Source organism: Pinus tabuliformis, chromosome 3_1, assembly GCF_031772625.1.
Source record: "Pinus tabuliformis cultivar Carrire ecotype Pingquan chromosome 3_1, CPIR1, whole genome shotgun sequence".
NCBI classification, from domain to species: Eukaryota; Viridiplantae; Streptophyta; class Pinopsida; order Pinales; family Pinaceae; genus Pinus; species Pinus tabuliformis.
Window position 1 is genome coordinate 103371922 of NC_142301.1, and position 72089 is coordinate 103444010.

The window sequence follows — 72089 nt, forward strand, 5'->3', positions numbered from 1 at the left end:
CTGTGTCCATCAACTACTATGTCTTTACCAAAGACAAAATCCAAGGGAGACTTTGTTATAAAACCAAAACAATTCTCAAAAGGAGATCTCTGGTAGAAGAATGTTTTGCATGGTTATAAGCATGCTGCACATAACACAAGTTCTCATCCCAAAGTTTGGGATGCTTGCTGCAATACCATCGAAGCACCTATATCACTGTCCTGTTGACCACTTCTATCTGAACATCTATTTGGGGATGAAATGTCGTGCTCTTCTTTAACCTTGTGTCCATTAACTCCCATAGACTTGACCAAAATTTCCCAACAAATCGAGAATCTCAATTAGATACAATAGCAGTGGGTAACCCAAAATGAACCCATACATTTTGAAAGAACAACTTTACAGTTTGTTTAGTTGTGACCTGTTTATTACATGGTATCAAAATACACATCTTATTGAACCTATCGAAAACTACATTCAAATAATCATGACCCTTTCTAGACTTTGGCAATCTGTTGGAAATAATACTGAGAGGGCGGGGTGGGGGTGAATCAGTATTATCAAATCAAACACTTTTTCATTTCCATAATCAGATTCATATACGCTACTTCAGTGAAGGGAACCTGCGTGTACACGCAACTGTGTCTAATGCAACTAGCGTATATCCAGTAAACTTATGCTTCAGTTAATCCATTAAATGTTGATCTTTAGTTAGTGCATCAGAACTTTTATTAACCATATGAACAGTAAACAGGTGTAGTAAAACAGAATAGATCATCACACACAAGAAGCACTCATGAACACCATGATGTAAGGTGGAAACCCAATGTGGGTGAAAACCACTTGCTGCAAGTCGTCTCTATCTTATTTTAATAAGAAACTTCTTTTTACAATATTTATGTACTGGTACAGTCTTATACCAATACACAAGCTTCTACCTGCAGAAGGCTACAACCTTCTCTCGTTCTCCAGCTTCTACTGGAAGGGAGCTGCAACCCCCTTAGCTCTTGTGCTAGCCGATCCTTTTACTGGTACGTAGGTGCTGGCCTACTGAATGCTCCAACCTTCACTCGTTTTCCAGTTGCTACTAGAAGGGAACTACCACCCCCTTAGCTCTTGTACTAGATGATGTACTAGTACTTAGGTGCTGACCTACAAAAGGCTACAACCTTCTCTTTCTTCCTCCAGGTACCACGTTTCATAAAATTTCAGACTGGATACTCATGGAACACATCATCATAATCTAAAGGCCACGTTTCATCCAATTTTCATACTGGACCCATCAATATCATTAAAGCACACAATCAGTCAACACTAGCATCATCAATCTCTCAATCACCCAATACTGAATCACTGAAACCCAGTCAACAAACTGTAATCACCAGAACATAGAGCAGAACACAAAACTTTGCAACAATGTTCATAACTAACTGTATCATCAAAAATCATGTATCAAGGTGCATATGCTACTTGGAAGAGCCAAACCAGCGTGTATGCGCAACTTCACCAAAGTGAACCAGCGTATGTATCATTAATTACTTACTTATAACTTTGCTGCACTTCCTGACTCCGGACAAACCCAGATCATTACATATACAAGGATAATACGTATGTTAGCAACTAGATCTAGTCCATCATATCACATAAAGATAAGTCATTATGATATTGTTCCATTATAGATCTCATCCATCAACATTGAAGCTAAACACAATCAACCAAACTGAATATGCAGAATATTGACACCAATAAATAGTCATCAGAACTCATCAACAACTAGAACCACCTGTAACTTCAAACATTATAGCTCATATGGTATATGCTACTTAGATGTATATAACCTACGTATGTACGCACTTTTATCATATTCAACCAGTGTATACATCTGTAAATATTCATTCATGATTTGCAGTTATTCCAAACTTGAGTTATACCCACATCATAATATTTATAGAACATTACATGCGTCAGTATACAGATCTAGACTCAACAAGATCAAACCGTATAGAGATGATTCATTCCAAGCCATTAGATCCCGATCTATCCTTAGATCTTGTTCTCCATCAACCACTAAGATTTCTCCTTAGCTTAGATCAAGCAAGGTATCATGAACCCATAACCTGCATATTGGACCTCATACATCATCAGATATTCAAGATTTTCTGAATGCATTTTCCTAATGATCTTCTTCTTCTTTTATAGTCTTAGGCCTTACTCAATACCATGGTCCAAAACCATTTAGAACCAATACTAGGGACCCAATACTTGGGTTCAACACTTCGCACGCAATACCAAGGTCCAAAACCATAGGTATAAATACCACGGACCCAAAAATAAGCTTTCCCACATGTACGCGCTTTTCCATGCATGAAAGTGTGTGCATACGCATACGCGACTTTTGATTAGCAATCCCACGTGTATACACACCTTTGTATATAGTGAACATGTGTGTATAACATGCGTGTATACACTACTTGGTGTATAGAGAACTTATGTATATACGCGACTTGGTATATAGTGAACCTGCATGTGTACACGACTTGGTATATAGTGAACCTGCGTATATACTTTTCTTTCTTCATTCTTTGTAGTCTGATCAACAATTCTTTGCTACTGACCTGCTACACCATGATTTGTCATCTGTGTGAGTTGCCATCAAGGACAACACTTGTATCATAATGCCAACAATCTCCCCCTTTGGACTTGATGGCAAAGCTAACTTGCCATACTAAGAACTATCATCTTAATGAGTTGTCATTACATCTGAACTGATCCCATGTATTCTGTCACATCTGATATCTCTTCTGTAGATTCATCTAGTTATATATAAGTGATTTGTTCTTCTACAAGTGGGTTGCCATAAATTACAACACATGCATCATAATGCCAACAATCTCCCCCTTTGGACTTGATGGCAACAACACCAAATCACTCTCCCCCTTTGACATCAAGGGAAAAGGGTGGACCAAGATATTCTCATTCCTTGATAAACATTCCGCTGTCCATACTCCTCCTGAGTACCTGCTGAAATCTCTGAATGATCTCCCCCTTTGTATATGCCAAGGTGTACCAATATGTCCATTTTCCCTCTGAGTACATGCTGAAATCTCTGCTCTGCTGAAGTGTGCTATTCATGCTCCCCTTGACTGTAAGTAAGGTCTGCAAAAAGATGTTCTTCAAGAAGAACATGACCTTCCTATCACCAAAGACTCATACATACATCCATCTCCCAACCAAGTGGGGATATACCAATATTGACTCATCCACCCAACCAAGTGGGGATACACCAGATACCAATTGTTTATACATGACTGAAATATTACATCATCCTTCCCATGCATAGTGGGGGTACAAATTACATCATATGACCAAAAGGGATTCATCAAATGACTACAATAGATAGAGACAACCTATTACATCATGAGTCTTGATATGACCTTTACATGACATTTATAACAGAGACCAAACATCTAAATAAGACCATCACAATGTATGATTTGCTCCATAAGCATCTGTCAACAACATCTAGACCAACAACCTGTATATGTCCATCAGTGTATAAGTCATCAACCTATAACAAGGTATGTCTGCATATAGATATCAACTCATCCTTTTGAACAGAATTATGCATATGACATACAAAATCATTCACATTATATCATATGTGAAAAACACCATAGCCATCTCATCAACATCAAGATCTGCATGATCCAAGTATCATCACTTTGGGAACATCTGCATCAATCAACATATGTAAGTATCAACCTATCATCATATAGGTAAGAACTCATCATCATCATGTCTCCAACAATGCAACTTTTGAGTAATCATTCATGTATCCAGCACTATGTATCTTGAGCTGAAGAAGACTTCTTAATATCATCAACAACAACAATCCTCATCCACATGAGCGCCAAGAACTATAGGAATCCTACATCATAACTATATTATATGATCTTTATGCATATGACGACAACAACATATGAGTGACTCATCATCAAATAATGAAGATGTGTATTCAAGCTTTGCACTTCTCCTTATCCTTATGAAGATCACCATGTAAGCACCATATATGCATCATCAGAGAATCAACCACAAATCTTATCTGAACATCAACTATGTAACCCTAAGAATCATACGAGATTTTGTCATGGACAACTCATAACCATATCATAGTAAGATATATAATTTAGCCATATAAGCATCATTACCAAGGACTACTAACCATAATGTCAACAATGCATTATTAAAAGCATATGCCCCCCCTGAACCTGTGCCATTTGTTCACTGTTAGATCTGATCATGCATATATCAGCAAGAAGTATCAAGGCATCGTCATCATTAATTTAGGATCAAAACACTTTTAAACATCTTACAAATGTCAAGACATTTCCACACATCATCAGCAGATTGTAAACATTATCAAACAGAGCAAATAATGGACTGAATCATATCAGACCCTTTTTCTGAGCCTGTCCCTACTGCTTTTCCTCAAACTAACATATACGTGACTGTGTAGTAACTAACTCATGTATATAAACGACTTCTCTTTATGAAACTTGCTTATGAGATTTAGGACATTGAAGTTTTACACTTTCAGCTCCCTCTGAGTCTGTTATGTCTGTATATTGTGCTGTGCCACATCTTTCTGACTGTACTTCCTTCTTCTTCCATATCTTCAAGTGTGATGATGTTTTCTCCTTTTGGTATGGTGCTCATATTTTTTTCTTGCATTCCTTTGCTATATGTCCAAGGTTGTTACATGCATAACATCTTATATGTTTCATATTCTTTTTGTAGCAATCAACAGCTTTGTGACCAAACATATTGCAAGCAAAGCAATATCCCTTAAAGTACCTGGAACGTGATGATCTTTCTGTGTGATATTCTTGAACCATTCTTCTTCTGCATCTGGCTGTAACATGTCCAAGATTATGACATACGTAGCATTCAACATTATTCATCGGAGGAGTAAAATATTTTCTTTGAAGAATTTCTTTCCTTGGTTGTTGATGGGGTTGTCCTCTCATCTCTTTGTTTTTAGATTTCTCACTAGAGTTCCTTGCCTCTTCTTGTGAGCTAGATTCATCTTCAACAGATCCATAAAAACCAAGGCCAGTTTTGGTAGCAGGAGACCTTTGACTACTAATAATATCATCCAAGATCTTAGTACTATCTTGAAATCGTAAGAGCTTATCCTTTTCTTCTAAGTTTTCTTTTAGAATATTTACCTCAACCTGATGTTGCTCCTCCTTTTCATTATACTGCTTCTTCATGTTTTCTTCAGCTTTTCTTCCTTCTTCCAACTGATGTCTTAGTTCAAGAACTTCGTTTTCTTGTTTTTCAAGAGCTTGGAGTAGTTCTTTATTCTGCTTATTTGATTCTTCAAGATCTTCTTTTAGCGAGAGGATCGTAGCATCAAGACTTTCATAGTAATTGGATCTATCTCTGAGTTTCTTGATTGTTGTGCTCCTTTCATTGACATCATTTCTTAATGATGTCACTTCATCCTGCAACTTTTGTCATTGATTTTCCTTGTCCTTGAATAAATTCCTTACCTTGTTTCCTTCCTCTAGTTGAGCTTTTAGTTTGGTAGCTTCTTCTTTGAAGACACATTCCCTTTTGTTCAATAGATCTTGTTGATCTCTAATTTTGTCTATAAGCCTTTTAAATTCTACTTCTATTTGATATCTTTCTTGCTCAACCATAAGAGAAAATTCAGTTGTTTCTCTATCACTTTCATCATCTTCAAATGGATGGATAAATGTATCACCAGAGGATAACAAATTCATACCTGATAGTTCTTTTGCTTGTTCATATTCATTCTGAAGTGATTCTGAATCTGAAGTGCTTCTTCCACATATTCCCCAATCGATTCTCCCACTGTCATAGTTCTTATGGGATGTCTTCTTTTTCTTAGGTGCTTTCTTCTTAAGTTTCTTTCCCATTGTTCTATGGATCTCCTTCAAGCAATCAAGCTTCTACCAAAGGACCTGCTTTGACACCAATTGTTGGAAATAGTACTGAGGGGGAGGGGGGGTGAAACACTATTATCAAATCAAACACTTTTTCATTTTCATACTCAGATTCATATACGCTACTTTAGTGAAGGGAAACTGCATGTACACACAATTGTGTCTAATGCAACTAGCATATATCCAGTAAACTTATGATTCAGTTAATCCATTAAATGTTGATCTTTAGTTAGTGCATCAGAACTTTTATTAACCATATGAATAGTAAACAGGTGCAGTAAAACAAAATAGATCATCACACACAAGAAGCACACATGAAAACAATGATGTAAGGTGGAAACCCAATGTGGGTGAAAACCACCTACTGCAAGTCATCTCTATCTTCTTTTAATAAGAAACTTCTTTTTACAATATTTCTGTACTGGTGCAGTCTTATACTAGTACACAAGCTTCTACCTGCAGAAGGCTACAACCTTCTCTCGTTCTACAGCTTCTCCTGGAAGGGAGCTGCAACCCCCTTAGCTCTCGTACTAGCCAATCCTTTTACTAGTACGTAGGCCGGCCTACTGAATGCTCCACCAGCTACTACTGGAAGGGAGCTACCAGCCCCTTAGCTCTTGTACTAGCTGATGTACTAGTACGTAGGTGACGACCTACAGAAGGCTACAACCTTCTCTTTCTTCCTCCAGGTACCATGTTTCATAAATTTTCAGACTGGAAACTCATGGAACACATCATCATAATCTAAAGGCCACGTTCCATCCAATTTTCATACTGGACCCATCAATATCATTAAAGCACACAATCAATCAACGCTAGCATAATCAATCTCTGAATCACCCAATATTGAATCACTGAAACCCACTCAAAAAACTGCAATCACCAGAACACAGAGAAGAACGTAGAACTCTGCAACAATGTTCAAAACTAACTGTATCATCAAAAATCATGTATCAAGGTGCATACACTACTTAGAAGAGCCAAACCAACGTGTATACGCAACTTCACCAAAGCGAACTAGTGTATATGTCATTAATTACTTACTTATAACTTCGTTGCACTTCCTGACTCCAGAAAAACCCAGATCATTACATATACAAGGATAATACGTATGTTAGCAACCAGATCTAGTCCATTAGATCACATAAAGATAAGTCATTATGATCCTGATCCATTATAGATCTCATCCATCAACACTGAAGCTAAACACAATCAACCAAACTAAATATGCAGAATACTGACACCAGTAAACAGTCATCAGAACTCATCAACAACCAGAACCACCTGTAACTTCAAACATCATAGCTCATATGGTATACACTACTTAGATGTATATAACCTGTGTATGTACGCGCTTTTATCATAGTCAACCAGTGTATACATCTGTAAATATTCATTCATGATTTGCAGCTATTCCAAACTTGAGTTATACCCAGATCATAATATTTATAGAACATTACATGCGTCAGTATACAAATCTAGACTTAACAAGATCAAACCATATAGAGATGATTCATTTCAAGCCATTAGATCCCGATCTATCCTTAGATCTTGTTCTCCATCAATCGCTGAGATTTCTCCTTAGCTTAGATCAAGCAAGGTATCATGAACCCATAACCTGCATATTGGATCTCATACATCATCAGATATTCAAGATTTTCTGAATGCATTTGCCTAATTATCTTCTTCTCCGTTTATAGTCTTAGGCCTTACTCAATACTATGGTCCAAAACCATTTAGAACCAATACTAGGGACCCAATACCTGGGTTCAACACTTCGGACGCAATACCAAGGTCCAAAACCATAGGTCTAAATACCACGGACCCAAAAATAAGCTTTCCCACATGTATGTGCTTTTCTGTGCATGAAAGTGCGTGTATACGCATACGCGACTTTTGATCAGCAATCCCGCGTGTATACGTGCCTTTGTATATAGTGAACTTGCGTGTATAACCTGCGTGTATACACTACTTGGTATATAGCGAACCTGCGTATATACGCGACTTGGTATATAGTGAACCTGCGTGTGTACACGATTTGGTATATAGTGAACCTGTGCATATACTTTTCTTTCTTCATTCTTTGTAGTCTGATCATCAATTCTTTGCGACTAACCTGCTGCACTATGATCTGTCATCTATGTGAGTTGCCATTAAGGACAACACTTGTATCATAAAGCCAACACAATCCCCCAAAAAAATCCGTGGAAACAATTTCCCAAGGATGAGAAGGAACTAGAAGTGGAGTATACAAGCCTAATTTTCTATTACTTGGCTTGCTTGTAGCACACATAGTACATCCTTTGATATATCTAGAAACTATCTCATTCATTCGTGGCCAATAATAGAACCTTTGTAATTGTGAAACTGTTTTACTTACACCAAAATGACCTGATATGAGAGAAGTATGTGCTTCTCGAATTATGTTAACTCTTTTAGTGTGTGGAATGCAGAACTTTCCCAAATGATATAAGAGTTTGTCCTTTATATAATAATCTAATTCTTTTACCTACTTTCCATGACTTAAAGTTGCATATACATCCTTAAAATTTGTGTCTTGAGCATATTATTCAACGTAACTTTCATGAATTACTGAATTATGCTTAAGTATTGTGGATGCATTTATAATTGGTCTTGATAACATGTTTGCAACCCTATTATGTATGCCCTTCTTATATATGATAACAAGATGAAATTGTTGTGGAAAACCCATCCACCTGTAATGTCTTGATTGTTGCAATTTATTTTGTGAGTGTAAATATTGAAGTGGTTGATGATCTGTGTGTATGACTATTTCTTTACCCATTATGTAATGTTTCCACTTTTTAACACTCTAAACGAATGCATACAATTCTTTATCATATGTAGGATAGTTAACTACTGTTGATGTAAATGTCTTAGAATGAAAACATATAGGCTTTCTATGCTACATCAACACTACCCCCATGTTATAGACATATTTGGGCACTTCAATCCCAAACTTATATGTCAATAAACTAGGGCTCACCAACCCCTAAAAGAGTTGTTTCATATCCTAAAAGAACATGGTCATTTGATTACATCATTCCCCAAAAGTTCCACCTAAAAAACCATCTAGAAATGGCCTAAACTGAACCATACTAATTGCTACATTGGCCAAGTGCGATGCATACTAAGTGATACACTACTCAAGTGCGATGCATACTGTTTGGGCCTTCTATAGGGTGCGATGGGAGAGGATGGACAAATTTCTGAGACAGTTTGCTAAGTGGTTGCTCATGGAATCTTCTAGGAACCTCTCCTATGACACTTGCCTCTCTGAATTCACCTAGGGATGAGTAAGAGATCCAAGAAATCTCCAAGTGGAACCAATTGTAACAAGTGGAATGACACTAATTAAAACCGTAGAGATGACTCACACCCTTGCACACATGTATAAATGGATCCCTCATCTAAGAGATCCAAGGGTTGGAATGTTATGAATTGCAAGGAAGTGTTGATAGTTTGTAATTGAGGAAAGAGCATTGTATTGTTGGTGTGATCTTGCTATTTCATGAGGTGAAGAGGGCTTGATGCTGGGAGGATGATGCTGGATTAGAAAACTGGGTTGTAATTTTCCCTTCTATTTAATAAAGTTCTTCAAGTTTTCTTCCATATGATTACGCAACTGTGAATGTTATCATTTGTGAATGCTATTATATGTTCATTATATATTTGATTCTATAATGTGTATGTTGTAATAGAACAAGATGCTTTGATGGTTCTTTGTTACTGTGTTTCTAAAGGTACTCTCCAAGTGGGATAAGTACGGGGAGAAGTTGCAAGCTCTATCAAGGTGGAGAGAGATAAAGAAAAGGATTAAGCGGAAGTTCCAGGTTGGTCCCATTATCTTTCTCTTGTCCATTACACATAGAAGAAATCGTTGAATTGCTTCAAATTGTTGCTTCTAGGGTAGCTGCCAAACCTAGAGGGCTAGTCGCTCGAAAAGACACTAGTTTTCTTAGAAAAAAATTGGTGACTCCGCTGGGGAGAAAATAGATGTTTTTTGTTGTTTTTTTTTTGTTTTATAAACTATAGATAGAGCCTGAAGTCATCCAGGTAGCCTTCGAACTGCTCTTGCTCTGCAATTGCATAGTAGATGAATGTTGCTTCAGTCAATCTCTAGTTTAGTTTATGAATTAAACATTTGAATTACAAGCATTCTAGATGCCCTTTTGGTAGCTCAGTAACCTCTCAAGACATTACTCTGTACTTTTCTCTTTACTGTCCATTATAGCTCAGCTTAACTCACTGAAAGCAGCTGCACATCTGAGCCAAAACCCATTTCAGTTGCGCTCCCTTGCACATCGCACTGTCTGTCACTGTAAACTAGTATGAATCTCACCTCTCGAGTGTGTAAAGTGTGATGCATCCCTGTTTCTGTGAAGCCCAGGTGCAATGACTGACTGAACCTATTTCCATTCTAGAAATTGGGGGTTTTTGTCCTTGTTTTTAGTATTGTTTAGTTGTTTTGTTGCTTATGAACAATACCTCCTTACTGAAGCCTGCTTGCATCACCTAGATCAACCTCCATTGATTAGGATTAGTGAATGTTTTTTGTATTTTTTCATCGTTTACAATCCTTTGTCGAAAAGTTGTTTAAATTGATTTGTCAATTTGATGCAAAAAGTGTTGTAACTGTCTTTTTGTGTCAAAAATAGAAGTGTCGTGGATTCTTCCTTCCCTGAATAGTCGATTGAAATTTTCGTCAAGTATTTGGTTTGATTTGTTGATATTCGAAGTGTCGAAAGAATTTTTTTTATTCAAAATTGAAAAGTGTCATGTAGTCTTCCTTTCTCTTTTGAAGAAAAAATTGTCGAAAATGTCACTTTGAAAGAAATATTTCAGATCTTTTCTACATTTAGTTTTCCTTTTTGGGCATTTTCCACATTAAGGAGAATGAAACAAATACATGCATTTGCATTTGCATTTAGTTTGTGTGCGAAAAATGATTTAGGAAAATGCACTAGTTTGTGCTCTTTGCTCTTTGTTTGAAAGAATTGTAATCTTCTTTCCCTAGTAGCTAGGATTTTCATCGCTTAAAATAAACAATGATTGTTTATCATTGTAGATTGCATTTTAGGAATTTCAAAATCATCATCACACGGTGAACCTTTGAAAGGAAAACTTTAAACAAGATCAACTTTAAAATAAATCTCAATGAACTTAACAATGCTTTGGAACTTAATGAAACATATCTAGAGGTCTAGGCTAGAGACGTGTTCCAGCGTCGTAAAAACTAGTAACTATCGTTTTCATTGAAGGTTGGGTGATTCCTCCTCCTTGATACGACAAGTGCTAGCATGAACTTGTGCTCCCCATACCGTCGAGTATATATTGGGAGACCACAATAGGCTTATTGTTAGAAAATTATATATTACAGAGCAATGGAACACATAAAATATTGCAGAAATATAAACACAGAAAACGCACAAAACAAGAGAGACACAGATATACGTGGTTAACCCAGTTTGGGCTACGTCCACCCCGAACAGCCAGTCCTTCATTTTTATTATCCAGCAAAATGAAGAGATACAACCTATAACAAATTCGCTGTAATATCCTCTGTTTTCTCTCACAGTCTCACCTCTCTATTTCTCGCTCACAGAATACACATCTATCTCACAGCCTCAAATACAATACCCTCATACAAAGAGAGGGGTTGCCTTCTAGGGCAAAAAACCCTAAACTAAACATAAGTTCTACCGTCAGATCATCCGCCCAATGAACGGCCCAGATTGACTAGAAATTACTATACTTTTACAAGGCAATTTTACAGTTGTTTTTAGCTTTGGGGGCACTGCCCCCGAAACCCCCCCGCCAGGGGGGGCTCCCAAAGGTCGCAGTCGCCCCCCCCTGGACCCCCCCTGCAGCGAATATTTTACGGGCGGTGTTGCCGCCCCCATTTCAAATTGGGGTCCTATGTGGCGATACCTTTGAATATAGAAGATAATCAGGCTCCACACCCAACACTTATATCCTTTATCCATGGGAAGCCGAGTCTGCCGCCCTATTGATCGCAATGTACTGAGCACAACATTCGAGAAGATTGACTACCATACATAAGTCCTTGGTAATTTCTCTTTAATTTATCACCAAGGTGTATATTGCAGTTTTGTGATTGGTTTGGTAATCCCTCTGTCTAGATTTCCCAGAGTAGTCACTTTCGTTCCTTTTCGACTCGTTAAAAGAAAAGGTCCACATGAGCACTTGTCACTTCAGGCTCATTAAAAATCGAAGGGGACTAGTGTCATATTTAGCTTTTTCTCGAATAAACGAAAAAGCAAAGTTTTATCAAAGCGTCTTTAAAATTAATTGAATTCGTAATAACATCCCTGTTCCTTAGCTAATCTTAGGTTGAGATATATGGAGTCCACCAATCAAGGAATCCCTTTTGAGGGAAATCCTAGTCCTTTTACTTCTTGGGGAAATATTGGTGCTCCTCATATGGCCACATTGTCCCTTCCGGGACTTACCATTGGCCTGCCAGTATGGCTGTTCTCAACCTCTGTGGTTCAAAATGCAGTGATTCCTCTACAATCGAATCGACCTCTAGTTGATACTGAAGTTAACCCTTCGCCTTCTTCTTCATTTGTTTCTCCCTCCCCTTCTTCTTCTTCGCTTGGTGAAAATAGTAATACTAGTAACCGGGTGGCTGAGAAGAAGAAGAAAGGGAAGGAGAAGAAGAAGAAACCAATTCGACAAGGGGCCAACCAAGCAACCATTGCTTTGGATGCATTATCTGGTGAAAATCCACACATTAGACTTTCCAAATCCAAATTTCCATGTGTAATTTGTGCGGGTGACCATTTTTCTCGAGACTGTCCTTGTTTTCCTCGGATTTTGAGAGAATAGTCTCCCCATTTGCAACATCCTGTGTCATCAACTTCTAGAGATCATGTTGATAACACACCTTCAACTAGTGATAGTGAAGTTCATGGACAGACGAAAAAGGTTAGATTGCCATGTAAGTTATGTGAAGGGAACCATGCCCTTCACCTTTGTCCTTTTTTGGATGAAGCCAAAAGAATGTTGGATAATTGTCCTGCTTCACCGCAGTGACTTCCATCTAGCTACAAGAAACTCTCCCCAAGTCCTTTACTAGTTAAAAAACTAACTAACTTAAATAAATGTCGGTCGAAATCACTCTCTCTGAAAATTAATCTTATGAGTCAATACTTGACCCAAGTCAACAGGTCGAGGTGACAGTTGACCCAGTTTTACCTTCAGAAAATCGTACGCTTCCTGAAGAGAGTGAGAATGATACCGTTCAAATTCTTTTTGTTACTTCAAAGTCCAATGAATTTGGGGGCAATCCACCTGTTCCTTCACAGCAGGGGGAGAACTCTCCAGTTATCGTAGCTCAAGAGGTTAATTCACCCATTTATTTGGTACCCCCTCCAAGTAGTCTAGTCGCTTCCTTTGATTGGAATCGACTAGCAAGATCCCGCCTTCCTTATCATGTACCTTTTCGGATCATAGTACAAGTTCATAAAATGATCGTGTCTGGAACTATTCTAGATGAAGGGGCATCAGTGAGTATCCTTTCCTCAACTGCTTGGAAAGCGCTTGTTTCGCCATTGCTTATGCCTGTTACAAAAAATCTGTCAGGCTTTAACAAAGGAACTAGTCAACCATTAGGGATCCTTCCTAAGTTACCGATCACTTTGGGAGGGAAAACTGTTCATCTGAACGTGATGTTAGTCCCAGGACCGTTAGATTATAATCTACTACTTGGACGTGACTATGTTTATAACATGGAGGCTATTGTTTCAACACTCTTCCGAGTGATGTGTTTTCTGCATGAAGGCAAAATTATCACCATTGACCAGCTTTCATTTCCTGGTTCAAGCATAGCTCCAAGTCAATCATCATCCCTAAATGGTCCTTTTTCATCAACCGTATCTCTTAAATCTTCATTCCATCCACCTGATCGCCATGAGTATTCTGGTGAATGTAACCAAGCTTAGGGGGCATGCACCCTTGTCTATTCTACGGACACACCCAACTGAAAAGATAAGTTTCCCTATAGGTTATGTGATTGGTCTGACACAGCATTCACCTTTTTCTATTCTGGGGACGAAGCCCAAGAAGTGTTTTGTCTATTCTGGAGATGAAACCATCCTCCCTAACCACAGAAGTTTCCATATGGTTACATAGGGGCATGCAACTTTTTTTCAATTTTCATTTTCTAGCTTTTTAGCTTTGTCATTTCTAGCCTTTTAGTTTTGTCGTTTCTAGCTTTTTAGTTTTGTCATTTCGATCTTGCATAGAAATAGAAACTACTTCAAGCATATCTTTCTGTTTTAAGCTTGTAAAAAAATGAAACTGAAACCAAGAATAGTTCCCCTAGGGTTCAAGCTCATTAAAAAATGAACCCACCTTCAGTAAATACCCTTTGTGATTACCGTTCTATCAGCGTTTTGAGCCTTGGTTGTGTATCTCTCACCACCTCCATTATTTTGGTTGATCATACACTTCCACTTGGTTGTTTACCTTTTTGAGGAACAACTGCGATGAGTGGCCTTGTTAGCCAACCTCTTCCCAGAAACGACCATGTTTTGAGAAGTTCCAAGCTTACCCGGAACTAGTTACTACCCTAGACACCCCTCATTCCTCAAAATCGAGTCTCCTTTAAACCATTTTCAGACCCGTTAAATATGAAAATATTGTTGAGCACTGGCCTTTCCAGCTCGTTAAAGTGATTGGAAATGTCATCCCTCCTGTATATTTTAATATTTTTCGGACTTGAGGGATTATCTCACGAGAAAGTTCGAGCGCTTGTCTTTTTCACCTCGTTAAACTAATCGAAAAGTCATCCCTTTTGTATTATTTTAATATTTTTTGACCTAAGGGATTATTATACAAAAAAGAACCTTTGGAGTCTTCTTTTTGTCCCTTTTCAAACTCTCTAAACATGAAAAGGACTGAGTTATCCTTGTCGTTAAACTTGTTAGAACAATAGTGACAAACTTGTCAATTCTAAACAAGGCAGAGTTTCCTTTTTGTCCCTTTTCAAATGCTCTAAACATGGAAAGGACTGAGTTATCCTTGTCGTTAAACTCGTTAAAACAATAGCGACAAACTTGTCCACCTAGACAAGAACAAGTTTCATTGTTGCTAGACTCGTTAAAACATAGCGACATGTTTGCTCGAAGGGAAAATTGTAGAACAAGCATATGTTATCCTCCTCAAGCTTGACAAAAATAAAGAGGTATTGGTCAGCAATGACTGGGGAAAAAGGGAAGAAAACTTGAAAACTTTATGGTAGCAGGTTGCACTTGAACATGACACTTTCACTTCATCTCCGTGATTGAGTTGGGTTGGGTTATTCCGTTCACTGGTTGTCTCACCATTGGTCTTTCACACCATCCATCTTTTGGGGTTAATGCTACCAATTCATCTTAGTGTCGCCGTTATGTTCAAGGGAAGTCATTCAGTTGAGAATTCACTATCCAGTTAATGTCTCATCCACTGCAATACCTTCAACCTTCATTTCTCATGACCGCCATTCCTGAACCTTGTGCCATCAGATCGTTTTCGCCTCCAGAAAATCATTTGCTTCGTTTCGTGTCGTATATGTGGGATACATCAAGGCCCTCCTACGATGAGTCACTTCTTGTTGACATCAGCTCATTATCCAATAAATTGACTTAGAAACAACCCTTTCAGTGCTTTGAAGCTTGCATGCCTCAATGGAAAGTTTCTCACTTCCGGCGACATGTTGACATCAATGGCCTTCGACCGAAAGATTTTGCATGGTGTTCGACATCAGATCATATATTCACACCACGTGAATTATACTATAGTACCTTGAGGGTCATCATCATTATCAGTGATTCCTCTCGCGTCTATTAACAACTCACGTTATTGGCTGGTAATCAGGCGATGTCTTTCCATGTTCAACTTCAGAACATCTCTTCACATGGATTGACTTGTACATCAGGTGAATATTGAACGAGTTTGAAGACCCCAGATCTAGTTTCATCCTTCCGGGCTGCGATATATTCAGAGATATAAAAACATCAAATGTACAAAGACACTCCAAAGATGGTCATCTAAACCAAGGAGGATGACTACATCTGAAGAATCACCAGTCTGCATCTGTCGATGACTATCTGATCTATGCACATGAAATGAATTTATAAACCTGAGCATGAATTTCTTCCTTAGCTAGATCATAAAAATTATATTATGATGATGTATTGTATTGTATCTTATACAGGTCACCTTCCGGTTTTGAAACCTCGGATGCTCATGGTAAAGCATTTCACCCGACATCAAGATTTACGACTTCATGCTTTAGGGGGCAAATGTTATAAACATATTTGGGCACTTCAACCCCAAACTTATATGTCAATAAACTAGGGCTCATCAACCCCTAAAAGAGTTGTTTCATACCCTAAAATAACATGGTCATCTGATTACATCATTCCCCAAAAGTTCCACCTGAAAAACCATCTAGAAATGTCATAAAATGAACCATACTGACTGCTACACTGGCCAAGTGCGATGCATACTGAGTGATACACTACTCAGGTGTGATGCATACTGTTTGGGCCTTCTATAGGGTGTGATGGGCGAGGATGGACAAATGTCCGAGACAGTTTGCTAGGTGGTTGCTCATGGAATCTTCTAGAAACCTCTCCTATGACACTTGCCTCTTTGAATTCGCCTAGGGATGAGTAAGAGATCCAATAAATCTCCAAGTGGAACCAATTGTAACAAGTGGAATGACACTAATCAAAACCATAGAGATGCCACACACCCTTGCACACATCTATAAATGGATCCCTCATCTAAGAGATCCAAGGACTCGAATGTTGTGAATTGCAAGGAAGTGCTGATAGTTTGTAATTGAGGAAAGAGAATTGAATTGTTGGTGTGATATTGCTATTTCATGAGGTGAAGAGGGCTTGATGCTGGGAGGATGATGCTGGATCAGACAACTGGGTTGTAATTCTCCCTTTTATTTAATAAATTTCTTCAAGTTTTCTTCCATATGATTATGCAATTGTGAATGTTATCATTTGTGAATGCTATTATATGTTCATTATATATCTCATTCTGTAATGTGTATGTTGCAATAGATCAATATGCTTTGACGGTTCTTTGTTACCATGTTTCTACAGGTACTCTCCAAGTGGGATAAGTACAGGGAGGAGTTGCAAGCTCTATCAAGGGGGAGAGAGATCAAGCAAAGGATTAAGTGGAAGTTCCAGGTTGGTCCCATTATCTTTCTCTTATCCATTACACATAGAAGAAATCATTGAATTGCTTTAAATTGTTGTTTCTAGGGTAGCTGCCAAAGCTAGAGGGCTAGTCGCTCGAAAAGACACTAGTTTTACTAGAAACATCCCATGGCATATTCACTTTCATTTGTCTTGATCTCAAATGGATGGTGAAGTTCTGACAGTGCTAGTACTAGCGTTGTACTAATCCTTTCTTTCAATGTGTTGAAGGATTTCTGACGTTTGCCTCTCCACTAAAACACCTGTGTTATCACTGAAAATGCTGTAGCCAAAAAAATTTTAGCCTGGCTTAAAGAGTGGGTGTTTTCGCAGCGCCTGAATTATTTTAGCAGTTTCGCAGCGCTACCTGTTTGAGTGGTTTCGTAGCGTGCTACGAAACTGGGGATTTGTTCGAGTTTTCAGTGGAGGCCCAAATCATAGCATGCCTATTGTACACTGGCTACAACTGCTGTGGATGAGGTTGATGTGCTTAAAGGTCTATGTCAGATCTTTCAGATAAGATTGAAGATATCAAGGCAATGATGTCAGCTCCACCGTTGCCCGAGGTTCTTCAGGCTCTTTATAATGAAAAGAACGTTTCTCAGGATAAAAATGCTTCCTAATTGCTAATCACTTGAAAGAAGGAAATGCATCTAAAGTTTTGGAATTCTTGAATTCCTTGTACTGCAAAATATGGTACCCAAGGTTGAATGTTTTTCCTATGTATTGTGCTCGGTGTTTCCAATGAATACCTTACAGTTTGTATAGTCACTGCTGCACCGAAAGGATAAAAGGGACCTGAACAGAACGCACTGGGAAATCTATTAGTACTATTTTTGATATTAGGACTATTTGGAGTATCTGCTGCTGGTTGGCTATGGCTAATAGGTAAAGGCTGGTAAATCCTGTTGTCATTCAACTTCAAGTTCTTGAGTTGAAAGTATTAGTCTCGGCCTAAAGATCAAGACATAGTCAGTCAAACTTCATTCAAACATATTCCTCAACCGAAAGAGTTCAAATAAGGTCGGGGTGAAATTAATGTTTGGATTATTAAAAATCTGCTCTATATTTGAACTGGGGATGGCTCTTTCTCATTCTCTTATATATATGGGCGTTTATAGTTGTGTTACCTCATCTGCACCTATATATTTTTTCCTGAAGTGGGAAGATACAAATCTCTCAACAAATGCAATGCTAATGAAGTATTTTTTCCCAAGTGATATGTGTCAACACACGGGTTTATATGGGAGCACCGCTTTCATATTATGGCTGAGGACTATACAATTGGGCCGGTGGAGATTTCTTTCCGCTGTGAGTGAAACCAATAATGGGCAGGTGGCAAATTCATTAAATAACATTTATGTCTTGGGCGCAAGTGCTTGATGAAGTGCCAGAGAGAGACGTGGTTCATTATCTTCGTGGCCTGGCTTCACAAGAAATCTTTTTCTACGCAAACAGGTGGCAGAGAAGCTGCAACAACAATCACAGAACAATTCACTATTCAAGTTTCGATCTCGTGATCTACTTTGGTGGGTATAGTACTGCTAACCATTCGAAGCTAACGGCTGTCATTTAATAAAGAAAATATAATCAAGAGCTCTTTGTTATTCCGGAGGTTTGAAATCACTGCTCAGTCTATAACCTCCTGAGATTCTAAGCTGAAGTCATCGAAATTTAGAGCTAAAGCTACAAAATCGAAGAAGGATGTACCGAAGGCCGTTCAGAGAGAATTATTGAAGGTGATGTATGAAAGGTGGGTAAGAAATGAGCGCAAAGCAATGCTATGGAAATGGCGACCATGCGAAAAATCTCCAGTTCACCCTTGTTTAAGCCCGGATCGGCTATGCTATAAAGAGCTCTGCAATCTACTGTTGCTTTTTCCAATGAGGCCGACTACTCTCGTCTCGAAAAACAAAAGCCCCATGATCGCATCATGGCACTTGATCTTCCACATGGTGGTCATCTGTAGTTACGCCTTTTAATTTTTCAATGGTGGACAAGGGCGTGTATAGGTCTGGATTCCCCAACATTATCAACTTCCCATTTCTGGAGACCCTTCGTCTGCGCTCAATTATCTATCTTTGCCAGGAGCCGTATCCAGCAGACAACATAGAGTTTATAGAGAATCATGGAATTAAGCTATTTCATTTTGGGATCGAAGGAAACAAGGAGCCTTTTGTGAATATACCAGAGGATGTTATACGAGAAGCATTGAAGGTTTTATTGGATGTTGGGAATCATCCTGTGCTGTTTCATTGCAAGCGAGGAAAGCATCGTACTGGCTGTCTGGTATGATGTCTAAGAAGAGTACAAAATTGGTGCTTGTCCTCAATTTTTGATGAATACCAGAGATTTGCTGGTTTGAAATCAAGAGTTCTAGATCAACAGTTTATTGAGCTGTTTGATATATCTGGCTTTAAGCGGTCAAACTGTGTATCAACATATTTCCCTGGTCCTTCCGTGCTGAAATCATAAGCTGGAGCCAAAATTCTTCAGTGCTCAATAATACTGTCTGACAGGGGATGGATAAGAAGAGTAAAGTTGGTGCATGTCATCAATTTTTTATGAATACCTGTGATTGACTGGTTTGAAATCAAACGTTGTGGATCAACACTTTATTGACGTGTTTGATGTATCCAGCTCTAAGCAGTCAAGTTGTGTATCAATGTATTTCTTTGGTCATTCTGTGCTGAGATCATAAGTTGGAGCCAAAATTCTTCACCTACACAATATTGAGCCATGTCTGGTAATCTGAAGCATATAAATTTTCTCATGGTTACCAGACCGATACTTAAAAGATCTCAGCAGTTTCAATTTTTTTAAAACAATGCCTTATAGGTTGGATGAATCTACAGACTATATTGATTATGTCCAGCTGGAGAAAAGTGCAGTCCTATTCAGGCCTAAACTCATGATTGCTGGTGCTAGTGCTTATGCACGCCATTATGACTATGCTCAGATGCGCAAGGTTTGTGACAAGCAAAAGGCTGTGTTGTTGGCGGACATGGCACACATAAATGGACTTGTTGCAGCTGGTGTAGTTCCATCTCCTTTTGAGTTTGCAGATGTAGTGATCACTACTACACACAAGTCACTCCGTGGTCCTCGTGGTGTATGATCGTTACAGCTAGGGAAGATTTTAAAAGTTTGTAAAACTAAGCATAGCTCTTAAACACTGAAGTTAAAGACATGGTTGGAATGTGCAAGTGGTTCAGTATCCAAATATTGAAGGTTGCAGAATATGGAGCTACTGTGCAAACGAGTAAATTTATCTATATTTTCACAAGATCATACAATGGAAAATGTTGAGATAACAACTGCATCCGTGAACCAGAATAGTTACAAAAGTTATTGCAACTAAAAGGATGAATAATTGCATGGTGAGAATTAGGAATGACCATGTGGAGCTGCTATACAGACTTTTCCAAGGTTTTATATTTGAGGAATGCGTACTATTGATGTTGTGAAAAGATTTCAGAAATTAAGTTTGGAGGCATTCATCAAGGTTGTTTGAGCCATTTAAATAGCAAGTTTTTGTTTTTCTTGGGTCACAAGTACTTTCAGGAAAACAGATAGCTCTAGTTATAATGCTGCAGTGACAAGCACATCTAGTTGGGGCAGAGTGAAGACCAGAAATGTGAACAGAAGGTCAATATGAATAATTTAGTGTTTTGTTCAGGTGTCAAGATTATCACATATCCTTTTAATAACGCTGTGGATAAGACAGGACATGAAAATGGAAAAGCGTTAGCATGCTGAGACATTTTGCTATGCTTTGAGCCAGAATGATGGCACTGAATGGAGACAGCCATTGAAGCTCCAAGGATTCTGAATCTCTCAAACAGTGAACACTTTAGTGAACCTTATGGGAAGGATTTTGTCTTCATTACCAATAATTGGTATACATCTTTTCTTCCTGGTTAATCGAAGACAGCTAAATTTATTGATGAAGACTGTATTTTCTTTAAATCACACAGCAGTTTCGTAGCGCGCTACGAAACTGCTGTAGGTGATGATTTTAAAGCGCAGAGCAGCTAGTGTGATACTGTGAGCGGGAGTTGTGGAAGAGAGACATCTGTTTATCAATACCACCTACAACACATTCAGAAACATGGTAGTATTTCATACCTGGGGTTGTTAAAAGATTTGGGAACATGTTGCTACACTTTCGGAGAATGTTGGGAGACAGAGACCGTTAAAATAGAACATTTCTCTTGGTCAATTAATGAGCCATCTACCCAATTAGAATCCAAAGCTAGCTCGTTTAGTGTACTCTCCTTCAAGACACCTCAACCCAAGCAGCAAAAGGACATGTGTCAAGAGCCAGAAAAGCATCATGCTACGAGGAGCAAAGATTGTGGATTTTGATTAAATGAAAACCATTTGTAATTTCAGTTTAGCCATTATGTAATTAATAAGTTAGTTATGCACTAGATAGGGATAGTCAATAGCCACCTTCGAGGCTCCCCTCATGCTGGAGGAGGAAGCTCGAGGTGGTTAAGTTTGCTTGCCTATATATGGATCAAGGTTGGATGTAGAAAGGGTTGGACATTTTATACAAAAACAGAGTTATTTGGGCCATTGTAAGACTTGTGACAGTAATAGTAAAACAGTGTTGATTTCTTCTCAAGATTCTCGATGGATTATTGTGTTCAAATATAATGATGGTGTTTTATATTTTATGTTCTTTTACAGCCTTGTTGTAACACAATCACTCAGAATTCATAATCTTATGCTCTGACTTCCTGTGTGTTTGGCAAGCTGTGGTTTTGATGGAGTATGTTTGACATTTAATGCAAAGAGCCTTGACTTCCATGAAATGACTATGTTTTTCTTGTTTACTTAGTGTATGAGACTCCATAGCCCAATGAGAACCAGTTTGATATATATCCAACCAGCTTTTGCTTTCATGAATGAGTAAAGAGTTAGCCATCTGTTGTAGTGAAGGATTTTTATCAAGAGTTTGTGAGAGAGCCCTCTCTGATCAAAGAGGCTAATCTTTGATCTAAAGTTAGGTTGAAAGAGTTACATGAAATCTTGCTTGGTTGCAGCCCTCAGTAGTGATTTTGTGATAACAACCTGTTTCACACTTGTCGAATCATGTAAATGAGATACATTCAACGAAAAGTTAGCAATAAACTTTCTCCAATATTGCACTGCCCCTAAGAAACTTCTAACTTTTGTAGCAATATTGGGTTTAGGCCAGTTTACAATGACTTCGACCTTAGAGGGATCTATCTTCAATTCACTGCCCCCTACAATATAACCCAAATAATTCAAATATGTTATGCCAAATTCACATTTTGACATTTTGACATAGATATTTTCTCTTTTTTTAAAACATCTAAAATCTGCTTTACATGATTTACATGTGCATCCCATGTCCTACTAAAAACAAGAATATCATCTAAATAGACTATTACAAAATCATCAATAAATGGTCTAAATACATCATTCATGACTTGCATAAACGTAGCATGAGCGTTAGTTAAGCCAAAAGTCATAACCAACCACTCAGAAAGTCCTTGCTTCATCTTGAAAGCAGTTTTCCATACATCCTGTTCTACAACTTTGATCTGATGGTAGTTGCTTCACAAGTCTAATTTAGAGAAGTAAACTGCATCTTTTAATCGATCTAATAAATCATCAATACAAGGAAGAGGATAACGATTCTTTATTGTGATTTTATTTAGTGCTCTAAAATCAATGCACATTCTCTATGAACCGTCTTTCCTTCACACCAACACAATAGGTGATCTGCATGGTGATGTGCCTGGTCTAATAAATCCTTTATCGAGCAACTCCTGTACCTAATTCTTTATCTCAACATTCTCTAGAGTTGATAACCTGTGCATTCCAATGTTAGGTAGTGGAGCATCTTGTTGCAAATAAATTTCATGTGCTATCTCTTGCTTGGGTGGAATCCCTTTAGGCTCTTGAAACAGAATATCATAATCGGAAACAACTTTAACTAGATATTCTTTATGTTTAGGATTACATCCTTGGAATGCATCAGATTTATCAAGATCCTTTGCTTTTACAATCATTAATAAAAATTGCTTAGTTGAATTTACAATTCTTTTCATCTGTCCTGAATTTATAAGAGTGAAGTTATCTTTGAGTTTATGAGCCCTTACAATATATTCAATTCCATCCTTAGTGAGTTGATACTTATTTTCAGCTTGATAGATGATAACTTTCCTATCGTACAAGTATGGACTTCCTAAAACAATTCCACATATGTCCAATGGGACTATATCTAACTCAACCTCATCTACAAATGTTGACCCAATAGCAAACTGAAGTTTACATTGTCTTGTAACTTGTAGCTTTGTTTTATCACACACCCAACCTAATGGATATGGCTTTTTATGAGGTTTTGTTTCTAGACCGAACTTCTTTACAATTGTTTCAGAAATCAAATTAACTTGTGGCCCACTATCAAATAAAGTATCAATTTTAATGTTCTTGGAAATGACTCTAATATGAAATAGATCATTTCTTTTCCTCTCATAAATTTCATTATCAACAGAATGCGAAGAATTACTTGTAGATGCTTCAGAATCTTTACCTTTTATACCTGTAGCAGTAACTGTTGTTTCGTCACCTGAGTCTGATCCCAAGTTCTTTTGAATGGCACTAGCATTCTTTTTCTCTTTACCCCTGAACTTCTTAGGCTTCAATTCTGGATGCAAAGACCAGAAGTGTGCCTCATCGTGTCCTTCCTTCTTACAATGAGTGCATGAAGGTTTATCCTTCTTCACAGTGTTTGTTTTCCTTTCCTTCCATTTTAGTTTCTTCTTACCTTTATTCTTGTTATCAATAGATTTGGATGATTTCCCAACATCTGGGGTTACATTTTTACCTCTAGCCTCTAGATGAGTTGCTTGGATTGATACATCATCTAAGCTAGTGGGATTAAACATAAGCATAGTATGCTTCAAATAACTATGAAGACCACCTATATATGCCTAATGTTAAAGCTCTCTTATGAAATTCCTGAGTATAACTCTGAGCACTTTGACCCTTCAAATGACGTAGTGTTTTCCAACTCATCATTGCCTGCTGCATATAAGCCAAAGGATAAAATTTCTTTTTAATGGAAGAAACAAATTCATTCCAAGTTGAAATGATTTTACCATGATTTTGAATATTTTCTTGTGTTGTGCCTTCCCACCACACAATTGTGGTTCCTCCAAGTCGAAGGCTAGCCAACTAAATCTTATTCCTTTCTTAATCAACTTTCTACACCCTTCAATATACATCAATTTGCCTTATCCAATTATCAAGCTTTTATGCATTAAGTTCTCCATCATAAATTGATAAATCAAATTTTACATCTGATTTGATCAAATAGGTTCTCTTTTTCTTCTTCTTAGAAGAGCTAGTTTTATGGGAAGAAGACGATGATGATGATGATGATGGTGATGATGGAGGAGATGGTGGAGGAGGCATTCCTACTTTTCCTTTACCTTTCTTATCTTCTTTTTCTGGAGGGAAAAAAAGAAAAGGCTCCTCTACTCCTTTGTCTGGTCTAGGTGATGAAGTGCCTTCACCTCTACCTTTTTTAAACTCATGATACATCTCTTCCACCATGGCACGTATCATCATGAAACTATCCAAGAACTGGGATTCTGACCCAAGTGGAGCTTCATCTGCCATCCTTCATCGCAAAAAGACCCTTCCAATCTTTGGATTTGCCTGAACAAGTTCACCTTCACCTCATCCCAGCCTCATCTAGTAAGCATTCAAATCTCCACACAAACTTGTCAAACCTTAAAAACCTTAAGCTATGATACCACTTGATCCAAAATTGAAAAAGGTATTATAGACTATGTGTGAAGTTGCCTATGTTACCTAGCGTAATGGATCGATAAGATTGCAAATAACATAAACACTTAAACAATTATAAAAACACAATCAAACACATCAACACAACCAAAATTGATAAAGGAGTTCACCAAACTTCATGGCTACATCTCCTGGTCCTTGCTTCTAGTGTTGACCTCTTTATTATGTCTTCAAAATGGTTGTTACAGGTGGAGCTCAAAAACAGAGTCTCAAACATGATTATGGATCTCACCGCTGTGTTTCGCTCGAATGTTCAAGTCAAAATGAGTATACATTCGATCGTAATAGTCACAATGACCTCCATACCCCTCAGAATAGTTCACAATACACTCCCTGTCAACTTTTCTGTGTTATGATGTTTATATAACACATACAATTACAAATTGCAATAAATGTGCAACAATACATTTATAATAGAAATAGACTATAAACGAAAGGACTAGCAGGCACAGGGTGGACCTTGACTGTCCAACCTTTCCCCGGGGCTGATATCGAGAACAGACCATCTAATGGTTATCGCGTCCTACTCATCAATTGATCTGGAAATTCTGCACTATTGATCTATCCTATTAAATCCACCAGATGTCACGTGATCCCGCATCCCAACTAGCATGTCTGCTAATTCTCCAAAGGCACGTGAAAAAGTGGTTTTTTGGAGGCTACGTGTCGAGCACTGAGTGGAATCGCGTGCTCTTGGTCGAAAACCGCTTCCGGCCTTGAAGGCATGCGATAAACCATTTACCACTCTCTTGTCAAAACTCAAAGATTTTAGCTTCTTTATCATAACTTTATCGTTTCTGTTTTCTAGGATAACCTGCCTGCATGTTTCGACGCGATATGCATCGATCTCCTTTGATTAGATGATCTCCGCTCTTGATCGTTGATCCCCATCGCCTGTGTTATGAACCAATTGTCGACTACCACATCATCTTCTGTGCTGACATCAACTCGAACTTGTGACTCTTTCTCGGATTGCCACCTGTCCTGCTGATGTAGGCATTGACTTTTGGGCCTAAATCTTTAATTGGCTCTATTTTCCTTATCTGAACTTGGATTTACATGTTGTTTGCACTATTGGCTTCATATTTATGAGCACTTCAACATTATTCCATTTTCACCTGTATTTGAAGACTTCTGATCTGGAGGCTATGCTGAATCCATTTTGGATCAATAGTCCTCTCGAATAACTTTCCAATGATACATGTTGCTTGATATAGCTCCCAAGGAATGCAAAGAGAAATAATGTTTCATTGATTCAGTTCAAACAAGGTTTTAGTTAAGTCATGGTTCTAGAATGGGTCCATTTCTCATGAGATCAACGACAAAATAATCAAACATAAGCTCAATAGGAAGATTGGTGAGAGACAAGTAGTAGAGTAGTAAGTCATTGATTCCTGCCCATGATCATAAGGAGCTAGAGTAAAGCACTTAAATTATTTTCAGACTTCCAAGTCCTATCAAAGTGAAAAAAATAGTAAGATCAACTAGTGGCAAGTAGTGGTGTTTGAAGCTCCCTTCATAGCCTTGGTCACTAGGTACTTAAGCACCCAAGTTTTTATCAAATCACCCAATTTGTTTTATGTGCAAAAAGAAATAACAAGTGGTGAGCAGTGGGGTGGCAAGGTGAAATAAAATTGCTAGCCATGTTGTTGTGACATAGATTCCATGTAGAAGATACACATGGATTAAGGGGGTGATGTGGTAGTCGCAGGAGGTGATGTGTGGTAGGTAGGTTGGGTGTTTTAGAGGGCTTAGTGGGCCTTCACCTAGAGAATGTTGCATGGCATCACCCAGAGAATCCCATGTGGAAATGATGATGTCATCATGATGATAGCATGACATCTATAAGACATGGCAGAGGAAGAGTAACTTGGATCAATAGATGATGTGGATGCATATGACAAGTGGCATATCTTGATTGGTTGATGATAGATGATGTGGTAGTGACATGGAAATATATATGGACACGTTGTTAAACAACCCAACGATTTTCTTAATTATGATTTAAGATAATCTAATGTGGGATTAGTCTTGATCCTCAGCTACACGACCCCACCTAAGTTTATAAAGGTGGTTGAATAAACTTGCCCCAAGACCTAAGAGCATAATGAGTTTTATTGAGTATGAAGTATGATGTTTTGTCTACATTTGATTTGAATTGGGGTGTTGTTGATCAAAGAGGAAATTCTGATTTGAATGTAATTCACGTGGATCTAGTGTGAAAATGTTATGAAAATGTAGGTCCACTAAGATTTAGGGGTTGGTGCCTTCAATAGGTTAGTGCTTAGAAATTTATTGAGGAGGTGGGTTCCTCCATTAGGGTGGATCTTACATGAGCTTTCCCACAACAAGTGGTTGCTTGCAAATTTTAGAGGTTAGTGCCTCAATCAAGTTGAAGCCTACAACAAGTTGGTGCTTGCATATTTTTGAGGTGGGTGCCTCAATCGAGTTGTAGCCTAAAGCAAGTTGGTGCTTTCATATTTATGAGGTCGATGCCTCAATAAGGTTGTAGCATAAAACTAGTTAGTTCTTATGTATTTTTGGGATCAATGTCTCTTTATGGTTTATTCCAGTAAATTATTTTAATCAAGATTGAAGAACAAGATAAGTAGATATGTGATTTTCTCCCACAACGGTTTCCATGTATGTCTCGTGTTATCATATCTTGATGTGATGATTTTTTTGTTGATGCGTGATTATGTTTTCATTTATGATGAATTTTGAAATTATTTATATTGGCCATTGTACTAATTCATCCCCCCCCCCTTTAGTATAATCACAATTCCAAAAATTGGTTCGAGGGGTGGTTCCTTTATGAACAATTTCTCAATTTGGAGGTAGATCAAAGAAAATGGCTAACCAAGATGGATATTACACCAAAAAAGGCCCAATGTTCACTAGAACAAATTATGCATTTTGGAAGCTATGAATTAGAACTTACATAATGTACTTTGGTTTAGATATGTGGAACATAGTAGAAAATGACTCTAAAAATCTGAATGTATTGATTGGTAAGGATGAGAAGTTTGAGGTCACTATTGCAGACAAAGGTTAATTACCTAGATCAATTGGGATGATTTAGAACAATAGAAGACAAAAATCATAGAGTTTTCCTTAGAGAAATTAGAGAATGGGAAAGAATCCTACCTCAGATCTGTAGTGACCTTTCCTTTCCTCCTTGCTTGTAAGTTCTAATTCTAGCTCCAAATGCTATAATTAGAACCTGCATATATGACTAAAACAAGAAAATTATCCACAATAGCCACATAGCATAGTCTAACATCTTTATTCAATGAATGAACAAGTCATTGAATTACACGAGTGTAAACATAAGAAAACAAATATAGGAAAACACGATACTCGTTGTATTAATATATATAGAAGAGAGTTTACAACCATAAATGGAAGTTGACTTTGTAGATGTCTCTCCAAGTTGACTTGTCCTTGTCACAAAGAACACCTAAACACCAAACTTGATGCATAAAAGTGATTACTCCTTAGGCTCAAACCAACAACATGACAACACAATCAATCTCCAAAAGCCAACCTAAACCTTACGGGAAGCAGTAAATTTATAGGAGGAGGTGGTAGTTTGGGAATTCTTATCCAATCACCAATCTAGGCTTGAGATCCACTTAAGAGGGGAAGATGAGCTCAATGGATAAGAGATAAGGTCTCCAAGATAGGATTTGAGTTCCCTATCCATGGTAAATGGTTAAAACTACCTTGGAAGCTTCTAGAAGAGGAAGCTTCATATATTTTTTTCCCTAAATTTCTAGAATCAATGCACCTGTAGAAAGGAGCAACTTGTGCTAGTCAGCGCTAGTGACCAGGAATGCAACATGCACTGAGCGTGTGTGGGCTAAAGGGCCAAGTGCGTTGGGGCTTAAAATAATAATTTTGAGCAGGCAGTGTATTTGGAAACTTAATTGACCTTAAATTACTTACATGAATGATCAACCAGGGCTAGTAAACTGATGAAGTGTATGTGCTAGAAGTATTTTATTACTCACACAAATTCTAAATTAAATTGAGTTATTGAGATGCACATGTCTTCTATGAGTAAATTAGTTATTCCTAGAAAATAAGATTAAATCTACAATGATGATCACACTTTCTTTCTTTCAAACAAAACTACTTTTTCTTATAAAATTCCACACTTTGCTTTGAAATAAAAATCTCACACTTCTACATAAATATAATTCAATCCCACAATTTGCATAAATGAAAATTATATACACACTCAATTGCATAAATTAAAATTACTCTTAGTCTCATACCTAAAGAAAATCACACATTTGGATAACACACTTGCATGAAAATAAAATGAAACAAAATCTTGCTTTAAACACACTCACATATGCTTAAATTAACGATCACACATGTTTAAATTTAACAATTAATTCTGCGAATGAATTTACTGTCTATAAGAAAGATAAAATTATTTCTATTTGACTAAAATGTAAAGCTATGTCACTACTGCTATGCTCTATCCATGTGCATTCAAAATCTAAACAGTAGAAATGATTAGCAAAATGATCTTGAATCAAATCTAAAAGAAATTGAAAACGTAAATACTCAATAGAATAAACATTTTAATCTATGAATGAGGGGGTCCTCCAAAAGAAGCAGACAATCATTACGCTATCGATCAAGCACTTAACCATGCATGGATGTTTACTAAGAAAACAAAATGATTCTTAAAAACAAAGTATCAATAACAAAATTTAAGAATTTCGTTACCACTGTTTTCATTTCTGTCGAGAGGCATATTTATATAGCTCATAGAAATTAATTTTTCAAAGCTATATGCCTAATCCCTATCAACATAAACTAAATTTAACTTGAAAAGGTAACATCATATAATTCACTCATGATTTGATATCATCGAAGAAAATCATGAAGCACAAATCTCGTTCTCGCTCCCCTATTTCCAACTATGGAGGTTGACTTCGCCTTTGAGCACATTATTAGGACCTGCTTCCATCAATTTGGCTCATGAGAGTAGGAGGAAATCATTGAGTGCATCAATTTCCACCTACCCATATATTTCGCTTCCCAGCTAGCACATTGGAACCTATCAAACCATGGACTTGGCTGCAGAATCGTGTATTAGCTGTAGAATCATTGCAATTCGGTATCTAAAGTAAACATTAAACTAAATAATAAAGAACATTATCATGTTATGAAATAAAATACAATTGTATCCCTGCCATTTTAGAATTCCTATAACTTGATGCCCAATGTGTTATAATGAAGATACAAAAAGAAATAGATGGGGTGAAAAATGATGCCAAAAAGAAGCAATTGTGAGGTTTAACATTCTGCCACACAGAAGTGATTGCATGTCCTCATGAAAAATTTCAAAATTGATGAGCCCTTCATGTTATTGAACTTCTTCAGATACTTGAGCCAAAACATCTATATTGGTCCTCTTTGCCTTCTTTTCGGTGACTACCATTCTTGGTTTCTTCATCATAATCTTATACTTCAGACTTATGACTTTTCTCTTAAGGGATTTGTTATTTTCTTTCAACTTCTTATTCCTTTCATACCATAGACCGAGATCTAAGAGAATGTTTTCGTTCTTCATTCTTTGTATTTCATTTTGCACTTTCAATGTTTCGTGCCCCTGTTTTAAGTGCGTATTTAGTGTCTCTAATTCATAAAGTTCTTGTTTGAGAGTATTTATAATTGGAGGTTCTTGTGGACTATCATAATGAATTTCTTTTTCTTGATTTGAAGAGGATGTAGTGGCCTTTTTTTAGCTCTCTTTTCCAAAGATTCTATATAATCATATATTTCCTATTGGACTAGGTCAATTTTGGGTGTTCTTCTTGCTAGACTAGAAATTGGTGACAAAATGGTTGGTAATGAAGCCCTTAGCTCTTCTTCTTCCTCCAGATTGACAAATTATGTGGATAGTCGAGATGGCTCCTTCATTTTTTATTGAGTCTTGCACTCATTACAGTGGATGAGGTCTTAGTAAGAGGATTTTTTTTTTGAGTTTTCCTTTGTTCTGTCTTTTCTTGCTTTGTTTCCTCTATTTTTCTTTTGGGTGTGCTTTATTCCTTATCATTGGCTTTCTTTCTTCTAACATTTTTCTTTTTGAGATTCTCTAATACATATGCAAGGGGAGTTTCATCTTCTGAGGGTTGCTCTTATTGTGGAGGTAGGTCATCATTAGGGTTTATAGATAACCTTCTTTTACTTATATTTATTTTGTTGATGGGTTCTTCTTGTTCTACTTCTTTAAAGTGGTTTTTGACTAAGAAACTTTCCCAATTATCTCCTATATTTTTGAGGTGGGCTTCAATAAAAAAAATTATCAGACTGTGATGATACATGGTATTCTCAATAGATTGTATTTTTCTCTGAGTGTTACCAGTCATTTTCTTCAAACTATTGAGTAAGAAATAAGGAAAATTAATTTCATTCCCCTCAAGGAAATGCATCATCAAACGTACATGATAGAAAAACATACTGCCAAATCTACCTTCACAAGTAATAAATTTTTGAATGACCAACAATAAATTTCTCCATTTGTTTTTAAGATTTGTACTTGGGATGCCTTTCTTAAAGACTGAAGTGTCCATACCTAGGTTTTTGAGAAATGTTTTCCATTCACTTCCTTCAATTCCTTTGTTCTTGAACCATGTTTCACCAACCCTAGGTAGCCCAGCTGCTTCTGCTATGATGGATTTTGTCAATACTACCTTCACATCTCCAACTTCTACCTCAACTCCATCAAATGCTTGGGAAAAGGACTTTGTAACTTCTTTGTCATAGCCGTTAAGTTTCTCTATAAACTCCAACCATTGTGCCCGATATAATAGATGTCTAACTTGTGGATAACCCTCCATGAATTTCTTCCCATCCGGTTTTGTCCTCACAATAACCCCCATGTTGGAGAAGTCTTAACCCACAACTACTTCTTTTGACAAGGTTATGGAGCGAAAATGGCTTTGGAAAATAGAGTATGGATGAGGGAGAAATTGCCAATGGAATGGAGTGAAAAAGGTTTTCAAAAAATAGAGTATGAATGAGGGTGGAATTATCAATGGAGAAAGGTTTATGGAGTGGAGTATCTACGCAATGATGAGCGGTGAATGGGCTTATGGCCAACTTCATTGAGAAGACATAATTTTTATGGTTAAGTTTGAAGTTGGAATAACAATGATTACTTTAAGTGGCGGTAGCAATGTCTATTTTATTTCATAATCTAATGTTTCTTACCTTTATTATTTAATCTAATATTTAAATACCTTTAGATTCATGATTATGTTGTTTTGATTGAACTATTTTAGGTTGTCCTTGTATGTCTTCAACTGCAAGTTTGATCATATTCTTCTTATGCCAAGATATTCAATTGTCCTAGTTGATTCTTGTCAATATTAACTGCAGAATTTTGTTAAAAATGCAGATTCTCAACAATTTCGTAGCTACTTATTTTGAAAAGAAAAAGAGGGTTACAAAGAAAATGGGATTATAACAGGGTTTAAAAAGAAAATATAGCGTGCCAAGAGTACTTGGTTTCCATCCTACATTTTCTTTATAAACATGCCAATAGTGTTGGCTTCCATGTTTATACAATTATTATTATTATTTTTTTATATCTTTTATTTTTATTTTTATTTTTAGAAAACAAAAGGATTTTGTGAGTCAAGTTGGAGAGGAAGGAGAATCCTTCCTAATCACCTTCATATCAATATTGTCTTGCAGATATTTAACAAACTCCTCTCTTGTCATTGGTGGTGATAAATTCTCAATCGATGACCATTTATAAGGAATGTCACTTTTTCTTCATTAATGATTCTAATCCTGACTACACCATTATCAAAGATAGTTTCAATCTCATAAGGTCCAAGCCAATGAGTTTGAACTTTTCCTTGAAAATCTTTAAACTTTGAGTCAAAAGTAATGTGCAAGATCCTGGCTGAAATTTCTTTTCTTTTATGAACTGGTCATGCCATCTAGATCTTTGTTATTGAACTATGTTAGTTATTTGAATATAATTTTGTCTTATCTCATCTAGTTCATTAAGTTGCTCCATCCTTTAATTTTGTGCTTCTGATATATCAAGACCCAATTTGACTCTTGCCTTGTAAGTCTTTATCTAGAATCAATAGGAAATAGGACTTGCTTCCCATCAACAAGTTCATAACGAGTATGTACTGCATTGTTTCTCCATGTGGTACGGTATGACCATAAAGCTTTTGGAGGCTTTTCTTTCCAATCTCTTCTATGCAGATGCACAGTCTTGGTAAGAACTGCTTCAATTACTTTATTGGTGGATTCTACCTGTCCATTTTCTTGTGGATGATATCGAGTGGAATTTTGATGTTTGATTTTGTATTCCTCCATTATGCTATGTACCAGCTTGGACATAAATTGAGTACCTTGATCTGTCACAATTTCCCTTGGGACACAAAAATGGGTAAAATTATCCTTGAAGAGAAATGAAACTATAGAATTTTCAGTAGCAAAAGGAAGTTCTTTAGTTTCTACTCCTTTTGTAACATAATCAATGCAAACAAGAATGTACCTTTTTTGTCTTGATGGTGGATTGATTGGACCAGCAAAATCCAGAGCCCATTTCTCAAAAAGTTCAATGAGTACTTGAGGTTGTAGAGGCATTTCATCTGAAGGAACAAGTTTCCCCATTCCTTGACAACTATCTTAATATATTCTTTGGCATCCTTAAAAAGGGAAGGCCAATAATATCCTAAGAGAAGAAATTTGTAAGCAGTTATTTTATTAGCGAAATGTACTCTAGATGGTTCATCATGACAAGCCTTTAATATCTCTGGAACTTCAGCTTCTTTGACACATCTCTGAATGATTAAATCAGGTCCTATTTGCATAACTCTTCATTTATCCATGAATAGGATGCACTTGTTTGAATAAACTTTCTTTTCTCTCAAGGAGACAAATATGGTGGTAACTTCCCTGTAGCCAAATAATTAGCAATATCTGCAAACCAAAGAGATTTAATAGATACTACAAAAATATATTCATCAGAAAAGTATCTTCTACAAGAACATCGTTATTATCATTTTGAATCCTAGATAGAAAATCAAAACTGTATTTTGTTTTCTAGGTCGATCCAAAATAGTAATATTGAATTCTTGTAACAACAATAACCACCTTATAATTCTGCCATTAGTGATTGGTTTATTCATTAAATATCCAACTACAGAATGATATGTATGTAAAAAGGTTTCATAACTAGTGATGTAATGTATGAATTTATTGATGGCATGTACAACAACTAAAAACTCCTTTTATGTTACAGTGTAACTTAACTTTGTAGGAGCCAACTTTTTATTGGTGTAGTAAATGACATGAGGAGTTAAATCCTTTTGTCCTAATACAACTCCTAAAGTTGTATCTAAAGCATCAGTTGAAATGTGAAAAGGTAGTTTCTAATTTGTTCCTCTTAGAATGTGTGCTTCAGAAATATTTTCTTTCAATGTTTCAAAAGTTTTTTGGCCATCAGAATTCTAGATGAATTCACAATCTTTTGTAAGAAATTTAAAAAGTGGAGAGACAATTTTTGTAAAGTTTTCTATGAATCTTCTATAGTAACCAGTAAAGCCAAGAAAACTTCTAACATCTCTTTGAAAAGTTGGAATTGATAATTTAGAAATAGCTTCTACTTTAGATGTATCCACTCTAATTCCATTCTGTGAAATATGGTGTCCTAAAACAATTCCCTCAGTAAACATCATAAAACATTTTTCATGGCTTAATGATAGAATTTTCTTCTTTACATCTAATGAGAACTTTGTCCAAATTTTTAAGAGCTTCTTCAAAGGAATTTCCATAGACAATAAAATCATCCATATGTACTTCCACACAATCATGAATTAGATCAGAGAAAATTCTTAAAACTACCCTTTGGAATGTTGTAGGTGCATTACCTAACCCAAAGGGAAGTACTCGGTAGGCATAGGTTCCCCATAAATAGGTAAAATTGGTTTTATCTTTATCTTCTAGAGCTACTTGGATCTGGTTATATCCACTAAAACCATCCAAGAATGAAAAATATTTATTTCCTACCAATGTATCTAAAACTTGATCTATAAAAGCAAGTGGAAAATGATATTTTAAAGTGGCTTTATTAAATTCCCTATAGTCAATGCATACTTTCCATTTTCCATTCTTCTTTGGAACAATTACCAATGGTGAAACCCACTGGCTATCTGATATTGGATAAATGAAATTCACATTTAACAATTTTTGTAGTTCCTCTTTAACAATTTCCCTTAAATTTGGATTCATTCCTCTCTAAGGTTGTCAGATTGGTTTGGCATTTTCTTCGGTGTAGATGTAATGTATGCAAGTATTGGATCAATTCCTTTCATGTTCGTGTATTCCCATGCATAAGAGGAGGAATGTTCTTGTAACATTTTTATTAATTCTTTCTTTTGAAATTATTTTAGATTATTATTGATATTCAAAAAATTTACTAGAAAGGTTTCTATTAAAGAATTGCCAAATTTTTCCATAGAATGTAAAGATAATTGACGAGATGATAAATATTCAATATTAAATTTTTCTTGAAAACTTTGATTAGATTCACAATATGAGGAAGGCTCATTATTTTCCATTAAATTCAAAATCTAATGTTGGAAACTCTGGGGGGGCGGGTGTGAATCACTATTTCTTTTGAATTGTTATTGTTACCAATTAGATCACTTATATTTAGAACACAATATGAACAATAATAGAATAAATAGTTTTATTAATTTCTTCTTTACAATGGATCAAGTACAATATATGTGTAGGGCTCCAAACCTAGATGAAGGCACCATTTTCTATCTCCCATGCTCCAACCTATATTGTGCCAAGCACCAACTTGGACTTTCCAAGGCTCCAACCTTATCAATTTAAGGCACCAACCTCTAGGACTCAAACCCTATCTTTGGTACAGGCTTCGACCTGGTTTCTTGAGGACTCCTATCCTCTAGGGCTCCAACCCTATCTTCCAAGGCACAAACCTTGTCTCTATGAGGCTCCAACTTCTAGGTCTCCAATCCTATCTCTGGTACAGGATCCAACCTGGTCTTCTTTAGGACTCTTATCCTCTAGGACTACAACCGACAACTTCAATTCATAAATATAAGTTTAATAGTTCTTTAAGGCTCCCAATATCTTCTACAGCCAACCCTAAAAATAATCTTCATCTTCAACAATGCCCTTTGATCTCCAAAGCACTTAACTCATCAATGACAACTTTGTCTTCTCAGAAGGTGTCTCCACAACTCTTCATGTTACCCAAACAATACTTCTTCAAGGTTACCTCATGATGAATTCAATCCATCATGGTCTTCAATGATCTCCAAAAATATTGAATATGCTGCTTCACAAAGTTCTCCAACTCTGCCTTTTTTTCTTCTCAAGGGAAGACTTCAACAAGCTCTATTTGTCCAATCTCAATAAATCAACACTTTGACCACAACAAATACGACAACTTTGACCATGACAACTTCAACCACAATAACTACGACAACTTCAACCATGAAAACTATGGTAGCTTCGACCATAGAAACTATGACAAATTCAACCACAATAGCTTCAACCACGACAAATATGGAAACTTCATCTGCGAGAACTGTGACAACTTCAGCCATGACAAATATGGAAACTTCAACTATGATAGCTGTGACAACTTCAACCACGACAATTTCGACCATGGTAGCTTCAACCACGACAACTATGACAACATCGACCATGGTAGCTTCAACCACGACAACTATGGCATATTCAACTACTGCAACTATGACCACAGTAACTACTGTGCTCCTAGATTGAACTTTTGGGATATTATTTAACCCAAGAACAAATCCACAAACTTGTCTTCCTTGCTTTTCTAGGTTGTGGCTGCTTCTCTACCTCTTGTCTTGTCTCCACCGAAAAATCTAAGCTTGAATGGATGGATTTAGGTTTAAATTTATATTTTTTTTTCCATATTCTGAAGGGACACATCTCTTTGCCAAGGACTATAAACCTACTCAAGTCAGCTTGGACAGTTTGACCTTTTTTGGCATATGCCGATTTCAAAAATTGATTTCTCTTCAACAGTAAGGAATTAGTAGGCAAGAGAGTACTCATTGGAAAGTTTATGACCTCCTCTATAAGCTGATATAGTATTCCTTCAAGATATGACCTTTAATGATGGAAATTTATTTTTTCTTTCATCATATGCATATTTTTTCATAACGTCCCTATTTAAGATTTTTTTTATGGAATTAGAGCATCAAGTGGATTAGAGTTTTTTCACTATTTTGACATGCTAGTGCATGTGATATTCATGCATATACAAGGACTAGGGTTTCTTTAACATATTCATACATCTAGGGTTACTAGATTAGGGCTTCATCACATGGATTCAACAAGGCTAGGGTGCCTTATCAATATGTATTCATGGGCATCTTCAACAAGGTAACTTCTTTCTTAAGGCATCTCCAACAAAGCTTGGGCAATGCATATAAGGGAAATTCATTGGCTTTCCATCATTAATGACCAGCATGGCTAGCTTCAACAATGCAAACATGATATCATAATGACATCATTGTTAGCGCTTCGTTATGGAAAGTGCATCTAGAATTTCATTAATATACTCATGCACCTAGGGTCTAGTCAAGTAGTTAGGGTTTAGGTATCCTAGTGTTTACACAATATCTAGGGTTTTTTTCAACAATTCAACTATGATGCCATCAATGAAAAATTTATTCAACAATCCCCCCCTTTTTCATTGATGGAAATACTCTCCCCCTTTGATATCAATGGAATATGGGGTGCCCAAGTACTCCCCCTATCAATTTTCTTCTTGACATGTTTCCCCATTGTATTTTCTTCATCAATGATAGTACTCCATGATATATATGTTTCTCCCCCTGTCATAGTTCTCCTTCTTGTTACGTTTCTCTTTGCAACTCCCCTTGTCATTATGGCTTTCTTTGATGGAATTTCTCCCCCTAATCCTTTGCATTCTTTCATGGAAATGGATGAGGTAGATGATGTTTGCATTTCATCATGTGATCAACTAAATCCCCCTGCCTGCATAAACTACTTTAGCTCTTCTTTTTTCTCAAGGAAAGAGAGATTGGTTCCTTGTGTTCAAGTGGAAGACATATTCAACAATGTATGTGTAGTGAAGACACAATATCGATATTTTCTTCAATGGAATTAATCCTGAGATATGATCTATCAAGAGACGATTATCCATGTGTGACTCATCAAGCGTTTCATAGGGATCTTCACTGATAGCTTTTGCAGGAATAGTCAAGAATCACAATCTCCCCCTATTAGTATCCTTTTTGGTAGAATTTTATCATCATGACATGGAATATCATATATGCCAAAGATGTACTCATTTGATCAAAAAAATGAGTTGATGTCTTGAATGTTCAAGAGGCTTTTAGATCCAAATTTCTTCCTTCTCCATACTTGTGTAACTTTCTTCTCTATCTTGGTTGTCATAGTTCTAGCTTGTGTAGGAATCCAAGTCAAGTTACAATCATGTTCCATATGTCCAATGTTATGGCAATTGAAGCATCCCATCTTGTTTATGAATGAGTAATCATGAATTCTTATTGAAAAATTGCTTCTAGGAGATTGATGTGTACCATTATATTTGTCCTTGTGATATGCCCTACAGTATTTTTCCATGTGCCCAAAGTTTGTACAAGAATATCAATAACCAAGAAATATATTTTGGCACGTGGGAGATGAAGATTTCTTTGATGTACTTTTGAAGTATTTTTGCCTTGGGATTCTTTGATGATATTCATTTCCTTTTGTATTATTAACACCATCTGCAAGTCTTCTTAGAGTAGGATTTATTCCATTGTTGTCTTGAATCTTCTTCTTGCCTTTACTGGACCTGGGAGCATCAACATTTCTTCTACGCTTCCTGACATCCTTGTTGTTTTAAGCATTAGGGTTTTCATAATTCTTGCTTAAGGATTCACCAATATAGCCAAGACCTGATTTATCAAGGGTAGACCTTTGATGACTTAGGATGTCATCTAGGGTTTGAGAAATTTTCAAGTTATTATTCAGAAAGTCAACTTTGTTTTTAAGAAAGACAATTTTTTTCTTCATTTTCTTGAATTATTCAACCCTCTTTGATAGAATGATCTCCATTTCTTCCTTCATATTGGTTGCTTTACATGATTGGGCATGAAGAAAAGTGATTTCTGATCTTAACTTGGTGATGTCATCATCCTTTTCTTCTAGTTCGAACGTCATGATGTTTCTCTCCTTTTCTACTTCATAAACTTATCCTTCTATGAATTCCAAAGCTTCCATCAACTTCTCAGCTCATGCTTGTTTCCTTGCTTCCTCTAGTTGAGATCTAAGGGATGAAACGTCTTCCTTGTATTGACAAATCTATGTTTCAAGTTTGTTCAAGCTCTTGAGTCTTTACTCAAGGTGGCTTGGCAAAGTTTCTTCCCCTTTCTTTTCCTTATCCAATTCATTTGTCATGTATATGACTTCTTCATGATTCTTTCTTTTGTTTTGATGAAATTCCTCCTTAAGTTTGGTGAGATCCTCATCTCTTTCTAGTACTTTAAGCTTGAAAAGATCAACTTCCTTCCTTGTCTTGTCCTTGTCACCATCTAGTGCTTTCTTCTTAAGTTCCTCATTTTCCTTTTTCAAATTTTTAATCTCTTCCATGGTAGCTATAAGTTTATTCATGAAATCTTCTTCAAAATCTTCTTCAAAGTCTTCTTTACTTTCTTCTTCTAGGTATTTTATGGCCTTGATGTCATCACTCTTGTTTTCAGCTTCATTGATGGGTTTTGGATTTCCTTCTTGATTCCCATCATATTCTTGACTAGAGATCATGGTCAATGCTCCTTTTGACTGAAGGTCATGAAGTTTGTCCCATATGTCTTTTGCTGACGAAATTTTTTCGAAATTGGCCTTTATAGAATTTGGTAGCCCATTCAAAATTGCCTTCATTTCTCTTGTATTGTACTTCTTGGATTCTCCTTCCATCTTACTATCAGTAATCACTAATTCCCATACTTCAAGGCCTCGATCCATTAATAAATTTCTCATTCTTACCTTCCATACATCAAATTTTCTATTGAACAATGGAACTTTCTCAATTTGATTGTCTTTAGTTTTCATGGTTGAGGAAGAGACATATTTAGGAGTTTTGGAGGCTTTCTTCCTTGGCTTTTTCCATTTATGTTATAAGGATCTACCTTTAAGCTATTAGGCTTTGAGTGAAGGCACTAGCTATGATACTAGTTGTTGGAAATACTTGTGGGGGCGGGGGGGGGGGGGGGGGGGGGGGGGGGTGTGAATCAATCTTTCTTTTAAATTTTTATTTTTACCAATTAGATCACTTATATTTAGAACACAAAATGAACAATGATATAATAAATACTTTGTTAATTTATTCTTTACAATAGATCAAGTACAATATATATGTAGGGATCCAACCCTAGATGAAGACACCAATCTCCTATCTCCTATGCTCCAACCTTGTCAATCTGAGGCACCAACCTCTAGGGCTCCAACCCTATCTTTGGTACAAGCTCGGACCTGGTTTCTTGAGGACTCCTATCCTCTAGGGATCCAACCCTATCTTCCAAGGCACCAAACTTGTCTCTATGAAGCTCCAACCTCTAGGGCTCCAACCCTATCTGTGGTATAGGCTCTAACATGGTCTTCTTCAATGTTAAGGAATTAGGAGGCAAGTGAGTCTCATTGGAAAGATTATGACCTCCTCTATAAGCTAATATAGCATTCCCTTCAAGGTATGACCTCTAATGATGGAAATTTAATTTTTCTTTCATCATATGCATATTTTTTCATAACAACCCTATTAAAGAATTTGTTTTATGGAATTAGAGCATCAAGTGGATTAGAATTTTTTCACTATTTTGACATGATAGTGCAGGTGATATTCATGCATATACATGGACTAGGGTTCTTTGACATATTCATACATCTAGGGTTACTAGATTAGGGATTCATCACATCAGAATTATGAACATCATTCAACAAGGCTAGGGTGCCTTTTCAATATGTCTTCATGGGAATCTTCAACAAGGTAACTGTTGGCATTTTGGCTCAGGTATGGCGCTATGATACAGGTGTTGTCCTTGATGGAAACTCTCTTTGATGACAGATCTCCGTTCAGTCTACAGAATGAAGAGAAATCTCATATACGCAGGTTAATTAAGTCCAAGTTGCGTATACACGCTGGTGATATGCATACTAAGTCGCGTATACGCAGGAGAGCTATATAATAAGGCGCGTATACACGCAGATGCATGAAAAGAAAAGTGCGTATATGTCGGGAAGTTTCCTTTTGGTCCATGGTAGTTAGTCCTCGGTACTTGTGCCCATGTCTTTGGACCAAAGTACCTCGACAGTCGTGTAGATCTCTAGTTTTGCAGTTGATGGTTTTGGATTTCTATGGTTTTGGCTCTTGGTATTGAGCAAGGCCTAAGGCTATATAAGGAGAAGAAGATCATTAGGCAAGATCATCTTTTGGAAAAGGCTTGAATATCTGAAAAGGAAAGAGATCTGATATGCAGGTTCTGGGTTGCTTGATCTAAGCCAAGGAGAGATCACATTGGTTGATGGAAGACTAGATCTAAGGATAGATCGGGATCTAATGGTTTGAAATGCACTATTATGATATGGTTGATTATGCGTATTTCTAGATCTGCATACTGTCGCAATGTTATGTTCTGGGTCTAACTGATGTCTGGTACAGCTGCAAATTGAGAGAGTTTATTTTTAGATCTGTACGCATGTTGGCTTCGGTAAAAGCGCGTGTATACGCGGGTTTTGCTCATTGAAGTAGCGTATATCTTTTGAAGCTTGATTTTGGGTTTACAGTTGGGTCTGACTGTTATTACAGAGTTCCGTAATCTGCTCTGTGTTCTGGTAACTGGTGATTGACAGGGTTCAGTGGTTCAGTGATTCAAGGTTTGGTTGTTTTATGCTTCAATGATCTGTTGTGAAAGGTGAATGAATTGTGGTCTTCAGATTGTAATGTTGTGCTTCAGGAATATCCAGTCTGAAAATGTATGAAAAGTGGTACCTGAAGGAAAGAAGATTGTAGGCCAGCACCTACGTACTAGTATCTTAGCTAGTACAAGAGCAAAGGGGGTTGGAGCTCCCTTCCAAGGAAGCTTGGAGAACGAGAGAAGGTTGTAGCCTTCTGCAGGTAGTAGCCTGCGTACTGGTATAAGGCTGCACCAGTACAAAAAGATTGTAAACTGAAGTTTTATATTAAAGAAAGATAGAGACGACTTGCAGCAGGTGGTTTTCACCCACATTGGGTTTCCACCTTATATCTTGGTGTTCATGTGTGTGGCTTTTGATCTGTTCTGTTATACTGCACCTCTTTACTGTTAATGTGGTGAATAATGTCCTGATGCACTTAACTGAAGATTAATCCAACTAAAATTATGAGTTTTCTTCTTATACGCTGTTTTATTTAGTCATAGTAGCGTGTACACGCTGTTTCACTTAACTGAAGTAGCGTATATGTTTCTGAGCATTGAAAAAGTTTGATTGATCTGATAATACTGATTCACCCCCCCTCTCAGTATTATTTCCAACAATTGGTATCGGAGCAGGTCCTTCAGAGAAGCTTGATCGCTTGAAGGTAGATCATTCATCATGAGCAACTACGAGAAAGAAGCATCAATCAGGCCACCGATTTTTGATGGGACAAATTTCAATTATTGGAAGGTAAGAGTTACTGCATATCTTCAATCTCTTGGTACAGAAGTTTGGAACATTGTAGAAACAGGCTATGCTTTTCCTTCAGCTACTCCTACAGATCCAGCTGAGAAAAAGCAGTATGAAACAAATGCGAAAGCAGTCAGTACTCTATTAGGAAGTATATCCCAAACAGAATTCATGAAGGTCATGCACTTCAAATCAGCAAAAGAGATATGGGACAAAATGATCACTAGCTATGAAGGAGATGAACAGGTAAAACAAGCTAAACTTCAAACTCTCAGGATTCAATATGAGACTCTCAAGATGTATAATGATGAAAGTGTGGCTAATTATTTTCTTCGGGTAGATGAGATTGTAAATTGTATGAAAAATTTGGGCGAAGAAATAAAAGAGACTATAGTAGTTCAAAAGATTCTAAGATCATTATCCCCCAAGTTTGAATCTAAAGTATCTGCAATAGAAGAAAAAGAAAATCTCTGTGTTCTCACTATGTCTCAGCTATATGGAATTCTAACTGCTTATGAAATGAGAAAGGGAGGTCCATCAGACAGAAGGGAAGCTGCTTTTAAGGCATCAGGAAAAGAAGATTACTATGAAGCAAGCCATGTTCCAGAAGAAGAGGAAGAAGAATCAAATTTTTTCAGAAATCTTCAAAGGGGTTCTGGAAGGTTCAGAGGTAAGCTACCTTTCAAATGCTTTGCTTGTGGAAGAGTAGGTCATTATGCTGCAAAATGTCCTTATAAGGATAAAGGAAAAGAACCTGCTAGATGGAACAAGAAACAAAGTGCAAATAAGAAAAGCTACTACACCCATGAAGATAGTGATGGCTTATCAAACAGTGATGAAGATGAACAAGGTAATAAATATAAGCTGTTAATGGCATTTGAAAATGATGATTATGAGGATGCTGTAGATGTGGATAATCTCTATGATGAAATTACTAGACTCAAGAGATGCATAGAAGAAAAGAATGTGATCATTGATACTTTGCAATTTCAAATTGATGAAAAGGAAAAACATCTTGAAAAACTAGAAGGTGAAATTGTTGGTCTCAGAAAAGAAATTGAGAAAACAAAAGCTATTAATCTTAAGTTTGTCAAAGGATCTGAGACTTTGGATAAGATTATCAATGTGCAGCGGTCTCCTCTAAACAAGACAGGTTTGGGCTATAATGGAGAAACCTCTCAAGCATCCACCTCAAAAAGTTATCTTGATGCAGCAAGAAGAAATGAGCAGAAGAACAATGAAGATAATCAGGTAAAGCAGGGACGAATTACAAACAGAAACTATCAGGGACAATCCTTCTTAAGGGTAAACAAAAGCTACAACCAACCACAGGTAAAATCTTCTCAGTTTGGCTCAAGAATAGATGAAAATAGAAATTACAATCAGTTGGCTAGTAGATTCAATAACCGCAGAAGCTTCTTCAATGGACAATGCTTTTCTTGCCATAACTTTGGTCACAAAGCAGCTCAATGTGTTGCATATAAAACAATCATGACTAGGGAAGCTCAAAAACAAAGAAGTATGACAGGGATTACAAAAAGGACCTACAACAACTTTTCGGTTCTTGAAAATGAAGTTGAATGTTCTATTTGCAATAATTTTGGTCATGAAGACTCTGAATGCAGGAGCAGGTTTCAGGAGAAAAAGGAACAAGCCACAAGCACCAAAACATGGAGAATAAAGGAACCTCAAACAGAAAGATGTGGGATAGCATTTTATGCAGAAGGACAGGAAAATCTATGGTACATTGACAGTGGATGTTCGAAACATATGACAGGTGATAAAGAAAAACTTGAATCTTATTCTACTTTAGAAAAGGGAAAGAAAGTTTCTTTTGGAAATGATACTCCTGCAACTATAAAAGGAAAAGGTATTGCTCCTTTGAAAGAAAAGGTCAAGGCTGGAAATGTTTTGTATGTTGATGGATTGAAGCATAATCTACTAAGTGTCAGCCAGATGTGTGATCAAAAAACCGAGGTTATTTTCAGATCGAATGGATGTCTTGTTCGTGATCTTGATACAGGTAAAACAGTTCTCAAAGGCAAAAGAACTCCAAATAATCTGTACATATTTGAAGAAGGACAACAACAATGCTATCTTAGCAAGGATGAAGAGCATTGGTTATGGCATCGAAGGTTGGGACATCTAAGCTTCTCACAAATAAGGAAAGCATGCAAATATCAGGCAGTTCGCGATCTTCCAGATATCAAAATTCCAGACAACACCATATGCAAATCTTGTCAGTTTGGAAAGCAAACCAGAACTAACTTTCCAGAGAAGGAAGGATCAGCTAGCTTGCCTCTTGAGCTAGTTCATACAGATGTATGTGGTCCATTTAGGAAAAGGACACCTCGAGGAGAAGAATATCTGATATTATTCATTGATGATTTCTCAAGGTTTGTTTGGTTAGGGCTTATGAAGCACAAAGATGAAGCATTCGAAAAATTCAAATCCTTCAAAGCATTGGTTGAAAATGAATCAGGACACAAAATTAAGTGCCTCAGATCTGACAGAGGTGGGGAGTTCACCTCAAATGAATTTTTCGATTTCTGTGACGAACATGGGATAAGAAGAGAATTCTCTACAGCTAGAACTCCTCAGCAAAATGGGGTTGTGGAAAGAATGAACAGAACTATCCAACAAATGGCTCGTGCTATGCTCGATGAATCAGGTACTCCTGCTACCTTCTGGGGTGAAGCTGCACATGCTGCTGTTATTATTCTTAACAAAACAAATGTCCGAGTAAACAGCACTCAAACACCTCATGAGCTTTGGAGTGGTAAAACTCCTTCCGTGAAGCACTTCAAAATATTTGGGAGCAAATGTTATATTAAGAATACTGATGAGCAACTTGGCAAACTTGAACCAAGAGCAGATGAGGGCATTCTTCTTGGTTATTCTCCACATAGCAAAGCATACAAGTGCTACAATAAAAGACTTGGCAGAATTGTTGACAGTATTGATGTAGTGGTTGATGAGAAGGGATATATTCCTAGGCAAGTTCATCATGAAGACATTGAAGAAGATGAAGGTTACTCTCAAAGGCAGAATGATGAGGAAGAAGAACCTCAAGAAGAAGAAGAATCTCAAGAAGAACCAGAGGAGCAGACAAGAATAGAAGAGAAGACTCCATCCAGATATGTTCAAAAGAATCATCCAGAAACTCAGATTGTGGGGCAGAAAGAAGCAGGAGTACAAACAAGAAGGACACTTGCAGAAGCTTCAAGCTACTTGGCATTACTCTCCTCCACTGAACCACAAAATGTGAAAGAGGCATGCAAAGATGAATGTTGGGTCAAAGCAATGGATGAAGAACTTGAGCAAATCGAAAAGAACAACACTTGGGAATTAGTTCCTAGACCAAAAGATAAGAATGTGATAGGAACAAAATGGGTCTTCAAGAATAAATTAAATGAAAATGGAGAAGTAATTAGAAACAAGGCCAGACTTGTTTGTAAAGGGTATGCACAGCAAGAAGGAATAGATTTTGAAGAGACCTTTGCTCCTGTGGCAAGACTTGAGGCCATCCGAATGTTCCTTGCTCTCTCAAGCTTTCAAAACTTCAAGGTATTTCAAATGGACGTGAAATCAGCCTTCCTGAATGGAGACTTAGAAGAAGAAGTCTATATTGAGCAGCCAGATGGCTTCATTCTTGGGAATGATCCAAACCTTGTATGCAGATTGAAAAAGGCTCTCTATGGACTCAAACAAGCTCCAAGGGCTTGGTACTATCGGTTGGACAAATATCTTCACCAACAAGGCTTTTCAAAAGGATCAGCAGATAGCAATCTCTATATAAAAGTTGAAAATAACAAATTGCTAATTCTTGTTGTTTATGTAGATGATATTATTTTTGGCAGCAATGAAGAGACTATGAGTCAAAACTTTGCCTTGGTTATGCAGAAAGAATTCGAAATGTCACTTCTTGGAGAATTGACATATTTTCTTGGATTGCAAATCCAACAAAATGAAGGAGGTATCTTCTTGTCTCAAACCAAATACCTCAAGCAGATCTTGAAGAAGTATGGCATGGAAGAGTCAAAGCCAGTATGTACACCCATGGTTACAGGATGCAGCCTCAGTGCAAATGATGAATCAGCAGCAGTTCACCAACCCACTTATAGATCCATGATTGGGAGTTTGCTTTATTTGACAGGTACTCGACCAGATATTACACATGCAGTAGGAATGGTTGGAAGATTTCAAGCCAACCCAAAGGAAACTCATCTTCAAGCAGTCAAAAGAATCTTCAAATATCTTCAAGGGACCCAAAACTATGGCTTATGGTATCCTAGAAATACAGATCTCACTCTTCATGCTTACACAGATGCAGATTGGGCTGGAAGTGTGGATGATAGGAAAAGCACAAGTGGTGGTGCTTTCTTCATGGGTTCCAGATTAGTATCTTGGTTCAGCAAGAAACAGAGTTCGATTGCCTTATCTACAGCTGAAGCAGAATATGTGGCTGCAGCATCTTGTTGCACACAACTTCTTTGGATGATGCAGACCTTGCAGGACTTTCAAATCACTTGCACTCCACCCGTCTCTATCTTATGTGATAATACAAGTGCAATCAGCATTTCAAAGAATCCAGTCATGCACTCAAAGACCAAGCACATACCAATCAAGTACCATTTTCTTCGGGAACAAGTGCTTGAGCAGAAGGTCAAGTTGGAGTATGTTCCTTCTAAGGAACAAGTTGCTGATATTCTCACAAAACCACTGCCCAGGGAAACTTTTGAATATCTCAGACAAAAGCTGGGAGTAGTTGATGCTTCATCCTGCTGTTGAAGTTTGTTTATTCTACAGAAAAGTTGGTATACGCAGGTTACGGAAGGGATATACGCGTATATACGCAGGTTACGGAAAAGGAAGTCGCGTGTATGTTGGACGCTTGTTGCAGAAAGTATATCCACGTACATACGCAGTTTCATGCAGGAGAAAACGCGTATATGAAGTTCTGAACAGCAAGGGAAATCTCTGGAGTTCTGAACAGCAATGGGTATGTCAGAATTCTTCAGGCACAGTTTCAGGGGGTGCAGCAGGCACAGGTTCAGGGGGAGCAGCTTAAAAGTCTCATAAAGCATTGTTGGCATTCAGATGTTTTGGTTGTTGGGTTCAGGAGAAGGAGCTCAGAAAGAAATCCTGGTTGCTGATCTAAAAAGATGTTTCTCAGATGCTGCTGGTGACTTTCATAAGTCTTGGTCTAGATCTGTTGTCTCTATGTCATATCTCTTTTATGATGTCAAGGTCATGTAACGGCCTATGTTGGTTTCCCCACTATGCCTGGGATGAATGATGTAATATAATTGATTGTTTCTGATAGGGAGTATGGATGTATGTATTGAGTCTTTTTGTGATAGAAAGGTCCCTTATGGTGTATAAGTCTTGGTTCTTGTTGAAGAACATCTTTTGCAGATCTTGCCTACAGTCAGGGGGAGCATGTTTCAGCACAGCCAAGCAGAGGTATCAGCATGTTCTCAGGGGGAGCACAGCCCTTTGCCCTTGATGACAAAGGGGGAGAATGATTCTAAGGATCTGAAGGTTGCCATCAAGTCCAAAGGGGGAGATTGTTGGCATTTTGGCTCAGGTATGGCGCTATGATACAGGTGTTGTCCTTGATGGCAACTCTCTTTGATGACAGATCTCCGTTCAGTCTACAGAATGAAGAGAAATCTCATATACGCAGGTTAATTAAGTCCAAGTTGCGTATACACGCTGGTGATATGGATACTAAGTCGCGTATACGCAGGAGAGCTATATAATAAGGCGCGTATACACGCAGATGCATGAAAAGAAAAGTGCGTATATGTCGGGAAGTTTCCTTTTGGTCCATGGTAGTTAGTCCTCGGTACTTGTGCCCATGTCTTTGGACCAAAGTACCTCGACAGTCGTGTAGATCTCTAGTTTTGCAGTTGATGGTTTTGGATTTCTATGGTTTTGGCTCTTGGTATTGAGCAAGGCCTAAGGCTATATAAGGAGAAGAAGATCATTAGGCAAGATCATCTTTTGGAAAAGGCTTGAATATCTGAAAAGGAAAGAGATCTGATATGCAGGTTCTGGGTTGCTTGATCTAAGCCAAGGAGAGATCACATTGGTTGATGGAAGACTAGATCTAAGGATAGATCGGGATCTAATGGTTTGAAATGCACTATTATGATATGGTTGATTATGCGTATTTCTAGATCTGCATACTGTCGCAATGTTATGTTCTGGGTCTAACTGATGTCTGGTACAGCTGCAAATTGAGAGAGTTTATTTTTAGATCTGTACGCATGTTGGCTTCGGTAAAAGCGCGTGTATACGCGGGTTTTGCTCATTGAAGTAGCGTATATCTTTTGAAGCTTGATTTTGGGTTTACAGTTGGGTCTGACTGTTATTACAGAGTTCCGTAATCTGCTCTGTGTTCTGGTAACTGGTGATTGACAGGGTTCAGTGGTTCAGTGATTCAAGGTTTGGTTGTTTTATGCTTCAATGATCTGTTGTGAAAGGTGAATGAATTGTGGTCTTCAGATTGTAATGTTGTGCTTCAGGAATATCCAGTCTGAAAATGTATGAAAAGTGGTACCTGAAGGAAAGAAGATTGTAGGCCAGCACCTACGTACTAGTATCTTAGCTAGTACAAGAGCAAAGGGGGTTGGAGCTCCCTTCCAAGGAAGCTTGGAGAACGAGAGAAGGTTGTAGCCTTCTGCAGGTAGTAGCCTGCGTACTGGTATAAGGCTGCACCAGTACAAAAAGATTGTAAACTGAAGTTTTATATTAAAGAAAGATAGAGACGACTTGCAGCAGGTGGTTTTCACCCACATTGGGTTTCCACCTTATATCTTGGTGTTCATGTGTGTGGCTTTTGATCTGTTCTGTTATACTGCACCTCTTTACTGTTAATGTGGTGAATAATGTCCTGATGCACTTAACTGAAGATTAATCCAACTAAAATTATGAGTTTTCTTCTTATACGCTGTTTTATTTAGTCATAGTAGCGTGTACACGCTGTTTCACTTAACTGAAGTAGCGTATATGTTTCTGAGCATTGAAAAAGTTTGATTGATCTGATAATACTGATTCACCCCCCCTCTCAGTATTATTTCCAACAGTAACTTCTTTCATAGGGAATCTTCAACAAAGCTTGGGCAATGCATATAAGGGCAAGTTGTTGGCTTGCCGTGATTAATGACCGACATGGCTAGCTTCAACAATGCAAACATCATATCATAATGACATCATTGCTAGTGCTTTGTTATGGCAAGTACATCTAGAGTTTCATTAATATACTCATGCACCTAGGGTCTAGTCAAGTAGTTAGGGTTTAGGTCTGCTAGGGTTTGCAAAATATCTAGGGTTTCTTTCAACAACTCAACTATGATGCCATCAATGACAACTTTATTCAACAATATTCTTCATATATTTATGAAGTATCAAAGATTGGTCATATATCAATATCATCATCTATCCATTATTCGCTTTCTACCTCTATTGTTGTTTTTGGAAGATGATATAATGTGAATTTATTTGTTGAACTTCCATCAGAAATAAACATGTCACCAGATCTACAACTTATAAAAGCATCAATTGTAGCTAACCATGGTCTTCCTAGAATCAATGGATGTCCCCCTAAATTATTCTTGGGTGTTAGAATCATAAAGTCAATAGGATACTCCCAAGAATCTAAGGATACAAATATATCTTCTAACACACGATCAGGTTTGATAACAGATCTATCTCCTAATTGCAATAATGTAGGTGTATATTGAAGATTAGGAAGTTTCAAATAATTCATGGTTTGTTTACTCATGATGTTTATAGCTTCTCCTAAATCAATCAATTTATTTGGAATTTAGACACCATTGATGTGTGTTTTCACAATGGGACTTCCTGGTTCAAGATGTTTATGAATTTTTGTTTTTCCCATCATAATATCTATAATTTTTCCAACTAACGGAATTCTTTTGAATTCTTTTCTCTTTCTTCCTGGCCTTTTAATACTTAACCCCATGATTATCTTTGAAAATGTTAGTATTTCTTTTATAGCTTGTAACAAAGGAATTTTTATACAAAGATTCTTTAGTTCATCTATCATATCATAATCAGGCAATAAAATCCATTTTTCTACCCCTTTATCAATTTTCACTCTTTCAGGAAAAGGTGGTGTTTGAACAAACACTGAAGGTTGTTCTATGATGGGAGTTGAGTGTATTGGAATATCATCATAATGTGAAGGGGTGGATTATTTTTGAGATTTTTCCTCTTGATTAAGATATTTCTCTTCCTTAGAGAGATTTTCTTTTTCGGATTCTTAAATAACAACTGATGGTGACTTCTTTTCCAATACCCTACTTGATATAAGTTGGACATTGTTTAGATCTAATGAAGTTATCATGTAGGTTTGGAAAAAATTTCCTTCCATATTGTAAATAGGTTCTGAAATTTTATTATTATTCGGGTTGGGAAGTGGTTGAGAGGGAAGTTGATTTGGTCTTTGAGGAACTGGTAATGAAAGTTGTGGACTTGGATTTTGAGGTTGAGTTAGTTGAACAGGCAGAGGAAAATATTTTGGCAGAAAATAAACGTAAGGTTGTTGATATTAAGGATATTGAGGGTACTTTCCATTAGAATATTTCCATCCTTTTGCCCAAGGTTGAGGCCAATATTTCCAAGGCATGGGTGCATTCCAATTTCTTTGTGATGGTTGTGCACATGTTTGAGTGTTAAAACCTTGAGTCATATTTGGTTGTGAATTTTTCCATGGTCTCTTAGTAATAAAACATAGGGTTTCTACTTTATTTGGTATTACTTCCTCTTGATAGATAGATTTAAGACCAAGTATTGAAGGACATTCCTTTGTATCATGATTTTCTAAACATATAACACAGGTTTCTACACTTTTTAAGTCAGGAAGGCATTCTCTCAAAGCATGCTTCTTTCAACATTTTGGACAAAAGATAGATAATGAAACATTTTCAACCTTTTTCTTGTTTTGTACTTTAAGAGTATCTATTTGTTCACAAATGCTCCCCAAAATATCTATTTTAAAATTGTCAAGCAAATTGCCTAATTCAACCCTACTTACTATCCCAACCACAGATTTATTAATCCTAGACATGACAGGGTCTCTTGGATTTTTCCCAGATCTTTCTTTACCTCTTGAAATGTGTATGCATAACTCACAAATATCTCCAAATGTTAACTGATAAATATCTCCCTTACCCATTAAATTGGGAAGATCAATCCACTCGTCTCTGATGGATTTTAATAAGAGAGCTTTCAAAGTTTCTTCATCTAGATTATGCATTTTAGCCCTTTTAACATTATAATAAAATATTTCATTGAAATCTTCAAGATTTTCGTCTTCTTTTTGCATCATTTTAAAGACTTCATCCTTAAGATTATGGGGCATACAACAATCCTTATATTTCTTTAAGAATATAGTTTTCATTTGTTCCCATGTTCTTATGGAATGTGTTTCTAATCCCATGAACCATTTTAATGTTGCATCCTTAAGAATTGTTGGAAACAATTTCAACTTTTCAGTGTCAAGCAAGTAGTCATAAGATCTACACAAGACTTCAAATTCAAAGAGAAATGTTTCAAGATGTTCACTCCTTAATCCATGAAAATTTGGAAGGATGGAGGGTGAGATATTTTTCATTGTGGCTGTGGTATCTTCATCGAGGATGGGAAATCCAAAAGGTTCTAGATCTCCTCTACCACCTCCTCTTCCTCTTCCTCCACCTCCTCTATTTCCTCCTCTTCCACATCCAATCCTAGGTTGTTCACCAGTGACGTTATGTACCTCTCCTTCCCCTTCTCTAGCCATTGTACATTCTTCAGAATTAATATATGGTTCCAAAATTGGATTTTCTAGTTCCTCTTTTAGTTCTTTGGGTTCTTGTATCAATGGTAGGTTAAAATAAGTTTCTTCCTCCTCTTCTTCACTAGGGATTTCTAGTTCTTGTCCTAGAAGTTTCTATCCAGTTGAAGATAGAAAAATTACTCCTTTTTTTGGGGATGTAGGATCTTTTTCTTCTATTAAAACTTTAGATGATGAATTTGGTGAATCTCTAGGTTGGATTTCCGATCTAAGTACCTTAGGAAGTTTGTGTTTTCCTATAGTAGATAGAATATGAGTTTGGGTGGATGGTGTGGAACTACGAGGTCATGGTGGGGTGGGTGATGATTGGGATTAAACTTATGACTCTACCTACAAATCTACGTCTAGAATCTCTTTCCCTATGCATATCATTTTTTTTATATGGTATTTTTTAAGTAAAAATAAAAAGACCCCAATATATACTTCCTCGATAATGGTGCCAAAATGTTTGGCAACTTAATTGACCTTAAATTACTTACATGAATTATCAACGAGGGCTAGTAAACTATTGAAGTGTATGTGCACTGTATGTGATATAAGCCTTTTATTACTCACAAAAATTCTAAATTAAATTGAGTTATTGAGATGCACATGTCTTCTATGAGTAAATTAGTTATTCCTAGAAAATAAGATTAACTCTACAACGATGATCACACTCTCTCTCTTTCAAACAAAACTACTTTTGATTATAAAATTCCACACTTTTCTTTGAAATAAAAATCTCACACTCCTACATAAATATAAATCAATCCCACACTTTCCATAAATGGAAATTATATACACACTCCATTACAGAAATGAAAATTACTCTTAATCTCATACTTAAGAAAATCACACATTTGCATAACACACTTGCATGAAAATAAAATGAAACAAACTCTTTCTTTAAACACACTCACATATGCTTAAATTAAAGATCACACATGTTTGAATTTAATAATTAATTCTGCGAATGAATCTACTGTCTATAAGAAAGATGAAATTATATCTATTTGAATAAAATATAAAGCTATGTCACTGCGGTTATGCTTTATCCATGTGCATTCAAAATTTAAATAGTAGAAATGATTAGCAAAATGATCTTGACTCAAATATAAAAGAAATCGAAAACGCAAATACTCAATTGAATAAATAGAAATCTATGAAGCTAATTACTAATTGCAAAAATGGAAATCCTTACTGTCTCGAGGGGTCCCTCCATGAGAAGTAGGAAATCACTACACTATCGATGAAACACTTAACCACGCATGGATGCTTACTGAGAAAACGAAATGATTCTTAAAAACAGAGTATCAATAACAAAATTCTGGAATTTTGTTACCACCGTTTTCATTTCTGCGGAGAGGCATATTTATATAGCTCATGGCAATTAATTGTTCAGAGCTATAAGCCCAATCCCTATCAACAAAAACTAAATTTAACTTGAAAAGGTAACATCATATAATTTGCTCATGATTTGTTATCATTGAAGAAAATCATGAGGCAAAAATCTCGTTCTCGCTCGGCTATTATCGACTACGGAGGTTGACTTCGCCTTTGACCACATTACTATGACCCGTTTCCATCAATCTGGCTCATGAGAGTAGAATGAAATCATTGAGTGCATCAATTTCCACCTACCCATATATTTCACTTCCTAGATGGCATCTTGGAACCTGTCAAACCATGAACTTGGCTGCAGAATCGTGTATTAGCTACAGAATCATTGTAAATCGGTAGCTGAAGTAAAAATTAAACTAAATAATAAAGAACAATATCACTTTATGAAATAAAATACAATTGTATACCTACCATGTAATAATTCCTGTAACTTGATGCCCAATGTGTTATTATGAATATTAAAAAGAAATAGATGGGGTGAAAAAGGATGTCAAAAAGAAGAAATTGTGAGGTTGAACATAGTCCCAGAAACTTAGACTTTTTTGGAGAAGCGATGCTTACGGCTTTATGAAGGGATGATGAAAAAATGTATATGGATGTCAAATGATCTAGTTTGCAGGACTATTGACCAGATGTGACAAAATGGTCTATAATAGATTTCCCCCGAAACTACAATGTCAGAAGCAGTGGCTGATGACTGAAGTGCTTTACCTTGTAACAAGTACGGATCAATAACAACTAGTCGAGATCATCATATGTTATAATACATTTTTCATCATGATATCACTACTGAGGGAGGCATACCTGTGATCAACATGTAAGCCAATATTACATGTATAATGATCAATAAGTCTTGTCGATTGATGACAAAGTGTGGATCCATGCTTGGATAATCTTCTTTATGATCATAACCATCATACTCTATGATCTAGTATTAATCCTGAAATCACAACCCAGATGGATGAAACTAGATCTGGGGTTTTCTATCTCATTTACTCGATAATTCAAACGTACAAGTCTAACCATTTGAATATATGAGATGATGTCAAACATGGTAGACACCATCTGATTACCGACCAATGATGTAATTTGTTAACAGACACGAGAGAAACCACCGATGATGCTAATGGTTCTCAAGGTAATACAATACAATCTATATGGTGTGAATAAGTTAGTTGAAGTTGAACACCACATAGAATATTTTGATCGAAGGTCGGTGATGAAAACCTGCCGCTGAAAGAGAGGAAACATTTCGTTAATGTATTCAGGTTCCAAGGCACTGAAGGGAGTTTCTAACTCAACTTCCTGGATATCAACGGGTATCAAGATTTGAGACAAAATCATATTGATGTGTAGCTAGTTCAGGAGCGAAAAACATGAAATGAAGGCTTGGGATTATCATAGCAGATATCAACTAAGGGACTTCTCTTGAACATACCATTGACACTTTATGGAGTTGGAAACATTGAATCAAAACCGATTATGAAGGCTTTTAATATGGTATGATTAACCAAAGAGGAAAGCAGATTTCCCAACCCAACAATCATAGAGCTGAAGTGAAAGAGTATCATGTTCAAGAGAAACATGTTCCGATTAATAGGCCAAGTACATTTTTTCCCAATTTCCCTAACCATTCGTGGTTAGTACCTCTTTATTTTTGACAAGCCCAAATAGGATAAAATATGCTTGATTTATAGGTTCATCATTCAGATGAATCCTTCTGAGTATTTTTAACGAACCTTGAGAAGGAGCAGTTCATCCCATCATGTTCGACGAGTCCATCATTTTTTGATGTTTTTACGAGTCTAGTGAAGGTGTAAATCAACTTATTTTCATGTTTATGGAGTTTGAAAAAGAGGTGAAAAGGAAAACTCCAAAGGTTCCTTTTTGTAAAATTGTCTCTTGAGTTTGAAAAGGGAGAAAATGATAGTCATGAGAACCTCTTAGCCATGTTTGACTAAGGTATTCCTCTTTCATAAATAGTTTATCCCAATCTGGAAAAGGGTTAAACTTATATTGAGTAGACATCTTTTCATTTACTTGAACGATTTCGAAAATACAAGTGCTCAACAATATTTTCATGTTTAGGGAGTCTGAAAAGAGCTAAAAGAGTACTCCTCCTGGAGGAATGAGTGGTATAAAAGGTAGAAACTAGTTTTGATAATGATGGAACTTCTCAAAACACGTAGAGGTCAAGACGTTGGCTAATAAGAACGCCCATCGTAGCGGTTCATCTGGAAAGGGTAAACTAGTCAAGTGAAAGCATTGATCAACCAAGAAGATTGTGAAAATGGAATGAGAAAACCAAGGCTCATCTGGCAGAAATAGGCTGATAAAAATGGAAATCGTGAGAGGTAGGTTGAAAATTATTTCATTTTTACAGAAGCTTCAAACGTGGGAATCTATGCTTGAAATTGGTTTCATTTTTATACAAGCTTGAAACAAGGAAAAAACTATGCTTGAGAGTACTTGAAGGTAGTTTCATTTTTACACAAGCTTGAAACAAAGGAAAACTATGCTTGATATTGGTTTTTTGCCCCTATCATAATGACTCAATTCTGGGCACATGCCCCCAAGCTTCTTTTCATTTACCTAAGTAGACTAGTTGATACAGGGTGGATGGAATGAAGGTTCATGTATGAGTTCAAGTGAAAGAATCAACTTGGAATTTATGAGATCTAATCAAAGACATGAATTGGAGGGAAATCAATTTCATTTTTTAATGATCTTGACACATGAAAAGAACTATGCTCAAGGGACATTTATTCATTTTTTAATGAGATTGACACAAGAAAAGGAACTTTGCTCTGGGAACCTTGTTTCATTTTTTAATGAGCTTGACACAAGGAAAAGAACTTTGCTCTGGGGATCAAATCATGGCCCCTAAAAGGCCATGGCTTCCACGAGGTCCTATTTAGATATGAGAATAATGCTCTGGAAGGTATCAAATGATCCAATGGAAAGATCAAACTCTAATTCCCCTAGGAATGATTTATCATATCACCTACTAGATCTCAGGTCAAAATAATTTGAGCAAGAAGTGAAAGGCTCATATTCATTAGTAGGTATGGGATGGGATAGGATGCCACATAATTAACCAGTGGTGGAGAAGATACCACTTTCATATTCAAAACATTTAGTGAAGATGATTGATTAGGAGTCAAATTAAGACCAATGAATGAATGCTGGTCAATGGTCACAATTTTTTCTTCATGTTAGAAACACATCACATGAAGGAGTGAAGAGACAAGAATTCCCATGTCATAAACATATTAATTCCCAAGGAGTAAATTAAAATCCAAAGGGAATTGAATTACCATCACATTCATATAGATAGTCTTTCCTCCCAAAGTAATAGGAAATTGAGGAAGGATCCCTAATGGTTGATTGGTTCCTCTGTTAAAAGCCAACGGATTCTGGGTTATAGGCATAAGTTACGGAGAACCTAAACCTTTCCAAGTAGTTGAGGAAAAAATAATAAAAGATGTGCCTTCATCTATAATTATGCTAGGTACGACCATATTACAAGCTAGTACTATGATATGAAAGGGCACATAAGGAGGAAGATGATATACTGCTAGTTAACTACAATCAAAGGAAGTGACCATACTACTTGGAGGGGGTATCGTGGGAATGGGAGAACTGCCCCCTTGTGATATGGGAACGGGATAAATACTCCCCTGTACTATGGGAATAACAGAATTTCCCTCCTGTGCCATGGGAATGGGATTATTGTCCCCTTGTGCTGTTGGAATGGGAGGATTTCCCCCCAATTCATTGGAACCTAAAGAAATGAGAAGAACCTGAGCAGTATGAGACTCACTCTCTATGGGAAAGGTAGGATCAATAGACGGTGGAATCAATCCAGCCTTATTCCCTACCAATGGTGGGTCAGGAATGGACTCATGGGATTCATGTTCAGAGAGAGTTAGATTGATTGGAGACGGATTTTGATCAATCACTTCATCAACTAGTGGAGGATTAGGGAAAATCTTTCGGTATCTAGTCAGAAGTTGTGGTTGAGAAATAGTAAGATTTCCAAACAATTTATACGCTTCATCCATATAAGGGAAAAAGTGAATTGGATGATTCCCTTCACATAACTTATAGGGAAACTTAACTTTATCCTTCTTTCCATGAACCTTATGATCATTAGTTGATGGTTTGTCACCAGCATGATCTCTAGAAGTTGATGACAAAGGTTGATGTGAGCTTGTGGTCCACACTTCTTGTACCATGGGAATACCAGGACACTCTCTTAGAAAGTGGTCACCCTTACATAACTTGGAAGGGAATGTAACTTTGTGGGGTTGATTGGAATGTTCCTCCATACAAGTTGCATTGGTAGCAATGGTTGCTTAGTTTCCCCCTTCTTATTTCTCTTCTTCTTCTTCTTCATCCTTTTCTTCTTCTTCTTAAATTCTTGGTTACTAGAATCAAGACTTTCACCAAGAAGGGAGGAAGAAGGGGATGAAGAAACAACATGTGAAGAAGACAAAGGGTCAACTGTAGGATCAACTTGAGGTTGGTGTTGTTCAGGTGGAGGAGAACTTGGTTGAGGAGTAGTTTGGACATTCTAACCCATAGGGTTCGAAAACAAAAACACTAACAAACCAATGGTAAATACAGGTTCAAAAACAACCGAAATGACATTCAAAACCATAGAGGTTTATCCCAATAACCTCAATCTCATTCTCAATGTGGTAGAGTATTCCTACCATACATTCAGGGGGTAATAAATAATATTGCAAAGATCTTGGGGAAGAATACATATTCAGCCAATTCACAACACCTGGAACAATAAAACAAGGTATGAGGTCTATTAAGGATAATATTGATCGACATCAACTCAAGGGAGTGTATAAAATTGACTGATCTTGTGACAAGAGTTATATTGGGGAGACTGGGTGCTCACTACAAAGAAGATTGAAAGAACATAGAGCTGATATTAAGAACGGAAGATCACGCACTTTGGCCCTTGCATAACATTCCTAAAAAACAAAGCACCATGTTTGTTTAGAGAATGCCACGATTATCGCAAGAGAAGAACAATATCAAAGAATTAGAGAGAGTCTTGAGATTATGACGCAACCCCATAATCTCAACAGGGACAACGAGATCGAGATTAGTGGAACATAGCTTCCTTTAATCAAGTAGATCAGGTCCTCCAATTCTTCTCAAGTATAACATCATAGGTATAGTTTTCTTTTCTTATCTTATTTAATAAAATAAAATAAATAAATTATCAAACCTTTTATTATAAATAAATAATTATTATTATATATAAATTGATTATTTATAATAATAATTATTTCATTTCTAATATTATTATAAATAAGCAATTATTATTAATAATAATTTATTTATTTATAATTATAAATAAATAAATAAATAATTGTTTATAATAATAATTAAATTATTATAAATAAATAATAATTATTACTTATAAATATAAAAATAATAATAATTATTAATTATTTATTTATTATAATTTTTAATAATAATTAATAAATTAATTATTTAGAGTTTTTTCTTCATAGTTTTTATTAATATCATTAATTTAGTTTTAGTTTAGACTTTATTAAAAGTATGAATTTTATTGTTAGGTTTTGCAGACCTTTTAATTTGTTCATTTATATTTTTTAATTTATTCATATAAATATTTATTCATCTTCCGCTCTAGCTCTTCTATCATTCATTCATAGTCTTGATGATGGATCCCCTTTGGGATTCGAAACGTCGACAAAATATGATTACTACTGTGGATATTCCGAAATTTAACTCAATAGAAATTAACCACAAAAGTCTAGAATCCAACTTTTATTTTGTTTTTCTCTTTTTTCTACTTAGTTTTAAATTTGCATGCATGCAATATTAATAGTAAATATATAGATCCAAAAATCTAATAAAAATATAATAGTGTAAAATTTCATATTTTAAATATTATTTTATTAGATTTGTTGTGACAAACTATCTAGTGTAATATCCAAGGTAGTTTATGGATCATTTACAGATCCAAAAATATAAAGAGAAATGAACTCTCATAGTGTAGATTTTTGGAATTTTTCTAAGTATAATTTATTAGATTTTTTGTAATGAACTGTCTAGTGGAATATGCATGAAGGTTTAAATACCATATTGGTGTCAAAGAAGGTTTCTTTGGTTGTATTATGGATATTGGAGGGGGATCTAGAATTGAGAAACTGAAAGTCATAGAACCCTAGTCATGATCGATGAATCTATGAATAACCCTTGTCCTCTTGTAGAGGAGAGGTTTTCGTGGTTGAAATAAAAGCTGCAAATATAAATCATATTGTGAACCACATCATGGTGGTGGGGGTTCTAACGTAGATTTATACTCAGAGTGGAAATTAAGAGATCGAGAAAAAATAGAGAATGAGCTGAAGGAAAGACCTGAAAATATCAACCCAGTTCAAGTGTCATGAACCATTCACAATACCTATTCCAAATGGAAGATAATATTGATATCAAGCCATACCAAGGTGAGATTGAAGCTCTAAAGCTAATTCACTAGTTACAACAATTATAATTTTATTTCAGTTTTCATCATATAGAGGAAGAAAAAAGAATTCATTTATGTGGCTAAAATTAGAGGGCCATGCCTTCACATGGTGGGAAAGCTACAAAGATTCCTTGAGGTTGGAGGGAAATCCTCTAATGAGTAAGTGGGAGGACTTTAAAACCCTCATAAAGTCCCAAATTTACCCTATTAGGTATGGAGAGGACCAATGGATCTGTTAGCACTAGTTCAAGAAAACGAAATGGAACAATGTATAGGAGTATACTATAGAGTTCAAAGACATGGACATAATGTTGGGTATCTCCCTAAAGAATTCATATGTGCTCCTAAAGTATCCAGTGGGTCTACACATCCATCTGTGGAAGCAAGTGATGTTCTTCAAACCCGTATAATTGGACGAGGCTTGTGCATAGACAAAATACCTATAGAACATAGGCTAGAAGAAAGGGAAATCAAGTGGATCGAAGCAAAAGGAGCACAAAGATGCTTTTAAGGAGGGAAGAAGAAGTGGAAATGGGTTAGATACATGGAAAATTTTAGGGGCTAATGTTCGCCCAGTGGGCTAACTTTCCTTGATTTTTCCAAAAAAAGATTCGCCAATTACCAATTTTTATAAAAGATGATTCGCCCAAATTTTAGAATATAAAATTATTTTACCTCAAAAATCGCCAACATTATATAGAGACTATATATAAAATCATTATAGATTTGAATAATTTTACAAATATATCAATACAAATTTTATAGTTTGCATATTAGGGATTAGTGAGATTCGCCAATGTTTTTAAACTTCAAGAAAATTTTCCATCCTTAAAATTTTCCTTGGTTAGATATAGAAATATAGAAACCACAACACACTGGTTCAAGGATCTCAGTAACCAATGTAACCACTATAACATTGATGATCATATAGGGGAGAAAAGTTGGAAGTTACATTAGGAGTTTAACTAGAAGAACAAAAATAAAGATAATGAGAAGAAGAATCTCATGATGACTAATTTGAAAAACCAAGTTGAAAGTATCTTAGACATGGATGAGAAGATTTTCTTCACATTAATGCATAAGGAGGTGAATTTGAGTAGTGTTTAGCAACAGAAGGAGAAAGACATGACCAAAATCTTCCACATAAAGATAAAGGTCAAGAAGAAAAAAATCAATTCTATGTTTGAGTGAGGATTGTAGGAAAATACCATTGTAGTAGTTGGTCAACTAATTGAGATTTGAAGTTTGTGATCATCCAAGCCCATATCCATTGGGATGGGAAAAAAAGGATGTAAAGTTAAAGGTAACAAAATAATGAAAAATTAGATTTGCTACAAGTTTTGATTTTGGTGGTGTTTGGAAGCCCTTATATGTATATGTGGGATGAAATATTTATGCAGAGGGCCAACCATTACCACCTCATCAAGGATGGAAACTTGTTCACCATCAACTCTCACAAAGGCAAGTCAAAAATTTCGTAAGTGCCAACCAAGCCAAGAAATTTGTCAGTTCTAGAAAAACATATGTTTTATTATTTCTAAGAGAAAATAAGTCTAAATAAGAGTCAGTGAAAGAAAAGGAATCCATGGAGGGGTGTACTAAGAAACATAAAAAAAATCTGGAAGATTTTTTATAGGCATAGATGGATGTATTCTAGGCACCTAAAGGATTACCACCCAAGAGGAAAGTGGAGCATGATATTCGACTATTGCCAGATTCCCCATTGCCAAACATTTGCTTATGATGGAAGTCTATTATAGAAGAAAGTGAGGTGAAGAGATAGTTGAATTAGCTGCTAAAATAGGGTGTCATTTGATTGAGTACATCACCATTTGGGTCACCCATTATCCTAGTTCCAAAAAAATATGGAACTTGGTAGATGTGTATTGATTACAAGGAGCTGAACAAAATCATGCTCAATAATAGGTACCTCTTTCCCAAGATTGATTGTTTTCTAGATCAGTTGCAGTAAGTGAAATACTTCACCAAGCTAGACATAAAGTCTAGATATCACCAACTTTGAGTTAGAGAAGAAGATACCTAGAAGACTGCCTTCAAAACCGAGCAACATTGGTTTGAGTGGTTAGCGATGCAATTTTGCCTATGTAATGTGCCAAATACATTTATGAGGTTAACGAATGATATGGTATGCCCTTTTATAGATTAATTTATTATTATCTATTTTGATGATATGTTGGTATATAGTGCTCCCTGGGAGGAGCATGTATAAAATTTGATGCAGGTGTTGGAGACATTAAAGAAGTATCAACTACTAGAAAATCTCAAGAAGTGTGAGTTTGCACAATAGTCTTTGGTATATCTATTGAGTAGGTTGATAGTTGGTTGTTATTGATATCAAGTCGAATCATTGATGTTTGGTTCAAGGGTAATTTTTTGTGCTTGATGATCTATTTCCAATGTTCTAATTCTATGATGCCTTGGTCATTGTTGTGTAGCCTATAAACTTTGAAGGTATTTTGTCTACAAGTAATTTTCTCAAAACCACTTGAAGTGTTCTTGGTTGGATGATCCTCTCGAAGAACTTTCCAACAATATATGGCACTTGATAAAACTCCCAAGGAATGCAAAGAAAAATAATGTTTCCTTGATTAAGTTCAAGCAAGGTTCTAATTAAGTCATGGTTCTAGCATGGGTCCCTTTCTCATTAGATGAACACCAAAACAATGAAACAAAAGCTCAATAGGAGGAGTGATGAGTAACAATTAGTAGAGTAGTAAGTCATCCATGTAGAAATTCCCACTATAGATTGATAGATTATGCAATAGACTAAAGCAAAATACAAGATCTACTTCTACAACACTTTATGGAAGCTTAATCGAATTGAGCAAGATCAAGAGAACACATATAACTGAGAATGAGAAATCAATCACACATAACACAAAAGAAATAACCCAGGGAAAGCCTCAGCCTAAAACCCCAACTTTGTATTATCATACAAGTGGAAATATATTCTGGATTACAAAAAGAATCAGCTCACAAGCTATCTTGCTCTCTCTGCAATCCCTTTGTTGCTCATAGATATTCAAAGGCCTCTCTCAAACCTTCTCCTCTGCCCTCCAAGCCTCCTATTTCTTTGCGCAATTTTCCTTGGGGTCCAATGCAGCCACTTGTGTGAATTGGCCTCTTCACACACTCACTAACCTCTGATCGAACTGTGCAATCCTAAAGGATATAAATCCTTCTCCATGGATGCACTTCCTTTATAGGAAAAATCCATCCAACTAATAGTACACTGTCCCTCTGTTACACTAAAAAATGTCACCATGACCATATACAATTAGGATGACTCTATCAACAGTCATGCTACCCTCTTAGGCAAGTCTTATGCCTCTGCTTCCCATGTCAAACTCCAAAAAAGAGAGAAAGTCTTTCTAAATGTATTTATCTCTAGGGACGCAGGTTCTCTCAACCTTATCTGCGGGGACGCACCCAATGTTCACAAAAATTGCGTCTTTGGACGCTCTGTATGTAAAGGTGCAGGTGCGTCCCCCTGAAAAGGTTAAAATGCGCAAGTTTCATCTTTAAAAAGTCACTTGTGGTCATTTCTAGAGCATTCTAGAAGGTTGTTCGACGTGTATTGAGCGCCTCCAGATGGTTCATGCACTCCTACCAAAGAGGAACTTATCCCATCAATAGAGGAGCTATCCCATCCAAAGAGGGGATTATCCCATTGATGGTGGACCTGATTAACTTCCTCTTGAGCACTATAAGTACAGGCATTGGGCCAGAAGGAGAGGAGGTTGAAAGCTATACATTTCTAAGGGTAAATGCTGCAGGAATTAGGACTCCCATTTAGAAGCTTGTGAGGAGAGATTGCCATCTTTGCTTGTTCTATTTGGAAGTGGGTGAGCTTTGTCAAAGTAAAGGAGAACTCTTGATGGACCCTGGGAGGGAATTGCACAACACCAAGGCTCAGGTTGTATTTGTTCCTTTTGTTACCTATTAATGCAAATGAGTCCATTCTTCTCAATAACTTGTTATTTATGAGTTGTTACATGTACTCCTTGGTCTATGTGTTAAATATGTTTTATTCTATGAGATTATCAAGTGCTATTTAATCGTTTGATTGTTAGTGTATGCAGGTTTCAAAGTGAAGGAGGAGCTCATCCAGATCAGCGGAGCTGGACTGCTACAACAGCGTTGGATTACAGGTAGGATCTAAACACTTGATTTCCCGTATAGTAAATGCATGTTTAGAGAAGGATTGCTCTTGTTTGTCTTGTTTGTCACTAGAGAGTCTTAGGCTCCTAGGGAGGTTGGTTGTGTCCGCACAATCGACTCTTTCCGCCTGACAAATTGGCGACTCCACTGGGGATTCCATTGATGTGAAAAGTCTTTTCCTTTGTGTGAACTTTGCTCTGAGAAAATTGGTTTATTTTTCTGGTTTTGGTTCTGTGACTTTGTCTGTGGGTGGGTTAGCTTAGGATTAGATTCTTTTTGGTTTTTCTTGAGTTTTTCAGTAGGACGCACCCTCTGAGTGTTGCACAGTGCGTCCCTGGACGCATTGTCGCTGTGTGCACAGAGCGGGCCCGCACCTGTGCTAACGGGTCGCTTGCGTCCCCTGCTAAAATTTGAGAAAATTCCATTTTTTGCATTTTTGCTCTTAGATTTAGTTTTTTCTTAGTTTTTACTGCCCAGATTCATTAGTCCTTTGTCAGAGATCTTCACCTGAACTTGTTTCGATAGCATTGAGTGTTTTAGTGGATTTCATGGAAGTTTAAGCCCTAGGGTTTGATTTTTGAGTAGGTCTTGTAGTGACTTTGGTGGTAGAAGTTGTCAAGCCTTAGATCTCTCTAGTTTTGTCAGCATTCTAAGAAGTCAGACCTGTCGTAAAGTCTACCTGTGTGAGCAACTTACCATTGAGTTGTCTCTTTGGGCAAATTTCGAAGTGCTTGTTGTTTAAGTCTTGAATTCCATTTTACAAAAAGAACAAAAAGATTTGAGTTTTGTTTTGACTAGTCTTTTGATTCTGCATTAGCTGGTCCTTGATTTGATTTTGGTCAAGTAAAACAACCTAGAATCATCTTTGTGAGCTTTTGCCTTGTTAGGTTTGCTTAGAGTAATTTCCTTTTGATTTGCTTGTGAGTCAAGTTTTCGTAGTTTTTATAGCTTTTAAGATTGATTTTCGTTACACTAGATTTATATGCTTTATTAAAAAGAGAAAATACAAAAATATCTCCTTTGAAAAGTTTTGTTTCAAGTAGCTTTGAAAAGTTTTGAAAGAAAAAGAGTTTTTCGTGCACGTAAGGAGTGGTCATGTTTGTATGCTTGAAAAGATAAAGAGAATTGTTTCTTTGATTGTCTTTATTAAGAAAGTTGTTTTCTTTAAAATTTGCATTCTCTCAACTCTCTTAGTTAAGAATTTCATTGAAAAAGGAAAAGTAGCGTAAATCATCTTAGGTGCATCTTTGTAGTGGTTTGAGTTGAGTCTACACACCATTGGTTTCACTTCCGCTACCTTTTGTCTTTAAGAAAAAACCATAAAATTAACGCTTAAAGTAAAATCAACGTAGTAACTTTTATTTACTAGGGCTCTGAAACACCAATTTAGATCAGGCTAGTGTCTTGGAGTAGGTGAGTAATTAACTCTCCAAGACAACAAAACCAAACAAGTAGCTTATCTTGTGATAGATTAAATCCAATTGTCTCATTTGTACTCTGGGAAAGCTCCTCTTAAAGGAGAAGCACGAGCTCGTGTCCGAACCAGTGAGGGGATCAATCCCCCCTCGTTGGGAACGACGCCAGACACGCACGTATTACAAACGGTAAACCTCGGATTAACCATTGTCGAGGAGCCAGGGGTCACTTGTCGGTAAACCTTGGATTATTGTCAAGGAGCCGGCAAGGGGATTGAGCTTGATACTCTGCCCTTGCGTGCTGTCGGAGTTTAGACTGTTCCCCCAGGTGCATTTGTTGCGGTTGGTAACCTTAGTGACCATTATCTTTAGGATTCTACCGAGGTGACGGTGGAGGGAAGATCCCACTGTACCTGGAGCAGACGTCGGCTAGACTCATTTGGATTTTCTGGGGGGTTCACTTCACTCGAGACGGTTAAAGTGGAGGAACTTGGTCCAGTCTATTCATTAAGCAGGTTGCCGGGGTAACTGTTCCACCCGCCACTTCTGTACTGAATCCAGCGATGTTGGGCTTCATCACCAACTAGCGCTTTCGGTCTGGAAGGCTACTGTTTGTGCTTGGTTTGACGCCCTAGATTCTTTAGGCATGTGATTCAAATTTGTTTGGTTCTTTAGAGACTTTAGGTGGTTTGATTTGAATTTTTATTTTGTTTTCGTGTGTAGTAGTTAAAAGTTTTTAGCTGTGGCGGAATTACCGAGACAGTCCCGTAGACTTCGGGGCCAGTCTCCTGAAGTTGTTTCTGTGGCCGAATTGTTGAGAAGATCCCGTAGGCTTAGGGGATCGCCTCCTCGAGACGACCCAGGTAATCTAGAAGGTTTAAAGGTCCTTGTAACTCCTCCTAGTGGCAGTAGAGTAGGTTCACCTGAAGAAGGAGAATCTTCCTTGGTAGTCCATTCAGATTACCAAGGCTTAGAGACAGGGTATAATCCCGAAGCTGTTACAGTTTCTGAGCTTGTTGGTAGTTTTTCGTCTGCTAGTGATACAGGTGAAGAACCAGAAATATCTGAACCTGTTACTCCGACTTCTAGTGTTCCTGATTCACCGAGAATAGAAAGAATTATCACCGAAAATCTTCCTACTGGTTTGATTGCTATTGAAGAACTTGCTCCAGAGGAAGAAATAGGCGTCTCTAACCTTGAAGATCAACTTACTATTGATCTAAGGGAGCGTGAATCTATCTTTTACAGTCCTCCTAGAAGTACTACTTGGTACCTTTCGTTAACCAATTATTTAGACAACTTTGGGCTAGGTTTTTCTACACCTCGTACTCCTTTTCCACCTGGAGGTATTCATACTCCTGTAAATATGTCTGGTCAGTCGTCCGTGTTTACTCAAAGTCCTGAATCTTTCTTACACGGCGGTCCTTCTGTTCCCACCGGGTATCAATCTCTTTCTGGTACTTTTGCGGGGGCATCTCCTCAACCCGTTGATCATGGGTTATTAGTTGGAAACAGTGGTAATATACCATTGGGTGTAGGAGACATTTACATGATGTCAGGTTCAGTTCCCATTTCCCAACCTCAAGGTGGCCAATTACCGCCTGGGGGGCAGCCTCAGTTAACGCCTGGGGGGCAACCTCAAGGTACATCATTTGTGTCTGGGGGACAACCTCAAGGTTAGTACGCGCCTATGGTGCAATACATACCTCAAGGTCAACCCCAGCCCCAATATGTACCCCAGGGTCAACCTCAGTATCAATATCAACCTCAAGGATGGCAACCTCAAGGATGGCAACCTCAAGGGTATCAACCCCAAGGGTATCAACCTCAAGGGTACCAACCTCAAGGTCAAGGTCAACCCCAGTATCCGTATTTACCTCAAGGTTATCAACCTCAAGGTCAATACTCGGGTCAAGGTTATCAACCACCTCAAGGTCAATCATATGGTCAAAATGTGGGAACTACACCTTACAATTATCAATCCTATCCTCAATCCGGCTATGGATCCCAGTATCCTCAACCTGTTACGGGTCAATACCCTGGAATGTTAGTGTGGGATCCGTCACAGGGTCAACAGGTGTTGCAGCCAAGTATACAGTTGGTACCTCAAGCTGGACAACCTGTAGTTTCTGGTCCACCCCAGCAACCGCAACCTGTCCAGTCAAATGTTCAAACTTCTGTAACTTCGGTAGTTACTCAGCCGCCAATTGCACCTAGTACTCCATCTCAAACGGCTGCTGCAACTACCGCCACATCTACCATACTTACTTCTGGAGTATCGACGGCTCCGGTTTCTACTGTCTCTGTAACCACTCCTCAGACATCTTTACCGTTGTCTGGATCTACGATTCAAACCACGGTCCATATGCCTGTAGGTCAGCCTGGTATAAGTACGGTTGTCACTACTCAACCTCAATTTGTTCACCAACCGTACCAGGGACAGTACCAACCTGGGCAAGCTGTCCAACAACCGGTTTACCAGTAACAACCGTATCCTGGGTACACTTATCAACAACCTCAACAACCCCAGTACGATCCGGTTAATCCTGGTTTTCCAGGAGGATATAATATCCCAAATGCGACTCCTGTTCCTAGTTATCCTAGATATCCTCCTCCTGGGGCCAGTATTGTGACCCAGAGTTTTAGAGATCCTAACCGGCAGTTACCGTTTATCGCAACTTTGGATTTACCAGACTTGACGCGCCTAACGAACGATCCAATTCAATATCTTCAGTTCTGGCCGCCAATGCCAAATAAGTTGCCCAGTGATATACCCAAGTTCGAAGGTAAGTCTGGAGAGGATCCGTCCAATCACGTGATGACTTACCACCTCTGGTGTGCTTCAAATTCTATCTCGGATGATTCGATCCGCTTACGTCGTTTCCAGCGTACACTCATTGGTCTCGCGGCCAAGTGGTACATTGAGTTACCACAGGCCTCTTTTTACAATTTTAGCCAGTTAGCTACCTCGTTCTTAACTCACTTTCAGTTGCCGGTCAGATACGATAACGGCACGGAGTTATTAACTTCACTAAAACAATCAACGTCCACGTATATTTCTGATCACATTCATGAGTGGAGACGTCGAAGAAGGCTAGTGAAAGTTTTTATCCCGGACCAAATCTTAGCTGAATGGTTTGTTAAATCATTATTACCGAAGATTATTGAAGATGTAGCTAAAGCCGGAGTAGTTACTGAGGAGCAAGTCATTGCTCAGGCGCAATACCTTGACTTAGTTTACACTCAGTCGGGTACGTTACACGAGAAGATTCCGGATCTTCCAAAGTCGAATCAAATTGCTACTGCTCCTTCGGGCTCTCATGCCGCTGATGGTATGATTGGTATCGTGAATACAAAGAGCAAGAAGAAGTCTTCCAAGGCTTCAACTACTCCTATTATCACTTTGCCTGATTCCCCGACAGGAGAGTCTTCTCCTAAACTTACCGCCGATATTCACGCTGTAGAGACATCTACGGCCAAATCAAAAAACGGTGGAAAGAAGAAAGGAAAGAAGAAGGCTAAAGCAGACAAGGCTCCGAAGGAGAAAACGGAAAAGTCGGAAACCAATGACGAAAAGCGCAAACCTCGATATCCTTGTCTTATTTGTGAAGAGGATCATTTTACGAGAGATTGCCCTCATCGGGCCGAGGTTGTGAAAATAGTCAAAGGTTCTCCCACTCCTACTGTGTTAAAAAATCCATTTCCGGAGCAGGAGAATAAGATGATAGGTTCTTCCTCAAATGCCAGTGAAGAACCCATTTTGATGATGTCTCATGTGCGGATTGCGACTCGATCGCAAGATTATGGTAGTAAGGCTCCTGTTGATGGTAAGGAAGCAGAATCTTCTCATTCTAACCCATCAACCTCAGCTCCTGGTTCCGATCCACTACAGATCGAAAAACCTAACCTGGACTTAGTAATTAAACCGCCCGCCAAGGGTGTACTTCGAAGGTCTGCTTTCAATCCACATGCGAGAGCAGCCCAGAATTACAACATTGTTGAGGACTTAGCTGTTTCACCCTCAGCAATGTCGGCGTTAGAAGTGCTGCAATCATGCCCAGCACAACGAAAATTACTTTTGTCGGCTATCGGAGCTGTTGATGTTCAGGACCCGAACCTGATAATCTTCGATCTAGAAAATAGTACACCACGTCTCCCCCATCAAATGGCTTTCCAAATTCCAGTGATAGTCAAAAACAGGCCTATTCATCGGACTGTGATTGATGAGGGAGCCTCTACGTGTATTATGTCGATTCAATGTTGGAGATCTCTTGGTTCTCCTTCGTTGAACCAATCCCCCACCATCCTTAAGGCCTTCGATGGCCGTGGGTTCCGTCCGTTTGGTATTCTACAGGAATTGCCTATAGGGGTAGAAGGTAAAACCGTTAGTCTGGATGTGGAGGTGGTTGATGCCCCTCTAGACTACAACCTTCTTTTGGGTCGAAGTTGGTCATATGCTATGACAGCGGTCGTTTCATCGGTCTTCAGAGTAATTAAGTTTCCACATAACGGTAAGATCGTGACTATTGATCAGCTGACATACTTTTCATCCGACCCAGCCTCTTCAGAGAGTATCCAGCATGTCGGTAAGACGACAATCCCTTATAAGGACGTTGGTGTAGGTTTAGTTAAAGATTCCGGTTTACTGGGAACTTTTCCTCTCCCTCCACTCAGCGTAGATCCTTCATTTGCAACAATTCATATGATTACATCAGAAAACATTATTTATGATGATCCTTGGATTGTCCCATCTGAATCTGAGATAGACTCATTCGGTGATGCTATGCCTTTGAGTCCATATGAAATTGCTTATGAAGCTGTCATGTCTTTTACCGACTCGCATTCAACCGAAATCGACCAAATGAATGTGGTCAGTGAAGAATCACTTTTCACCTCAACCTTAGAACGGATAGCGTTTCCCGAAGTCGTGTCATCTGACGAACAACTTCGCGAAATCCTAAGTGTAGACGATCTACCATGGGAAGATCTCCATCACAGATCTTCGTTTTTACCTAAGGATGATGCTTTTGAAAATGATTTTTCATCTATCTTTACCGCTGAATATGTCAAAGACGCTCAGGATCCAACGAAACATTCTGATTCAGAGTTGAATTTAGGGAATATTTCTCGTACTATTCCCATTGATATTTCAGTGAAGCCCGGAATTAAGGAAAACATTCATATAGGTGCCACATGTACAGAAGATGAAATCCAAACTTACAAGGCCCTATTCCAAGAATTCCGCGATGTGTTTGCCTGGTCTTACGAGGAAATGCTGGGAATCGATCCTGCCATTGTTGTTCATGAAATAAAGACCTACCCGGATGCTAAACCCGTCCGGCAACGGTTGCGTCAGATTCACCCTTGAAAAGCGGCTGCGATTAAAGAAGAAGTCGAAAAGCTGTTGAAAGCAGGTTTCATATATCCGATCCCGTTAACGGATTGGGTATCGAATATTGTTCCAGTCAACAAGAAACAAGGAACAATAAGAATCTGTATCGACTATAGGGATATAAATCGAGCTTGTCCAAAAGACAACTATCCTACGCCTTATATCGATCAAATTATTGATGATTGTGCCGGAAGTGAAATGTTTTCCTTTATGGATGGTTTTTCGGGCTATAATCAAATCAATATTCTACTTGCCGACCAACCAAAAACGGCATTCATTTGTCCATGGGGGACATTTGCTTATTGCAAATTACCTTTTGGGCTTAAGAATGCCGGCGCCACTTTTCAGCGGGCGATGTCTTATGCATTTCATGACATCAAGCACATTGTGCAACCGTACCTCGATGATTTGCCTGCTCATTCTTTACATCGAGCTGATCACCTTGTCCACTTACGAGCAATCTTTATGAGGTGTAGGCATTATCGAATTCGGTTGAATCCCCACAAGTGTGTTTTCTGTATAGAAACAGGTCGATTGCTGGG

At 37.3% G+C, this 72089-nt stretch overlaps 1 pseudogene; it reads left to right on the plus strand.

Annotated features, from left to right (window-relative positions):
• Nucleotides 1–18465: 18465 nt before the first annotated feature.
• On the plus strand, nt 18466–19834 carry LOC149185974 (inositol diphosphatase DSP1 pseudogene; annotated as a pseudogene).
• The last annotated feature ends 52255 nt before the right edge of the window (nt 19835–72089 follow it).